Source organism: Acanthochromis polyacanthus, chromosome 19, assembly GCF_021347895.1.
Source record: "Acanthochromis polyacanthus isolate Apoly-LR-REF ecotype Palm Island chromosome 19, KAUST_Apoly_ChrSc, whole genome shotgun sequence".
Lineage (NCBI taxonomy): Eukaryota > Metazoa > Chordata > Actinopteri > Pomacentridae > Acanthochromis > Acanthochromis polyacanthus.
The window spans coordinates 20,041,800-20,102,747 of record NC_067131.1 but is presented as its reverse complement, the minus strand read 5'-3'; the positions used below and the strand labels follow the sequence as shown (position 1 = coordinate 20,102,747).

Genomic DNA, 60,948 nt, shown 5'->3' with positions numbered 1-60,948 from the left:
CTTGCATTTGCAGCGTACTTGTGATGGTCATGTGCAGTAGGCTTGGAGGGGCATGTCTCTTTTCCTCCGAAAAGCGGAGCGGGACGGTCCGACTGCCTGTACTGGAGCCGTAGGGACGTGTCTATTAGCTGTTAGCAACGTAGCATTTTTGACTGCAGCCTCGACTCGAGTTGCGATAGTTAGCGCTTTATCCAAAGTCAGGTCATCCTCTAGTAGCAATTTGTCCCTTACAGCACTGAGATATGTATTGGAAATTAGCTGGTCTCTTATCATCTCACCCTCCATTGTTCCAAATTCACATGGCGCTGCCAGGTTCCTTAATGCAGCCACGTACTGTCATAGCATAGTGCATCTGTAGACACAACAAAGTCTACTGATGCGCTATAGTCACTCTAGTGTTGAATAGCATCTAACAGGCACTCACGGCTTTGCGTCAGTACGGAATGGATCAAAGAACGTCTCTGAATGGATTCATCAGCAGCCCCACAGTTGCGTTAGGCTAATGTGTCCCCCATAAACAATGACGAGTGGGAACTAATGAGCCAAATCATGAGGCCTGGAGGCCACCCAATGTTAGGAAATAGACATAGCACCAGGTTTAAAAGCTAAATAGTATTCATGATAACTGACAAGGAAATAGAAAATGTTTTTTGGATTTGCTGTGGTTTTTTAACACAGTTATTTCGGCCACCGGCTCTGTCTTGCAGCACCGGCAAAAAGCTTTGCTTTCCAAGCCTGCAACAGGTCTCAACCACCCGGCAAATTGGCTCTCCCGCTCTTTTCTATAAGTTTGTAGGCGATGCTGCTTACTTCGACTCTGCCCGCCCCCGCCGTTTTCTTAGCCTCTCCTTCTCCTCCTCCTTCTCCTCCAGGTTCTCTCATTTTCCTTTCCGCGCTTCACTTCTTCCAGACCAGGTCGGATCTGTTTCTTCTTCTTTTCTTTTATTTTCCATATCCTCACTCATGGGGCGGGCGCAGCAGACTATTCAGCCAATCGTTACCGTTGTTCTGAGGCAAGCTCACATTTAGAAAAGCACGATTGGCTTGAAACTTGTCACATGGAAAGAGATGCCTTCAGGGTTCACAAAAAAATCCGACAGACAGTTGCGACAGGCTGATTACAACCGATTACAACCACACTTTCACGGAGTGGTCAAATTATCGTATATTTGGCCTTTTTTTGTGATTATTGATCGTACATCGTACAGAGGGCAAAATTACCGTACAAATACGATAATTATCATACACCTGGCAACACTGCGGACGAATCACCATGAAGTGTAGAGTCACAAGGCGGGCGTAACTAAGTGACGACAGAGGCGCGACGATTCTGACAGAAACAACCAGAAACAACTAGCCTAGCCGCGCTAGACAACCCACGGCAACGAATTTAATTCTCTGCCAGGGTCGACAACAAAAACGACAACAGTCGTTGAGCTCCATTAGCACCGACTCTGAATAATCTTTCTGTTAACATGTCTGTAATATACTTGAGCTTCACCCATTGACTGTATAAATAAGGCTTCACCGAACTACCGCATCCTCTCATTTCCAGCGCTCTAGGAGCCTATTTGTTGCGCTGATTGGTTGTATACCTACCCAATTGCTGCAGAGTGATTTGATAGACAGCCTTTTAGCCCGCCTCCCTCCCTGTCGAGCGTGCCTAGACCCTTGCGTCTTCAGAGCATGGGTCTAGCGCGGCTAGGCTACAGGTTCCATATACACACGTGGACAAAATTGTTGGTACCCCTCAGTTAAAGAAGGAAAAACCCACAATTCTCACTGAAATCACTTGAAACTCACAAAAGTAACAATAAATAAAAATTTATTGAAAATTAAATAATCAAAAACAGCCATTACTTTTGAATTGTTGATTAACATAATTATTTAAAAAAACAAACTAATGAAACAGGCCTGGACAAAAATGATGGTACCTCTATAAAAGATTGAAAACTATTTGACCAGAGTGACATGATTAACTCAGGTGTGTCATTTAATTGACATCACAGGTGTTTCCAAACTCATAATCAGTCAGTCTGCCTATTTAAAGGGAGACAAGTAGTCACCCTGCTGTTTGGTGAAAAGGTGTGTACCACACTGAACATGGACAACAGAAAGCGAAGGAGAGAATTGTCCCAGGACATCCGAAAAAAAATTATTGACAAACATCTTAAAGGTAAAGGCTATAAGACCATCTCTAAACAGCTTGAAGTTCCTGTGACAACAGTGGCTCATATTATTCAGAAGTTCAAGACCCACGGGACAGTAGCCAACCTCCCTGGACGTGGCCGCAAGAGGAAAATTGATGACAAATTGAAGAGACGGATCGTTCGAATTGTTTCCAAAGAGCCCAGAGCAACCTCCAAAGAAATTAAAGGTGAACTCCAAGGCCAAGGTACATCAGTGTCAGATCGCACCATTCGTCGTTGTTTGAGCCAAAGTGGACTTCATGGGAGACGACCAAGGAGGACACCACTGCTGAAAAAAACTCATAAAAAAGCGAGACTGGAATTTGCAAAAATGCATGTTGACAAGCCACAAAGCTTCTGGGAGAATGTCCTTTGGACAGATGAGACCAAACTGGAGCTTTTTGGTAAGGCACATCAACTCTATGTTCATAGACTCAAAAACCAAGCATACGAAGAAAAGAAAACTGTCCCTACGGTGAAACATGGAGGAGGCTCAGTAATGTTTTGGGGCTGCTTTGCTGCATCTGGCACAGGGTGTCTTGAAAGTGTGCAAGGTACGATGAAATCTGAAGACTATCAAGGCATTCTGGAGAGAAATGTGCTGCCTAGTGTCAGAAAGCTTGGTATCAGTCGCAGGTCATGGGTCTTCCAACAGGACAACGATCCAAAACACACAGCCAAAAACACCCAAGAATGGCTGAGAGAAAAGCGTTGGACTATTCTAAAGTGGCCTTCTATGAGCCCAGATCTGAATCCCATTGAACATATGTGGAAGGAGCTGTAACATGCCATTTGGAGAAGACACCCATCAAACCTGAGACAACTGGAGCTGTTTGCTGTAACTCGCTTAAATCAGACCGAGGAGAAACATGACACACGAGGAATATTTGATTAATTAAACGTTCTATTCAGGTGTGATTAAGACTCAGATATGAAAACAAAATCAAACCCGTTTGCAAACAAACAAACACTAACGTTTTTTAATCTCAAATACCCAAATCCTGCAGCAAAAATAAAGGCATCACATTATATGTATGGGACGATGTAATGCAAAATATAGCGTTGGATTCGCAACGCTTTTACATTGAAAATATTCGTTTGAAATACGTTCTGAGCGGTATGAAAAGTCCTCCGCTTTGATTCGCAACGCGTTTACATTAAAAATATTCGTTTGAAATACGTTCTGAGTGTCATGAAAAGTCCTCCGCTTGAAATACATTGGTTTGAATTTCGTTGTGAGCAACACGTAAAATATGAGAAATCGTGTTGGTGCGCACGTAACCATAGATTAATTTACGTGATAGTTTCACGAATCCTTGTGAGACCGGGTTGCGATGTCACATCCAGGCAGCAGGTCAGAGAGTCAGAGGAGTGTCGTCTTGGAAAATAGGGCAGCGACTTACCGGAGAAAAGTTATTAGCTTAAGATAAATAGATAAATAGATTTTACAAGTTAAATAGACATTCGCAAAATATTGAGTTCCAGCTCACATTACGTAACATATGAGGTCCAGGAGCAAAAATGACATTAACCAAGTAAGATAAATATTAGTGGAAGGACACAATTAAAAAATGAATCTATCTATTTAGAGGCTTTGTAATTAATTAATCACGACTGATTAACAAGGGCATAGAGGTAAAAAAGCGATAAATGCAGTGTTGTCTTCATTTTAAATGCCAAAAGGATTTTGCGGCTCCTGGTGTTTTCTTTTCTGTGGGAAACGGGTCGAAATGGCTCTTTGAGTGTTAAAGGTTGCCGACCCCTGAGCTAGAGGAAGGGGGGAAAAGGGAGCGGTACAGAAGTGGGAGTCATTCTGAATGGGAGTGGGATGGGAGTGGGAGCCATTTTACCAGGAGTGGGACGGGACAGGATTTTTTTTTACTCTGGCCTGGGATTGGGACGGGACAAGATTTTTTTCTGTGGGAGTGGGATGGGACAGGAGTGAAAATCCACTTTCAGCTTCTTTCAACAGTTACCCGCAAGACATGTTGCTGCCTATTTGTATCACCAGCAGCAACTGCAATTGTTTAATCAAAAGGTTTTGTGGCGTATAAAGTGTTCACAGGACAAACCAAACTGCAAACAACATCAATTATTTCTCGTTGTATTATAAATATTATAAACCATGAAAGTTTAATATTCAGAAAACGGGCCCACTGCCTAGAAAAGGTATTTTTCTTTGCATGATGTCACTTCTATTTAAATTTTCTGGGCTGAGTGGGCAAGACTAGTGAATGAGTCACTAATCCACATGTGCAGTAAGCTGCACGATGCGGAAGTAAGCCAAAAAAATGAGAAACCATTTTAGCTGTATGCACTGGGTGAGCAACTTTGATTGGTAAAAATGACCACCATTTTAAAGCCTCTGACCTGGTTCTCACGATACATTCTTGACCAACAAGAAAGAAACAAACATGTCCCTTCTCAAAATATAGTATATTAGCTTTTTGCTTTACTTTTCTTATAAAAATGTCAAATAAGCTAAAACAGCCAGTTATACAACAGAATATAAGTTTGCTAGTGTAATGCAGTGTGTTGTTTTGTCATTGGCTAGGAAGTGAATTGCAACTATTTCTATGGGTGTGGGTCAATGCAGAGTCATGGAATCAGGTTGGTCCATGCTAAGGGCGACCTCAAAAGTTAAGGAACAGAACCCTTTCAAATCCCCACTTGGATCATACCTTAGAAACATTAATCAAAACCATTAAAGAAAAAAATTTGGGCTCTATCAGTGGCAGCAAAGTGTAATACAACATTAACGATTTAATAAAAAAATAAACAACACTGAACCTCAACTGTATCACTGTATCTACACAAAAATGTAGAATATTTCACTGTAAAGTCCATATATGAAACATAAGGGACACAGCATCTGGTACCCTTGATGGAAAAAGAACATTTTAGATGGAAACTGCTTCAGAGAGTCAGTCACAGATGATGTTTGCACATCCCAAATCTTGCTAGTATATCTGAAAAATTCTAACTGTTGTGGTAGACTTCTAAGAAACTGCCCTGTTTGCCTGAAAGTTGGAATAGTGAACTTGTGAACAGGCCCACAGGATATTTAGCTACTTGTCTATGCTGACGGTCAAATTGTTTAAATGTATAGCATAAAAGAAACTACCTTTGCTACTTTATCATATGCCAGTCGTGGGGCGTACCATTTTTTGGATAAATATTTCACAAAACTAGCTACACAACTAACAGGCTAACCTCCTCAGTCATCAGTCATTTCTCACCAGTCGTCAGTGGTCCTGTTTTTGTCACAGTGATACTCCATGAACATATTCCATAATACTGGATGGCAAAAACTCTGCCAAATTTAGCCTCTTTCTCTTTCTATTGGATGTTTTTGTCTATCCTTAAAGAAATGCATTTCCTTGTGTTAAAAGAAAAAAAAACCTTTCCACTCTATAATTTGCCATTAACATTCCTTTAATAATGTCCATATACACAGTAAATGCAAAAATATTAGATTAACATAGAAACACTAACACCACTTAACACTAGCAACGTTAGCTAACAATAGCTACCATTGACAGCTGGTCATACCAAACCATGTAAGGCTGTTAGCGAACACTCTGTGTGTACTGAAACAAACAAGAACTTTTCATCTGTGGAAAGAGCTTTTTTTATTTCTTCTTTTCAAAGTAATATATTCTTCCTAGCAAGCTACACTTCATTTTGGCTTCTTTTGAGTGGCCATAAGACTGTTTTGGAAATAATAAATGACCTCATTGCACCACAAAACTTCTTTGTCTACCAAAATATAAGCCAAAGCCGTCAGTAATGAGTGACAGTTCTGCAGAGAACTAAGTCTCATCTATATTTCATCAATCTCTTCCTCTTTTTTAGACTCATGTCTGTGCCAAATCCTTATGAAAGCCTTCAGACTTCACTTCCAAGTGTGATGGTCCACGAGTTTCCAAGTTTAGTCAACAAATGCCAGCTTTTTCCATGCTCTGAACTATTCCCCCGACTAGCTCTCAGGTCTGCCCTGGGCAACAGACAGTTAAACATGTTACATGGAGATGTAGAGAGAAAGACAGAGTGAGAGGGCATCATCCATGAATAGGGAGTATTCAGCACTGTCTCTGCCTCATTCCCACAGAGACCAGGCCCAGGCTGGAGTTTCACCTCGGTCTGACCTGGTGAAATCCAAACCTCTCCCATCACAGACTCTGATTCCCACTAAAAAAACATTATTGATTCCTCTCTGCGACCCTCCATATTTTATTATTGCTAAGGTGAAAACGGATAACAGGAAAGCTCATATCAGCAAGTAGCAGAACAATACCGCATTGTGGCAGCTCAGCTCCACTCTGCTGAAGAGGACAACTCCTCCTGAAATCATTCACAGCACCAGTGGCTGCACACAATTATGATCCTGTGCTCAGCCTGCTCTGTGCCAATAATGAATACATGGATACACAAACACAAGATGGGATTGTGAATTAGCATTCAATAACAGCTGCTGTTGAAAGTGGAACTCTGCTTGCATAAGCTGCCCACTGTCCTGCTGAGAAAGTCTGTGGCTTCACAGTAAGGCAGCGGTTGTTGTGTTCGTAAGGCCAGTTCCCCCTAAATGAATGTTGAAAATATGGCGAGTGCTGACTCTGACAGCAAGAAACAAGATGCAACATCTCTATTGTTTTGGCCTCTCTGAGGGGAATAAAGCTCCTTCTCTCAGCTCGTGGGTTGTGTTTGCCTCTGGGTTGGTATGTCAGAAAAACTTACGTCAGAAGCTGCTCCAGAACTTACAACTTAAACTGAAACTTCAAAGCAGAGGAAAGTAGCTCTGAGTATATTATTACAAATAATAATCAGAATCCTGTGTTGGAGTTGAGGGTGTGGATGATGTGACAATCCGTCTCCCTTCCTCTTTCTCTCTCCCCTCCTCTGTCACGCTCCTCCAGTTAGGGAGTTTGCTGTGATGACTCATCGTTGTTGGAGGTGTTTTTTTTAAAGCAGCTTGAGTGACATCCATGTGTCTTTTTTTTTTTTTTTTTGCATTTTGCATTAACTGCAGCCATCTGTCTTGTTCAGGACCACAGATGCAGGTTTGGATTTAGAGACGGGCTGCACATTGCTCCATGTGATTAGTACTCTCCTGAGCCACATTCATGTATTTCTGTCATTATTTCTACAGTAGAGAGAACAGGTTGATTGAGAGGTGTGATAATCACCGGGGAAGGATGAGATTGCAAACATTTGAGCTTTTACAACTACACTGCCAAAATCCCCATATAGAGGCGATCTTCAGAAAAATTAGATGCATTTGAAGTTGGATTGCCTTTTAATTCGGCTTACTTCAGAAGTACTAGTATAGAACATGATCCCTCACTGGCCTCCCACCAACAAACACAACTAGTTCTTTTAGGAAGAACTTTAAGGCTGCACTTGCCTTATATTCTACATCCGTGTCTCATATCATGAATGTAGTCAAGGAGTATAACGAGTTACCAGCCAAGATTAGCGTCACCAGTTCTCACACTCATCCCTCCTTCTGTTCGCAAGTTATGTTTTTGCAGAAAATTATGACGTCGCTGTGAGGCTGACCTTTGACCTTTTGAATAGTAAACATCATCACTTCATCATTTTGTCTTATTAGACATTTGTGGGACATTTTGTCATGATTACCCCATGATAGTGTCAATATTAAAGGAGAAATATGTTGTTCATAGTGACAAACCCCACAGAGATTCTGTTATCTGCTGCCCCCCTCAGTTCTACATAGCATTCTGACATCTATAAGCTCATTGTTTTCAGTCTCACAACAGTTTTCACTAAAATAATCAAAAACACATCTCTAAATGAATGCCACAATTATTCTATGTCACCATATTGACTTTCTAAAGTGACTGTGTAATAGTTCCAGTCCGCTGGGCTATGTAAACTAAAAAAACAACCCCAAAACAAACAGACAAAAATGACCCATATGAGAACCAGTGTGTTTTTATGCTAATTTTTTTTGTCATTTTAGTTAAGAATAATAATTTGTATTGTTGTTTGTAGTATAGTTTGTCCACACAAGAATGATAACATGTTTGAAATATGTTTATTTTTCACTTTATAACAGATTTTGAACATTCTGATAATTGAAAAATACAAATATTACACAGAACACCAATAGAAGAATTTCAACATCCATTTCGTTGACAGTTTTCCACTCTTTTCCTCCAGCTGTTGCTGTTCTCCGTTCCTCCAAGTTTGTGTACTTCATCACCTCTTGTATGATATTATAAGTGATAAGGAACTTGGGGCTGTAATACAAATATTACAATTTATTTAACAGTGTAAAAGATAACTTAAAAATCTAAATGGAATGATATCAAAAACATGTTTATTGAGGAATAGCTGGAATATGAAATGATAAAACTTTTCATTACAAAGATATTGAAAAAAGACCTTATTTTTGACCCACTTATGCATCTAATGGTTAATGCGCTGGATTATTGATTAAGTGTTAGTAAATAGCAAATAATTTGTTAATATGAATTAACAAATTAATTCATATTAATTTGTTCATATTAATTAATTATAATTAATCATATAAAATAATTCATATTAATTTTTACCTCAGGCAAATGCAGCTTTGCCTGCATTTGCCTGAGGTAGATCATTGGCATCAAAGTCATTTATTTACTGGTCAACCACAACAGGTGAACTATAGAACACCGATCACCTTGTTGCAATGCAAAATTGTACTTCTCAGCCTTTGTGTTTGGCATTCATGAGGATCTTACTGTGGTATGTACCACCCACGTTAACATTGCTGTAGACCAAGCACACCCCGTCCACATCAACAACTTCCCCCAGCAGGTCAATGTGTCCCGCTACACTGCAAAAAACTGCACAACAATGATTTTTAGGAACACAACAAAATTACATCTTCATACTCTCCAGATCCTAATCTCAATGAGCATTCATGGGATCCACATGAAAAATTCCACTCCACAGAGGCTCCCACCCCACAACCCACAGGACACAAGGGATTTGCTGCCAATATTCTGTTGTCAGACAGCATAGGACTCCCTCAATATCAAGCAGGTGGATTTAATGTCGTGGCTCATGTATCAATTTAATGCTAGGTTTAGAAGATCTGTATTAAACATTACTGCTTGGTGTGCACTAGCTTCTCAACACAAACATACAGATTATAAAATTTAAATACAAGAATATTGCCCTCCATGTTTGTCGTATTGATTTTGCAAATAAACTGATAGAAATAGGAAATGTTCTCCGTATAGATAAGGTGGTTATTGTGTACCGCTAGGGCTGCAACTAACGACCCATCGACGAATCGTCTGAGCATGATACGTCATCAAAACCGGAAGTGAACGCGCAATGCAATAGAAATCTCCGTCCGACCGGAGCGCGGAACACGGAGGGACATCGGCGCTGCATCGTGCATATATTATGTATGCACGATGCAGCGCGGATGTCTGCGTTTAGATACAGCTGTATAGTAAACGCGGACATCCGCGCTTATGATAGATGTCCGCGCTGCATCATGCGTACATAATATATGCACGATGCAGCGCCGATGTCCGTCCCTGTTCCCCGCTCCGGTCGGACGGAGATTTCTGTCGCATTGCCCGTTCACTTCCGCTTTTGATGACGTATCGTGCTCAGACGATTCGTCGACGCGTCGTTAGTTGCAGCCCTACCGCTGGAGCTGCTGTCTTTTGGCTCAGAGCAATTATCAAAACGCTGCTGCTGATTAATGCAGCATGTGTGTGCAATGTTTCCTGACACACAACACTAGACCTTCCCAATGGCACAAGAAAATGTGGTCACTTAAAGCTGCCCTGTTCTAATCAATTTGAAAGTGTACATGCTGACCTCGTAGACTCATGGCACCATGTCGTGGACTGGTCATGTGAGTGCATCACACACACTCCCACACACTCATGTGAGCTAGCAGGGGGGACATGCTCTTATGGACCCTGCTCTGAAAGCAGGTTTGCCCAAGCTGTTTGTACTGGCGTCGCTCCAGCCTACAGCCACTCACACTGTGACTGAGTGCAGAGAGGGGCAAAAAATATAGAACATTTTACAGAAAAAAGAACAGATAAGGAGAACAAACTGTCACAGGGAAAAAGGGCAAACATTACAGCGCTGAGTGTAGGAGAAGGAGAAAATGCTTACACAACAGAGTGAAGAAAAAGGAGAGAATGGAGGAAGACATGGTCAGAGCTGCATGGGAAGGAAACACAGAGAGGAATGTTTAGGCTCATTCTTTGAACTCTCATTTCAATTGGGGCAAATTTGTGATTAATGGATTTTCACATAGACATGAAATCATTCACCACTTCCCTGTGACATTCTTCCAAATTCTGTCGGTTCCCTTCTAGGCTTGATCCCAGTTCAGGACTGTGGGTGTCTCTCCGCCCACACCATGGGTCATAGCAGACAGTAAACACTGGCCAACAGAACTCAGCTCAGAGAGAGAGGGTTCTATCCAATGAGCTGTATATGCAGCAGCTTATTTAATAACATCTCTGTAAGCTGAGGCACACACCAAACGCTTACTACTTGCATGCAGTTAACACTTGTTTTGCAGGCTGAACTATGGATAAATCTCTTTGATAGAGACAGCTTGTTATACAACTATTCAACTAATCAACAGCTGAGTAGCTTTCCTGTTGGCTGTTAGGATTTTTAATCTTCATTGACATTTAGGCAAGCAGCTTTTTTATTGAACATACACAAGACAGAGAGTTAACAGCCTAGTGTTATGATATTGCACTTTATGGTGTTTTGAGCAATATGTAAACATATCTAACATTAACTAATCAGCTCTAATCATTAAGCTATAGCCAAGACTGAAGGAGATGTCATTTTGTAGGCAAAAGATCACTGACTTTACATAAAGATTGATGAACCAGGCTGTCACCATCTCGGCAGTACCTGACTCTCCTACCTCCAAGTTAGTCCAAAAATGATTTAAATGAGTGAGTTATATAAAAATTCACCCTCCTTACAGTTCATAGGGCTCATGAATGGAAAAATTTGCAATGTAGACCATACTATTTTTTGTACTATCCTGCAAACATGTTTTTTTTTCTGGTGTAAAGTTAGACATTTTAACATGGGGGTCTGTGGGGATCGAATCATTTTTGGAGCCACCCTCAAGTGGCCATTCGAGGAATTGCAGTTTTTGGCACTTCTAAACTGGCTTCATTTTTTAGTATTTTGCAATTTAGAAAGCTAGATTACAACTGAGGGGATCATCACAGTTGTCATAATTTGGGTACACAAATGAGTGCACAAAATTTTAAAAATGCGGGGATTACCAATGTTAGCACAATTTGTCCATTTGGCCACACAAATCTCTACAAATTGTAATCACAGTCCATCTAGTAGTTTTTAACATATCTGACTTTGGATCCAAGGTCAGGAGCCAGAAGACCAACAGTACCACAGCTAACAAAACAAACATACAGTTAGCAGAGAAGGTAGGTGATTTTGCAAGAACGGGTTGAGTTATGCCACTCATGATTTGTTGATAACAACTGTGAATGAAAGGAGTCTGTGGTTTGTCTAATATAGTTGTATTTATTACAAATTGTATTCCACCAATAACCAGGATGTAGGACACGCTACTGGTGTAGAGACTGAGTCTTTGTGTCCCACAAGGCACTGGACATTTCCGAACACCAGCAGCTTTGTGGGATTGACACAGCTCAGCTGAACAGTGGCAATCACTGGAGTGGCCTTGTGTGGGCTTCTGTATAGTAGTCATAGGACGTGGCGCAACCAAAGGACACATGACGTTGGTTCTACGTGGTGTGAGATATAGAAGGAGGCGAGCTACTAAGGTCAAATATCAGATTATTTAGAAGCTTGTCATATTCACAGGCTGTGAGTAACATGGTCACCAACTGAAGAGTCCAGTTTTTCAGCTGTAACAGAAAAGCTACACATTTGTAAAAGCTGTTCTTAGGTACAAACTCTGATGAAGTAGAGTCTCTGAGGCATTTAATCCTCTGTGAATTTGCTATATGGAGGTAAAAAGTAACTTGTGGCTTAAGAAAAGTTGTCCAAATATGCACTTTCCTTTGTAGCAAACTAATAGTTTGATGTAATTCAGTTTGGTTTTATTTTTGTTGTGCCAGATCACAAAGTAACTTATCTCAAGACACTTCACATAGTGAGGTAATGAATTCATAATATTATAGAGACAAACCCAGCAAATCCAATGATTCCATTTTAGCAGCTCATTGGTGATGGAAAGGAAAAATCTCTCTTTTAGCATACTATTTGTTTACTTAGTTTACATCAGACTGGTGAGCTCAGAAGAAGTATACCACAATTGTTATTACAAGTACAAAGCTGGAACCCGTTAGCAAGCTTAGCATGAAGGCTAGAAACTGGAGAAAGCAGCAAGGAAACAAAGAAGGAAGTTCCCATTAGAACTACTAATGGTTCGTTTTTATATTTCAGTTCACATTTATTTGAGCAAATTAAACAGACGAAGGACAATATATTATTTGATGACCTGTGAGGTGTTTGTACAAGTGTTTTTGAACTCTTTGTTTCGTTTTTACTGTAATCTAGACTAAACACTCCTCTGCTTCAGCTCCATAGGCTTCCCAAAGGCATAACAGTGTTTAGTCTTCTCATCTGCTACCAGTTGGTTAAAAAGTTAGAAAGCATACTTTTCAAGTGTTGAACTCTTCCTTTAAAGATTTAATATGCATGATTTTAAACAGTGATATAGCAGTAATATTGTAGTAAACAATTATCAGCTATGTAAAGATATAGTGGAGTAATTGCATCTTTTAATATAAGAAGTCACACTCTGTTGTATTCTGAGCTTTTCTGTTATATATTTGGAAGGCTGCTTTGGTTGCATGTTCTTATTAGTGCATGTGAGTCCCTCCCTTTGAAACTCTGCATTTCGAAACAAGTCAGGAGTGACCGAACACACTACTTTGTATAGCTCCGGTCGGTGTTTCCATGGACTCACTCAGAAGAGTGGAACAGACATCAGTAAGTGGAGAGACAGGTGAGGTGAAGGTAACATTACTCAAGTTAACGGCAACTCATCATGGCCATTCAGTGTATTTTTCAAAGCTAATGTGGGTTAATGGTTATGACTGTTACTTTTCGTCGTCAGCCCTACGACAGACTGGCGACCTGTCCAGGGTGTCCCCTGCCTTCGCCCGAGTCAGCTGGGATAGGCTCCAGCACCCCTCGCGACCCTAGTGAGGATAAAGCCGTGTATAGAGAAGGGATGGATGGACTTTCCGTGGTCTTTCATTCAGCCTTGCTGACTGTAAATGAATCCGAAGGAGGTGTGGACAATGTACCCGTTTATTTTGGTCTGAGCTGCTAGTGCTCCATTAACATCTATTGGTTCTGAACATTGCATATAAAATACAACCTTTAATATCACAGTTGGTATCTTGCCATGCAGATAGCTTCAGTTTTAGGCCCTCAAGTTTTGAGATATTCATCTTTGCCACCACCACAGTGCAGTTGAGGTAAGTGTCATTGTCAGTGGTCATAGCATTGACAAATGACATGCTGTAAACTCCATCCATCCATTCTCTATACACCTCTTTATCCTCACTAGGGTCGCGGTGGGTGCTGGAGCCTATCCCAGCTGACTCGGGTGAAGGCAGGGGACACCCTGGACAGATCGCCAGTCTGTCACAGGACTACATATACAGACAAACAATCACACTCACATTCACACCTTCTATGGAGCCATAATGCTGACAGTAAGTTTTGGCATTGAAAAATGTTGAATTGAAAACGAAAATACAAACATTGAACTTTCAATCTTACTGGCAGTGTTTTCGCGGAGCCATAATGCTGACAGTAAGTTTTGGCATTGAAAAATGTTGAACTCAAAGCGAAAATACAAACATTGAACTTTCAATCTTACTGGCAGTGTTTTCACGTGAGGGGCGGGGGCTAGGGGGGCGGGGCTTATAGCGCGAGAACGCTTCTTGTTTTTGAGGAAAGGGGACAGGAGCAGATTGCCCTGTGCTGGCTAATGCCATTTTCGTTTGACCAAGCATGGATCAGAGTTCACCTGGACCTGGGACTTCGAAAATGCCAGTAAGTCTGTTTCTCTTTGTACGTATTAGTATATAATATTTTTCCACACAGAACCTTGTGGCGTTAAATCCACTTTAGGCTTCATATTATGCTAATTTAGCAAACGTGCTAACGTTCTCTAAGCTAGCTAATGCATAATCAAGGATTTAGCCCGCAGAATCAAGAATTTTTACCTGCGTTTTTTCTGGAGGGGCTAAGTTGTGGCGAAATAATATTTAAGTTATTTAACCTGTTGCGCTTCAGTTGTGCTTCAGTGTTCCGCCCGCGGTACACTTTGAGATCTGCATAAGCAATTTGCTAAATGTCTGAAACTGCAAACGCGATTATACAAACACTATACGCCGATGGAAAGCTTAGATTCTCACGAATCCGCCGGTATAAACCACTTTCAGATGTGATTACCACAGCAGGTAATATAAACACATTTGTCCTACAAACAACGAATATCCATCCATCCGTTCTCTATACACGGCTTCAACGTACACAGCACGACTCACATTTCCGGGTTCATTATTACACACAGATGAAAATATTCCAAAAAAAACGGCCATAATCCAACCTTGGACATCCAGACGAAACAAGCCAGTAAAATATTTTGTCCAAAACATGTCTTGAAGACGGTATATGATCCACAAATAGGTCGTTTTTGAGGAAATGCACCTCGCGATGTGCGACCAATATTCCCTGTCATATTTTTATTTACAAATAAAATATTAGCGATTTTTTTGTACTGAAAATGGCTGGAATTGACTGCAGCTTAAAGGGGTAATTTAATAAATAATATTGAATAATAATATTAATATTTAAGTTGATGAAGAATCCCTCCTGTAAGTGGAAATGTGTCTGTAGAAACGAGTCAAAGCCCTTTTACATTAGCTAGCTTAGAGAACGTTAGCACATTTGCTAAATTAGCATAATATGAAGCCTAAAGTGGATTTAACGCCACAAGGTTCTGTGTGGACAAATATTATATACTAATACGTACAAAGAGAAACAGACTTACTGGTGTTTTCGAAGTCCCAGGGCCGGGATTGAGAGTCAAATTCGGCCCGGGACTTTTTGGACCAGACCAGCCCACCTGTGCAATCGACTCGAATCCCCCCCCCCCCCCCCCCCCCCAGCTCATAGAGTTGATTACAATTCAGACCATACAAAAATCCTTTTTCAAACATTTTACCTGTGAAGCACACATTAAGACCATCGAGAAAAAACTATAATATGCAGATGGAAGAATATAAATCACATTTGAATATTTTGGCAGCTTAAGAAATAAAAATAATATATATATTTTTTTGCCTTTTTATTGTGATAGTCGCAGTGAAGAGGGACAGGAGATGGGGAGAAAAGTAGGTGGATGACATGCAGCCAAGGGCCGCAGGTAGGAATTGAACCCAAGCTGCTGCGTTGGATTCTAGCCCCTATACATGGGTCGCCTGCTTAACCCTATAAGCTATACGGGCGTCGGGTGCCCATTAATCAAAATTATTTAATAAATACCAGCGTACCGGCCCACATGTGGACCCTTCGGTCAAATGACCGAATGACATAACGTTCAATCCGCCCCTGAGGTGAACTCTGATCCATGCTTGGTCAAACGAAAATGGCATTAGCCAGCACAGGGCAATCTGCTCCTGTCCCCTTTCCTCAAAACCAAGAAGCGCGTTCTCGCACTATAAGCCCCGCCCCTCCAGCGAAAACATTGCCAGTAAGATTGAAAGTTCAATGTTTGTATTTTCGCTTTGAATTCAACATTTTTCAATGCCAAAACTTACTGTCAGCATTATGGCTCCATACACCTACGGGCAATTTAGAGTAATCAATTAACCTCAGCATATTTTTGGGCTGTGGGAGGAAGCTGGAGTGCCCAGAGAAAACCCACGCATGCACAGGGTGAACATGCAAACTCCATGCAGAAAGATCCCAGGCCCACCCTGGGATTTGAACCAGGGATCTTCTTGCTGCAAGGCGAAATTGCTAACCACTACTCTGCTGTGCAGTCCATTCTGTAAACTAAGTAAAATTTTAAGGGACTGTTTCTTCAGTTTCTTCAATGATAACTCCATCTCAAAAATAGCAAAATAGGAAATACAATCAGAACTATCTACATAGGTAGGTAGACATAAATGAATGGGACATGTTTTTTCTGTAGTGTGTGTACCAGTGACCTCATAATGTAACAAAAGAAACAACATGTAATACATCATTAACATAAACATGAACCAAATCACCAGAATACTGTGATGTGATGCGTTGTCCAATGTACTCACAGTAGGAACATATCCTACTGTGAGTACATTGGATACACTGCATACCCTGCTGTTGCTACAAAAGTTTTTATACAAAAAGCTTGGGATTATCCAGGCCAAACAGTAAGTGAAAGTGTTCTTATCATCAGCAACATCACAGTCAGAGCCTCTGAGGAAATCCTCTCCTTCATCATTCAGGTGTATTGCACTTCGGTGTTGCCATTTCCATTTATCATCTAAACCGACTGAATTGACTGAATTGACCGTGTTGACTATTCACCCCAACATTTTCTGATTACTGGGCTGAATTGCACTGAGTAGCAATTCCCAGCCAAAGAGCAATGTCACAATTACTCTCCTTCTCCCCTCCCTGGAGATTACAGCATTGAGCTGCTGATGCAGTTGCGTACGGTACAGCGGGCCCCTGAAACACTTGTTTTTCTGCACCGCGGCTCTTTTTTGTGTTCTCACGCTCTTTTTCACCCAGCCTATCACCTTTCTCCATTTCTATCAAAGGACATCCATCAGCGAAATATGGCTCCACCTTCTCTTGTTACCCCAACAGCACTGTGTCAGCTCTCTCAGCCAAAGAGCACAGATTGCTGCTGCTGCTCCTGGAAGTGCTGGGGAGGTTACAGACAACACACTCCAACACTGCACGTGTTTCCCTCAATCAAAATTACATACCACTTTTTCTTGAATGATTTACTAAACATTCATCTGACAGAGCGAGTGACCGCTTCCTGAGGTCCTATAAGGATGTTTACAATATATATATATGAATATAGAGCAGCATTCGTCATTACATCTCCTCACATGAATGATCATGACTTCAGGCTCATTATTCCTTCTCATCTTGGTCAGCTGTTTATAAAGGCAGAACAAAGCCATCACATTTGTCTCTATGGATAGCACAAAACTCTTTGCCCTCTACTTTTTCAACTAACAACTGCTAAAAAAAAGCCTCATTGCCATTTAAGAAATGAGATCTGACATTTATCAGAAAAATAGCACTTGAGTGCTACTCTAACTGTGGAAGAGCATGGGGTAATGTGTAAGAATAGTTACCATGACTACACTGACATCATTTCTGGCAAACAGAATTGAAGGCTTCTCAATAGAGGATCTGTGCAAACTCTAGCTCTGGATACACTGATGTAAAACAGCGATTTTTTTAGGATGTGTTCAAGCTCATTTTCTGTTAAAATCTTGTGACGATGGCAATGCACAGTGTTCACATAATCTGACATCATCCGCTGCAATGCCTGCCCAGAGTAGGATCTCACCCACACAGATGAGGGGAGAAGACAGAAATCTGTTTAAAGGAGGGTGCAGTAGGTGTGGGGGAGAAGGTTACAGTCCAAATGGGAGAAGAGCAGTTAAGGGGAGGGGGTAAAAAATACAAATCACAATGACAGGGACAGTCTGCCTACAGTAGCACACTCCATTCAGTATTCATGGATATGTGACACATTCCTACTGCAATGGATAGCTCTCGCTCTAAAACCCATTCTCTCCACGAGCACTGGCTGTTCATTTCAGAGCATAATTGAATTTCTCAAAAAGTCGATCTGACTGCAAGGGCACAGCTTTGCCATGTAGTACGTCGTGTGAGCCAGGACGGCAGCAAAAACACTGAGTGATCTTGTGTCCGTGCCACGTCTGTGTTATTAAGCTTAATGCAACTCTGTTCTGTTCTGCTGGCTGATTCATGACACAGCACTCGGCATGCTAAACATAATCCTCCAACATGAAACCAAATAGTAGAGCAGAATGGTATTTAAATAGGAGGAGCACAGCTGATTCCCTATTGTGTAACCTTCTTTCTCCTCCAGATGGCTTGATATGAATCTTTCCAGGGGTCAAAACACTGTAACCCGGCTCAAATATGAAACCGCTGGGTGCTACGTGGCATGAATACGCTCATTATTCTACATAAACACTACTTCCTCCCTCTCTGCAGATGTATGGTAAGTAAGCTCAGGCTCAGACTCACAGAGAAATGTCTGTGTTTGTCCATGCATGTAGAGTGTGTATCGGAAGGCAGGGGGGGCAAATATTACCACTGCTTATATTAATGACATTCCTGGCACTGGTGTGAAAAGGAGTTCTCTGGCCTCCCCCTGGCTGCTACAGCATTTGTAAACAACTCAAAAGGAAGCAGCGCATAACACCCGATCCCCACGTACTCCACACTCAAGTGGGCTGCCATGTACCACAGCAAAGACTCTTTTTCTAAACTTTTCAATGATTTTCTTGTGTAAATATATGTGCTGCAGATAAATCACTTTCAGCTGCTTTAATCATCACAGTCAAGTGTTTAAATACCATCATTTCTTTGAATTTAGGGGAAGAATAAAGCAGGTGCTTGTGCATGTGTGCATGAAGCTATAAATTCCAGTGAGCAGTGTAATCTTACATTGCTATTACTACAGAGCTGCTATGAATACTAATTGAGTGCCACCTCCTCTTCCATGGGTAAGACTGTATTTCAACAACAGAGCAGTAAAACTTCTGTTGCATGCTACCTCACATTTCTTTAGCTGGTAAATGATACACAATACCAGTCAAAAGTTTGGACACACCATCTCATTCAGTGCTTTTTATTCATTTGTATTTTCTATATTGTAGATTAATACTGAAGATTAACTCTTTCTTGTGTACAACATAATTACTATGCCAAGGAACATGGTGGGGTTATGTGATGATCAGCGTACATTTGTCTGTCTGTGCGCAGCATTACTCAAAAACGGACTAACAGATTTGGATGAAATTTTCAGGGAAGGTCAAAAATGACACAAGAACCAAGTGATTATATTTTGGCAGTGATGTGGCTTATAGTCTAAATCCACAGATTTGTAAAAGATTTCTGTGTCATTGCGAGATAGTGGCACAGTGTCACTGTAACCATGGCAACAAGTGAACACTACATCAGCTACCTGCTGACGATCACATGTTTGCGATCCTACTACAAATTGACCGTTGTGGATTTATCGGGACTTATTCGTCGGAAATGATACAAGGAACAATTGATTAAATTGTGGGTGTGTTTCCAAGTCCCATCAATTCCTGCCATCTGCTACATATTTAAGTCATGCGATTCGGTATCTGTCCATAACATACACATGCATAACACCTGCCTGTGCCCACTGCAAGATAATTTTCTATTAAAGATTTCATCCATGAGTAATGATACAACGACTGAACAGCCTTGGCAGAGTACTACACTGTCTCAGTGTTTTTCTTGTTTCATATGTATTCTTTTATAGTGCTGATGTGTTCAGTATTAATATACAATGTACAAAATAACTAAAAAACACTGAATGAAAAAGTGTGTCCAACCTTTTGACTGGTAGTATATATGCACAGAGACCTTATTTACAGACACCTGCTGAAGAGAACCTAATGTTCATGCTCATGTGTTGAAGAGAGCAGTTCTAGTTGATAATTCTGCTAAAAATACTTTAACATTACACATTAAGATTCCAGTTATCCTGCAGACTCAGTCCATTTTCAGTGATTTGTTCCCGTAAATATGGAATTAAGCCATCCATGTTGTTGATTTTTAGCAATTTCAGAAATAATGATGAATTTTGATTAACTGCCAGATGATGTCTAAGCATAACTTCATTTTAGCAGCGATGGGAAATGTATGTATTTGCAAGTCTGTATACACACGTGGACAAAATTGGTACCCCTCAGTTAAAGAAGGAAAAACCCACAATTCTCACTGAAATCACTTGAAACTCACAAAAGTAACAATAAATAAAAATTTATTGAAAATTAAATAATCAAAATCAGCCATCACTTTTGAATTGTTGATTAACATAATTATTTAAAAAAACAAACTAATGATATAGGGCTGGACAAAAATGATGGTACCCATAACTTAATATTTTGTTGCACAACCTTTTGAGGCAATCACTGCAATTAAACGATTTCTGTATTTGTCAATGAGCGTTCTGCAGCTGTCAACAGGTATTTTGGCCCACTCCTCATGAGCAAACAGCTCCAGCTGTCTCAGGTTTGATGGGTGTCTTCTCCAAATGGCATGTTTCAGCTCCTTCCACATATGTTCAATGGGATTCAGATCTGGGCTCATAGAAGGCCACTTTAGAATAGTCCAACGCTTTTCTCTCAGCCATTCTTGGGTGTTTTTGGCTGTGTGTTTTGGATCGTTGTCCTGTTGGAAGACCCATGACCTGCGACTGAGACCAAGCTTTCTGACACTAGGCAGCACATTTCTCTCCAGAATGCCTTGATAGTCTTCAGATTTCATCGTACCTTGCACACTTTCAAGACACCCTGTGCCAGATGCAGCAAAGCAGCCCCAAAACATTACTGAGCCTCCTCCATGTTTCACCGTAGGGACAGTGTTCTTTTCTTCGTATGCTTGGTTTTTGAGTCTACGAACATAGAGTTGATGTGCCTTACCAAAAAGCTCCAGTTTGGTCTCATCTGTCCAAAGGACATTCTCCCAGAAGCTTTGTGGCTTGTCAACATGCATTTTTGCAAATTCCAGTCTGGCTTTTTTATGAGTTTTTTTCAGCAGTGGTGTCCTCCTTGGTCGTCTCCCATGAATTCCACTTTGGCTCAAACAACAACGAATGGTGCGATCTGACACTGATGTACCTTGGCCTTGGAGTTCACCTTTAATTTCTTTGGAGGTTGCTCTGGGCTCTTTGGATACAATTCGAACGATCCGTCTCTTCAATTTGTCATCAATTTTCCTCTTGCGGCCACGTCCAGGGAGGTTGGCTACTGTCCCGTGGGTCTTGAACTTCTGAATAATATGAGCCACTGTTGTCACAGGAACTTCAAGCTGTTTAGAGATGGTCTTATAGCCTTTACCTTTAAGATGTTTGTCTATAATTTTTTTTCGGATGTCCTGGGACAATTCTCTCCTTCGCTTTCTGTTGTCCATGTTCAGTGTGGTACACACCTTTTCACCAAACAGCAGGGTGACTACTTGTCTCCCTTTAAATAGGCAGACTGACTGATTATGAGTTTGGAAACACCTGTGATGTCAATTAAATGACACACCTGAGTTAATCATGTCACTCTGGTCAAATAGTTTTCAATCTTTTATAGAGGTACCATCATTTTTGTCCAGGCCTGTTTCATTAGTTTGTTTTTTTAAATAATTATGTTAATCAACAATTCAAAAGTAATGGCTGCTTTTGATTATTTAATTTTCAATAAATTTTTATTTATTGTTACTTTTGTGAGTTTCAAGTAATTTCAGTGAGAATTGTGGGTTTTTCCTTCTTTAACTGAGGGGTACCAACAATTTTGTCCACGTGTGTAGCTGATCTTCGTTTTAGGGCCTGAGCCTTTTCACACATTCTGATCACAAGAACCACAGCCCTGTTTTTTTTTTTTTTTTTTTTTTTTACCACTTATCATGAATGTGTGATGTTCACTCAAAACAGTTGCTACTCACTTAAGAGGAGTCAAAAGTGACATTGCAGTGACAACAACACAATATATTGTGATTGCAACATCCCCAGTTCTGTTTCCGGTAAATTTTTTGCTGTCTAACTTTGGATAAAAAACATCAACTGCCTACGAAATACTAAAAACCCTCAAACCAGTTGATTTTATAGGTCATTTGGGGATTCTGACTTAAATATGATAACATTATATTTTGATATGTTAAAAGTTAGCAAACTCTTTTTAAGTATCTTGTACATATGGAAGCGAATGTGACTCAAAACTCAAATTCAAAAGCATTAGCAGAAATGCTTTTGCATTTCAAAGTCATGGCTGCACTTTTTGACTCAAAAATGAAATTAAAAAGCAATATTCCAAAATGCAATTTCATTTTCTTCTTCAACACTGCTCATTTTGTGACGAAATGAAAAAGCAAATGCAAATCACATTTGACATTTAATTTTCAAAACGTTCACCAGCAAAAAGGTAACAAAATTCAATTTGAAATGTCAAATTCTAAAATGCAAAAGCATTAGCAGAAATGCTTTTGCATTTCAAAGTCATGGCTGCACTATTTGACTCAAAAATGAAATTAAAAATTAATATTCCAAAATGCAATTTCATTTTCTTCTTCAACACTGCTCATTTTGTGACTAAATGAAAAAGCAAAAGCAAACTCAGAAATGCTTTTTCGTTTTCGTGCTCACCCCGCAAAATGTGTCTCAAAATTCAAACGCAAAAGCAATCTCAAGTGGCGCAGGTAAGTGACGTCACGGACCCCAACTACAACTAGATTTGACTGGAGACCATTGGAGACTCGACGTGCAAGCAGATGGCGACGAGTAGTCCGGTGTTCAAGATTAACTGGTGTTCCCATCAACTGGTGATATTCAGTGAGCGACAGTGAGCAACACATAGCATAGGTGACTGTACCGATGCCTGTTCAAAACACACAGACGTCAATAAACTGTTCCGAAATGTTCTTGTTGTCAGCTTTAACATTGTCGTTATTGCTCTGTTTGGACTCACGGCTGTTGAGTCTACCAGTAATATACTCGGTTTAATGAGGACTTCCAGCTAACGGAGTGGAAATATCGCTTCACTGCGGCAGTGTGACGATTTCCATCACATTAACTGGTGACAGTCTGTGACCTCAGTCCGACAAAAACACCAAGAGAAGTTCTAATACCGTTTTCAAAGCTTACTGCGATGAACCAGTTGGACCTGAGTTGTTCTACTTTTAAACAGACTTTAAATAAAACAATGACATCATATAAACCATCTGACCACATTCTAACCAGAGATTTCACATTCCAGCCTTTGATATGCTTCATCTAATTTTTCACCCGATATTCAGGATTTATTTATTTTACTGGGGCATTGAAAGTTAATCAACATTGTATTCTATAGAATCAATGCATTGTAAATTAAATGCACTGACTTTACAGAACACAATTTTTTTTATTTCTAAAGACGTAGAACAATAATATAGACTATTATATTTATTCTACCAAACCTTAACCAGCCCACCCTTGAACTATATAGCAAGCTGCTGTTTCAAACAAGATCTCAAAACTCAAGATGTGAAACAATAAAATAAGAACGAATAAAAACAGACCAAATACATCATCTTGCTGAATTGTTCCACACTAAGTTCCATCTGCAGATTCCCTCTCAGAGTAAAAACTGCCTCTTGACTGAACACATTTACACTTATATATACTTATGACTACCAATAGCTGTGAATAATTGTTTTTTGTTTGTTTTTTTCCTTTTTATTAGCTTTATTTGACAGGTAAGTAGAGAGACAGACGGAAAAATAGACTGCGGTCAAGTGAGCCGCCCGCACTCTGGGCGTTGCGCGGCTATTCTGTGTAATACGGTAATGCGATCACAGACGCTGAGCAGCCAGGCTGAGAGACGTCCGCTGCAAATACATGCTGTTATACAGATTTTGACTGTCCATATGTGGAAATCCTTAGGCGGTGACAAAGATCTCTCATTGTGGCCTTGTCAGGGGTCGTCCCAGCTACCACCATGTACAATATCACCTGATTTTACTGTAGAATTTTAGAGAAAATTAACGTCAAAGTATGCTGCAATTTCAATCGCCTACGTCCATAATGGCTGCTGCAGTTTCTGCTCCACCCTGCTACTTCCAGCTGCTGACTCACACCAAACTGCTTTGCCAAAGCCACAGTGAGAGATCTTTGTCACCGCCTAAGGATTTCCAGATATGGACAGTCAAAATCTGTATAACAGGATGTATTTGCAGCGGACGTCTCTCAGCCTGGCTGCTCAGCGCCTGTGATCGCATTACCGTATTACACAGAATAGCCGCGCAACGCCCAGAGTGCGGGCGGCTCACTTGACCGCAGTAGAAAACGGGAGAAAACCTACAGCAAAAAGCTGCGAGCTGGAGTTGAACCCGGGCCGCTGCGTCGGGTTTATCTTCTTGTTTATAGATCTCCTGTTTAGTCACCTGAGCTATTGCCCCAGTATATGTGCTATACTGAAAGGAATTGGTGTCTTTTCTCAGTAAACGGTATTAGAACTTCTCTTGGTGTTTTTGTCGGACTGAGGTCACAGACTGTCACCAGTTAATGTGATGGAGATCGTCACACTGCCGCAGTGAAGCGATATTTCCACTCCGTTAGCTGGAAGTCCTCATTAAACCGAGTATATTACTGGTAGACTCAACAGCCGTGAGTCCAAACAGAGCAATAACGACAATGTTAAAGCTGACAACAAGAACATTTCGGAACAGTTTATTGACGTCTGTGTGTTTTGAACAGGCATCGGTACAGTCACCTATGCTATGTGTTGCTCACTGTCGCTCACTGAATATCACCAGTTGATGGGAACACCAGTTAATCTTGAACACCGGACTACTCGTCGCCATCTGCTTGCACGTCGAGTCTCCAATGGTCTCCAGTCAAATCTAGTTGTAGTTGGGGTCCGTGACGTCACTTACCTGCGCCACTTGAGATTGCTTTTGCGTTTGAATTTTGAGACACATTTTGCGGGGTGAGCACGAAAACGAAAAAGCATTTCTGAGTTTGCTTTTGCTTTTTCATTTAGTCACAAAATGAGCAGTGTTGAAGAAGAAAATGAAATTGCATTTTGGAATATTGATTTTTAATTTCATTTTTGAGTCAAATAGTGCAGCCATGACTTTGAAATGCAAAAGCATTTCTGCTAATGCTTTTGCATTTTAGAATTTGACATTTCAAATTGAATTTTGTTACCTTTTTGCTGGTGAACGTTTTGAAAATTAAATGTCAAATGTGATTTGCATTTGCTTTTTCATTTCGTCACAAAATGAGCAGTGTTGAAGAAGAAAATGAAATTGCATTTTGGAATATTGCTTTTTAATTTCATTTTTGAGTCAAAAGGTGCAGCCATGACTTTGAAATGCAAAAGCATTTCTGCTAATGCTTTTGAATTTGAGTTTTGAGTCACATTCGCTTCCATATGTACATACATAGCATTTTACCATTCTTTTAGAATTTGTGTCTCTGGCCACCTGGTATATTTCAATCTAACAATTGCTTATCTCATAGATATGTTTTGGTTGCCATTGAGAACTTTCTCACTCATTGGCTGCTAAACTTTATGCTTTATTCAATGGGAAATTGCTAACTTTTTCTGTCACTTGGTGCTGAGCTGATAACAGAAAGTGGGTTTAAGAAGCTTTTTCACTTCAAACAGCTTCCTGCTTCTGGGCAAAATGACTCCGAGTAGAGCTGTGAGAATGACTCAAACAGTAGTAGTGGGCCATACAACCAAAACAATGACCTACGGTTACAATGTTATGTACAGCTGAAGAAAACTGCATAACTCGGTGGTAATTCCTTGTTGGTTTGTTACGTACTTCATGTAACATCTTTCAGACACACACACACGTGCACAGCAAAGTAATTTGTTGTAAATATGAAAATATTGATCATAGCAGCTTAAATAAAAAGAACAAAACATGTTTTGGTTGCTGTTCCAGTCTACAGTATACCTAAAGATTTATGTTCCTGTACTTGGCTAGAGGACAGAAAATACTGAAATAAAAAGAAATGAAGATAAGTGAATCTGTCCTCAAAGGGGCAGAGAGTGTAATGAAGACCTACAGGAAATCTATGAGTTGGTAGTTTGTTGTAGCAGTGGTTTCATTTTGGGCATGTGTTTTAAATTATACTTGGCCATCTTCTAAGGAAAGACAAAACTAGTTGTGAAAAAAATCTTATATGAGTTGCCATGACCTGCAATTGAAAAGGTTAATAAAAAAAGTAGCTGCTTTTTTTCCTCCAGGTGAAAATATTGAACTCAAGATACAAAGGAAGCCCACATGTGAGGCATGAAAGAGTGAAGCCATCTTTCCGAACATCGTTTGAACTTTGAAGTCCACTGGAAAGAACAGGATCTAATAAATCTAGCCGAGCTCGCTCAGTGTTAGTCAAATAACCAAAAGAAATGAATGCAGGCTTTGGCAGCCTTCTTTTATACAGTATGTTCACATGAGCAATTCTTTTGTGCCAATTTCATTAATTCAGTGTGCCAAAACCCAGTTTCTGTCCATAAAAAGGCCTGTCTTTGGAGTATTTTTTCATTCTCTTCGTGGCAGTAAGCAAGCAGAGTGGCACATATTCTTATTGCCTAGTGGTAGATTTCATTTCATCCCAAGTATTGAGCATGTGATGTTACACACATCAAATTAAAACCCATTGACTCCATTTGGGAATTTAGCAGGGCTTTGTGTGCAGCTGCACAGCCAGAAAGGAAAGGATTTCACAGCTTTGTGAAGAGAAGGGTAAAAAATGTCTATGTGGACTGACTTCACTAAAAAATTTGCATGAGTCATGCTAAAACATCTCACTTCATTAGCTGTGTTTACCTCCAGATCCCAGCCAGACAGACTCACAACAACAGGAGGAAACCTTCACCACGTAGCAGATCCATACTCTGGAGGAGAATAACAAATAAGCCATTGTTAAGCACGGTACGGGACTATTATTCCACCTATCAACTGCCAAAACCAACACTTACTTACTGAGCAGTGGGAGGATGAGCAGCAGGACCATGGACCTGCTTATGGTATTTCTTACAGCGCTGAAAAACGTATTTCTTGGTGAGCAGTGATGCAGCCTGGTGCAAATTGAAACATGTCAGAACATTTGGTCATAGTCACACATTTCCTGTGCTTTGAAGAACTGAAAAAAATCCTGCCCTGCTCTGGTGGCCTTGGTGTGTCTCCAAGGCCCCCATGGTGTGTTTAGCTTGTGCTTGGGTCATCCATCACACAAGCTATTCGTTGGTTGGGGTGTGGCGGTGGGGAGTCATCTCTCACCCCTGCTGAGACTCAATCTGGAGGCTGGAACTCTCCATTGTGCCTGCAGCATCCTGCAGTCTCCGGCTATGATCTGACTGCATTTTATAGCTATTTTGTTTATAGCACTGGTTCTGAGTTAAGCATCAACTATGGCATTGAGAACGCACAATCAACCTCTGAATATGGTCTAATTTATACATTATTGTTTATGGGCTTGCAGACATGAGGAGCAAAGGGTGTCATCCTATTAATGCAAGCGCCACTTAAAATGACAAGCATCATTTTGAAAGAGATGAAATTCTAACTCTCTGTTTCTCTTCTCCTTTACATCCTCTGAAAACACATTTTCTCCCTGGCTGTCCATGGCCGCTTGGGTGCTTGCCAAAATTAAGAATGTACTTTGAAACATTTATGTTAATTTCAGCTGAGCGTAGGAAGGAAGAGGAATGTATCTCTTTTTTCTCATTTTGCAACCATGATTTAGTGAGGAACATGACTTAAACAACAGACTAAATGAATTATCATTGATTCAGATCGATCATATACACCTCTGAAATTATATTGATTTCCCTGCTGTTCTCTCCTGAGAGCCTGTAAGTAGCTGGCAGCTCTCCTATAAATCAGCTTTCAAATTTAACATTTACAGACATGGCATACAGCATTGAGTGGGTTTTTGAATCAGGAGATACTTCTGTGTCTCAGCTCTCCCCTCTTCTCTAAAGAACAGTCTGTCTCCTCTCCTCTTCCTCCTCCTCCTCTCCTGCCCTGCCACCTCCCTCACAGCTGTATAATTCATGTGGCATTGTATTTATTGTGCAAACACAGAGTGCAGGAGCCCATGTTAGGTAAGAAAAGGCTGTGGCGTCAAGCACCTTGGGCCTGACAGGGGAGAGCTTAAGTCCTGCACTGCACAGCTGCTAAAAAACAAGTAGGTAGCAGAGAGCAGCCGGGATCCATTGTGTAACAAATCATTTTCGCAATCCACACACACAATCACGAAGAGGATTTTATCGCAGGTACCCAGCAGGAGAGGAATGACAATATTTACTCAGATGGTAGCTATGAGATCCTTTGTTTAAAAAGTGCTGGAAATTGTGCTTTATCATAGAGCAGCACCCTCAGTGAGGGAATGCTGTTGGGGAAGGTTTAGACGCACAGCTACAGCTGGCTTTAGAAACATCAAAATGTCATTGGTGAGGAACAGGGAACACAACCAGTGACAGGTGTGTCCCTCCGCCACAGGGGCTATCTAGTTCTATTTAACCCTGTAGTGGGAAGAGTGGAGTTTAACGATGCTTCATTTCAGTCTTGTCTCTGGCAGGCAACAAGAATTACATAGGCTATTGCGTACTATAATCACAGCAGAGTCCGAGCTCAGCTCTAGGTTTCATGCACAACTGAGCACAACCTCTGAGCACAGAGGACCTTGAAGAGGAAATGATCACATTAAAGAGACATGTACAGATATGACAGTCTCTAATTCTTCGACCAGACTGGTGCTTGATTTATTTTAGATGGTGTTTAATGAATCCCCTTGTGCTCCCAGGTTTTTAATATGTATTTTCGATCAAATTTGCACTAATAAAGTAGTCCAGAGCACATGAAAGGCAAACCACTACCGTAAATAGAACCATGCGGTTGATTGAGCACAGAATCATCCAATCACAGCAGCAGCTGTGGTGCTGGTTGGTGACGAAGCAGGGTTGGACCAATAGGAACGCGTTACTGGGTGTTGACCTCTGTGAGCCGCATCACCACCTCCTCCATGTCCGTGGCGGAAGACTACTATAAAAACAAAGCAGCCCAAGTTTTAAAGGACAGAGTTGTAAAAACTCCCAGGCTGTGGGGAGTTAGCTTGGTAACCTGTGAATCGGATTTCAACTATACCCCACAGGAGCTAAATCGCCTGGAGCACTTATAGAGACGTCACAACATTTTGTATTTCCTTTAGAAAGCTATACTAGAGGCTGTGCAAGTGTTTCCTGGAGCGGACTCTGTTGTACAAGAAGGACCTGCTGTGAATTTCCATGTAAGTAAATACTAAGGTGACGTCGCCATAACAGTAATTTCTCAGACACTTAAACATTTCTGGATCATTTTCTTCTTTACTTCTAAACTGACACTCGACGGTGTGATTAGAACGACGGTGTTATTGTCGAATTTCTGGCTGTAGTAACTGGGCTAATTAAAATGCTACGTAGCTTGCTGTTGTCGAAGGTGGTCGTCAGTTTAGGTTAAAACGAAATTTCTTTTTCTGTCTCCGTCAACAGCGATGTTTCCTAACTTGGTGTTTGCTCTCCGTATATGTTTAGCTTGCTACACACGATGTCACCGGGAGGTAACACTGATAACCGGTTAAACATTGACAGTAGCTCGCATCCAGATAGCTAGCTTGCACGATTTCTGTTCACACCCTTCATTAAGTTTGCAGCTAATGCTAGCAGGTCGGCAATGTCAAAGCTGACTGTGGCCAGGAGGGAAGGCGTTTTTGTGTTTTAATGTCCGTGTCATCATGTAATGAACCCGGTGTCTGTTGTCGAGAGGGCTTTATGGTAGTGGTTAGACTTTGAATGATGATTATGTAACAGCAATTCTCGTCGCAAGCTTGTACGTGCCCCTCTACCTACTGTATAGCTCGGTCGGTGCACGGAAAAGCACTAGAACAGCCTGGTTGGATGATAATAAACCCCGGACTTCGACGCAGGGGTTTTGTCTAAATGTGTCCCGTGCCAATATGAGGCAATCGAAAATCCTTGTAGCTATTGACACCTGCCATCAGACCCACCGCCCTCCGCAGAGGTCAGCCATGGTTGCTGTCACACTAGACCGCTGGGGAACACACACTGCTGACACCGTCTCTGAGTCAGTGGCATGTGTTTATTTATAGCTGTTGATGTTGTACAGCTGAGATACAGCACTGCTGTGTAGAGGGGGAGTGAATACACAGCACTGGACGAAATGTCATCCATCATAAAGGTGTGTTATGGGGGATATCTTACTAGGGCTGCTACAAACTACTTGTTTTTTTCTTGTCAAATAAGCTATTGGTTAATCTAAAAGACTGTTTTCTTCCGAAAATCTAATTGATCATCTCTTTTAATTGCATTTTATTTGGCAAACTATATGCCATCTCACAAAGCAAACTGTACACGAAGGTTACTCAAAAGTGCTTAAAATAATAGCAGCAGTAAAACAGTTGTCAGATAAGGAAGCAGTACATGCCCCGACAAGCACATCATATACAAACAGACACTGACAGTGAAGTAGAATAAGCCAATATTTAAACTAAATATTGTCTCAAACATGTATTAGATAGAAACTGTAAGGTAGCACGTAGAAAGATTTACAATTTTGAGTGCATTTGACAACTACAAGATTGTAAGAACAGGGTCGCTGTGTTTCCTCTTCAGGTGTTTGTGTATTGCGCTAGTGCTGCTGTGATTTGCCATCAAAACTTTGCTTAGTGTACAAACCACCTGTTTGTTCTGTAAGAATTTATAGTACTTCCATACTTTTGAGCCCTCGGATCTTTGGCAACTTTTCCCCTGAACCAAAGTTGTAAATTTCTGCCCACTGCTGTTTTCTAAAACACTGCGTGCACCCAACCAATGACCGGAGCCAATAACAACTGACGTCATGATGCATACATTAGGGTATTGCAGAACAACCTTTTTGAAACGAAAAAATACTTCAAAAAATGATGAAGAAAATAATGTTTGCTAAAAATATTGATATTGATGCTGTTGTTGATCAGATTTACTAATCATAGCTGTCCTGTATACTAACCATTAACAGCTGCAGGTTCCTAATGTTTTCCTATTCTTTCCATTTCAGGATCCTGAACCTAACTCTGCTGCAGGAAGGATATTCAATTTGGCAACAAGCACTCAGAGTTTTTTCATTACACTGATCACGACTGCCTTGGAGGTTTTTGCAACACTCAGAAAAAGCAACGCTGTGACGATAAAAGAATCACCCTCGCCACTGAAGCAGCTATGCAGCTTGAAATTCAAGTAGCACTCAACTTTATTATTTCCTATTTATACAACAAACTCCCTCGACGACGTGTGAATATCTTTGGAGAAGAGCTCGAGAGGCAGCTGAAGAAAAAATATGAAGGTCACTGGTATCCGGATAAGCCATACAAAGGATCTGGGTTCAGGTGCATCCATGTAGGGGAGAAGGTGGACCCTGTGGTGGAACAGGCAGCCAAAGAGAGTGGGCTGGACATTGAAGACGTCCGAAATAATCTCCCTCAGGACCTTAGCGTGTGGATTGACCCATTTGAGGTTTCCTACCAGATTGGGGAGAAGGGACCGGTCAAAGTGCTTTATGTGGATGATAACAATGAGAATGGTTCAGAGCTGGACAAAGAGATCAAGAACAGCTTTAATCCTGAGGCCCAGGTCTTCATGCCAATCAGCGACCCTGTTGGGGCTTCCTCAGAGTCCAGCTCCCCCTCCCCTCCATTCGGGCAGTCTGCTGCTGTGAGCCCATCCTTCATGCCACGTTCCACCCAGCCCTTAACCTTCACCACTGCCACCTTTGCCGCCACCAAATTCGGCTCCACTAAAATGAAGAGCAGCGGCCGCGGTAACAACGGCAACAGCGGCAGTAGCAGCAAGGTGGCCCGCACTTCCCCTACCAGTAACCTGGGTCTGAATGTCAACACCCTACTGAAGCAGAAAGCCATCTCCACCTCCATGCACTCATTGTACGGGCTGGGCCTGGGGCAGCAGCAGCAGCAGCAACAGCAGCAACAGCAACAGAAGGCCTCTGCTCTGTCTCCCAACGCCAAGGAGTTTGTATTCCCCAGCCTCCAGGGCCAGTCCAGCCCCGGAGCAGTTTTCCCTGGGGAGGGCTCCCTGGGGCTTGGCCCACTGCAGTACAACAATGCCTTTGACATGTTTGCAGCCTACGGAAGCCTCAACGACAAGTCCCTTATGGATGGCCTCAACTTCGGTCTGAGCAACATGCAGTATTCTAACCAGCAATTCCAGCCAGTCATGGCTAACTGAACTCATCATCAAGATGTTATTTATGAATGATGGTGGCTCAAAGAGAAGGAAAAACAAAACGCACACTTAGAAACTGGACTTAAGGATATTGTGTCTAGTCAGTGAAGCGCATGTGCCCAAGGGTGTTTTTACTGTGCCCCCTTGAGTTTGTTTCTACTAAAAGCTTGTACAAACACATCCAAGCTTGATTACTTCAATTCAACATGCATCATTGTTTTTCTTTTTCCTTTTTGCCAACCAAGCACAAAATTTTTTTACTATGTTGAGAAAATACTCCAAAAATAGAAAAAATATACAAGCTTCAAGTTTTGGCCTCTTACAGTATTTTACAGGTGGTAAGACAAGGCTGATTTTTATGAATTGGCACTACTAAGTGGGGTTACTTGGTCTTTTTCTAATTGTATAATTTAATTTAGTACAAAGTTTGTAAGATATCAGAGTATATATTGTTTCTATGACATGGTGTTGCATTTATATCTTTTTACTACTCCAGTGATCTGTGATGGCTGCAGCAGCTTTTCCTTATTTTTTCTTTTTTTTAAAGATAATTGTTAAAGAAATCATCTTTAAAAAAACACATCAAATATTCTAAAGACTGTGTACAGAGTATTCCTTAGTGGTGGAATTCAAGTGTAGGAATATTTGCTTTTTCTGAAAGATGAATTGTATTTTCTGTTAAGAGGTTAAAAAGATTTTGCTATTCTATGGACAAAATGTAATCGTATGAATATTAATTTTGTACCTACATTGTGCAATACTTGATAAAAAAAAAAAACGGTATAACAAAGTATTTTGAGTCAGTGTCTTACATGTCAAGAGGGACTGAAATAGTTTATATTGTTAAGTTTGTATTAAATGCTTAAAAATTATATGCTTGTCTTTATTTTTTTTAATTTCATATTTGCACCCTGGTCTTTTTAATAAAATAAACTACAGTTGAACATAAGTGGGAAGCCGACTGGTTTATTTATTGGAGCATTTTAATGTGTGACCAGCAGCAGACTTTGCCAATGGATTATTAATGGTAATCGTCTCATACAAGGAGCTGTCACTCCGTATACTGTGGGCCACTTAAAGTTAATATTAAGTGCGCAGTCTGCACAGCCTGGAGCTCATGTTCTGTAAACTTTGGGTCCGTTTAGAGCTTGAAAGCAGCAGTTAATGTTTCATCATCACAGCTACGATGGTAGGCGGAGAGTTATTTGTCGCCTGTTTTACTAGAATGAACTATCACATAAATATAAATCCTCATCCATCCCATCTTTGTTTAAGTCAGGTATGTGTTGCAGTTTCTGAAAAAGGAGCAACCTCTTAGAGCTTCAGTGTCAAGAAGGAAAACATATACCAAAGTTTAGCTCACCCAAGATGATCGTATTTGCAATTCAGCGTGACTCAAAGGTCTGAGGAGAAAAGTAGTGTGTGTGTTTTTTTTTTTTTTTTTAAAGGACACCTCCCCCTCTTGTCAAAGACTTATGTACACACTAGTGTTATTAAGGCTGAGCAAACTTAGCCACTTAAACACACACAAGCCTGTTTTAGATGCTCGTCGATGACTACATTTATCCCAGCTGAGTTCCTAAAGCTCCTGAGACTGATACAGTGTCAGTGCCCTTTATAGCACTGTTATGCAATTTTTCTTTTCGTTGTGTGTGTTTTGTAATGCTGCTTTTAAGTTTCAGTAGCAGTGTTTTATTTCCAGTGCAACAACACTCCAACATAACACTTCATGGTACTCACATTGTACATTGGCACTGACAGCTCTAATATTTAATACTCTCTGGTAGTTTATTCCAGTGGTCCTACAGTCAGGGACTGGGTTTCTACAAGGGAGAGATACATTTTAGGAGTTGAGAAAAAAAGTATTTTTGGGAGCTCCCCTATACTCATCTATCTTCTGAGAAATACAGTGGGTACGGAAAGTATTCAGACCCCTTGAAATTTTTCACTCTCTGTGTCATTGCAGCGATTTGCCAAAATCAAAAAAGTTCATTTTATTTCTCATTAATGTACACTCAGCACCCCATCTTGACAGAAAAAAAACAGAAATGTAGAAATTTTTGCAAATTTATTAAAAAAGAAAAACTGAAATATCACATGGTCATAAGTATTCAGACCCTGTGCTCAGTATTGAGTAGAAGCACCTTTTTCAGCTAGTACAACCATGAGTCTTCTTGGGGATGACGCAACAAGTTTTTCACACCTGGATTTGAGGATCCTCTGCCATTCTTCCTTGCAGATCCTCTCCAGTTCTGTCAGGTTGGATGGTGAACATTGGTGGACAGCCATTTTGAGGTCTCTCCAGAGATGCTCAATTGGGTTTAGGTCAGGGCTCTGGCTGGACCAGTCAAGAACGGTCACAGGGTTGTTCTGAAGCTACTCCTTTGTTATTTTAGCTGTGTGCTTAGGGTCATTGGCCTGTTGAAAGGTGAACCTTCGGCCTAGTCTGAGGTCCTGAGCAATCTGGAAGAGGTTTTCCTCCAGGATATCTCTGTACTTGGCCGCATTCATCCTTCCTTCAGTTGCAACCAGTCGTCCTGTCCCTGCAGCTGAAAAACACCCCCACAACATGATGCTCCCACCACCATGTTTCACTGCAGGGATTGTATTGGGCAGGTGATGAGCAGTGCCTGGTTTTCTCCACACATACCGCTTAGAATTAACACCAAAAAGTTCAATCTTGGTCTCATCAGACCAGAGAATCTTATTTCTCATAGTCTGGGAGTCCATGTGTTTTTTGGCAAACTCTATGCGGGCTTTCATGTGTCTTGCACTGAGGAGAGGCTTCCATTGGGCCACTCTGCCATAAAGCCCCGACTGGTGGAGGGCTGCAGTGATAGTTGACTTTGTGGAACTTTCTCCTATCTCCCGACTGCATCTCTGGAGCTCAGCCACAGTGATCTTTGGGTTCTTCTTTACCTCTCACCAAGGCTCTTCTCCCACCATTGCTCAGTTTGGCTGGACGGCCAGGTCTACGAAGAGTTGTGGTGGTCCCAGACTTCTTCCATTTGAGGATTATGGAGGCCACTGTGCTCTTAGGAACCTTGAGTGCTGCAGAAATTCTTTTGTAACCTTGGCCAGATCTGTGCCTTGCCACAATTCTGTCTCTGAGCTCCTTGGGCAGTTCCTTCGACCTCATGATTCTCATTTGCTCTGACATGCACTGTGAGCTGTAAGGTCTTATATAGACAGGTGTATGCCTTTCCTAATCAAGTCCAATCAGTTTAATTAAACACAGCTGGACTCCAATAAAGAAGCAGAACCATCTCGAGGAGGATCAGAAGAAATGGACAGCATGTGAGTTAAATATGAATGTCGCTGCAAAGGGTCTGAATACTTATGACCATGTGACATTTCAGTATTTTTTTTTAAATAAATTTGCAAAAATTTCTACATTTCTGTTTTTTCCTCTAATTTTTTCTTCATGTGCTTTGTTACTTCTGCTGCTACATTTCTGTGTGACCATGTGCAGTAGGTGTGGACAACCATGACAGCCCTGTGCTGGTTGCAGCAGCCTGACACGAAGCTAAAACACTGGAATAGTCCTGGAGGTATACTGTATGTCTGTTTCTGAATTCTGTTTCTGCGGTAATGAAATCCAAATCTCAGTTTAGATTGCTGTGGCAAATAAATTGCTCAGAATCCCCGGCGTTGCAAATTAATTCCTGCGGGGCTCAGGGGGAGTAGCTCGTGCAGGATTAGAGGGAAAAGCGATTTTAGCGAGTTGTGATTCCACCCTTGTGAGACACAGTTGCATTTAAGACATTCTCAGTTCATGTTGTGAGTAATGTCAGTGCTTTTGTGTAAAGAGATGCTCTGCTCTTTGCTTTTTAACTGCTTTCTTGTCCAATGACACACCAGTTTTGGTTGATTGTCAACACACTTAGACTCTGGCCTGTATTGAAGTGAGTGTGTAATGATCAGTAAGTATTTGAATCTCCATATCCAGTCAGTTTGTTATTTCTGGAACTCTAAACTATGCAAAGTCCAAGTCCATTTTGCATTCTGCTGCAGTTTACTAAGTTGAGCTGTACCAGAGAAACTATTTTTGGTCCACAGCTCAAACAGTTGTTTTTTAATAGGTATTGAATCTCTCAAGCTCAGCAGCTTGAGTGGAAAACAATATAAACAACACACACATATTCACACACACAGACAGTTCCACATGACCACCTCAGGTCTCTGTTATAAACAGGCCCACAGATGGTCTGGTGTCACACCAGCTGGGTGACTCCCAGGGTGCGGGGTGTTGCCTTGCTGTGACTCCATCTTGTCTGTTCCACAGTTTGCTCTCCCTCTGCTTCACACAGATACATTCCTGACATGAGCTGCACTTATTACTCACAGGTCCTCATCATGCTGCATCTCTCGTTCGCCCAGCAGTGTTGTACGCTCAACATGTAGGACTTGTGTTTGTTTTCAAGGGTGTTTCTCAGTCAAGGGGAACGCTCTGTTTGAAGGGAATATGAATTCCACATTCAAAGAACACTTAAGGAAGCACAGAAATGTTAAAATAACAGAAATGTAATCAGTTCAATTAAATTTTATTTATGTAGAACAAATTCTCAACATACATTACTGTTCAAAGTTTGGGGTACTTATTTTTGAAAGAAATGCATTTTTTTCGATGACGATAACATTAAATTAATTGGTAATACAGTCTAGACATTGTTAATGGGGTAAATGACTATTCTAGCTGGAAATGGTCAATTTTTAATGGAATATCTACATAGGGGTACAGACGAACATTTCCAGCAACCATCACTCCTGTGTTCTAATTGTACACTGTGTTAGCTAATGGTTTTGAAAGGCTAATTGATGATTAGAAATCCTTTAGCACATGAATAAAAGTGTGAGTTTTCATGGAAAACATAAAATTATCTTAGTGACCCCAAACTTTTGAACAGTAGTGTATGTCATAGCACTTAACATAGTGAGAGGAAGACCCAACAAAACAAAGTTCCCTTTGAATTCCCTAAAGGCAAGCAGTCTGCAACAATGGGAAGTAACCAAAAATAAAGAAAAAAAAACCCTCTTTAAAGGGGAAGAAATAAAACTCTTTTGACAGAGCTAGGCGGCCATCTGCCTTGACAGATAGGGGTGAGAGTAGGGATGAGATAGATGGGAATAGCAGAAATTTTTATAAATACTTCAATGTGAAAATGCTATGTTGAAACTGAAAGGAATTTTTGACATTTAAACAAAAATTCATTCGCTTTCTTACCGGGAATTCGATGAGAAATTGATGTCGTTGTGGGTGTCTGAATGCAAGCTAACAGGGAGCTAGTGGGTGAATAAGCTTGGCAAAATGGCTATCAACAGATTCGTCCACCAGCATGACGACAGCTAGTAATGCTAGCTAGTGTGGTAATTTGAATTTAAAAAAAAGGTGAAATTTAACCATATGTTGACATTTAGAAACCAGCAACTAGTTAGCTTAACTTAGAAAAGCTGAAAACAGAGAGAAACAGTCAGCATCTAAAGGTACCAAAATAGGCTACTAGCACCTCTAATGGTAACTAATTAACATTGCACAGAATGATGTTTTTTTTTTTTTTTTTTTTTCACAAGTCAAAGTAATGAGACAGAAGGTGTTATTAAGTATGATGTATTTGTAGGTGGATTTGGACACGGCCAGACTAGCTGTAATCTTGATGCACTAAGTTAGCGATGGCATCAGTATCTTTGTTACTATCGTGCACATACACATAAAAGCAATATCAATCTTCAAATCTTCTATTAGCTCCAAACTCTCAACAACAAAGAAAAAAGTGCATGAATATAGTTTAGGATATTTGTATCTTCTTACATTTTGGTGACTTACAGCTAGAAGATCCCCGGTTCGCATCCCGGCTTGGGATCTTTCTGCATGGAGTTTCTATGTTCTCCCTGTGCATATGTGAGTTTTCTCTGGGTTCTCCAGCTTCTTCCCACAGTCCATAACATGCTTAGGTTAACTGACGATGCTGACTTGTCTGTAGGTGTGAATGGGAGTGTGCTTGTTTGTCTGCATGTGTAGCATTGTGATAGATTGGTGACCTGTCCAAGGTGTCCGCTGCCTTCACCCTAAGTCAGCTGGGATAGATTCCAGCCCCCCGTGACCCTATTGAGGATTAAATGTGTATAGATAATGGATGGATTTCAGTCTCATGAAATTGCAGAGCTGGAAATGACAAAGACATACTAGAAATTTCAAACAGCAGAAGTCAAACCAAATAAATCCAATTGTAGCTTTTTGAGAACATATGAGAGCAAATGCTAATGAGATGAGATAATCTCTCTTATTTCTCTTTTAAACAATAAGATGAAACAGGCTGCAATTAAAAGAAATTATCCTGAAACACTGGCTGACTTTTTCCTTTGTTCCAACAAACATACTTTAAGCCACAGTTTGAATATCGAAATGGCTGATAACGGCTGTAAACACAGTGTTTATAAGACAAAGGGCAAGCCAGAGTGAGTCATTCCAAAGTGCAGATGATACATTTGAACTGTATTTTAACACAATGGTGTGAATTACAAGGCTTCCAGCAAGGACAGATGGATCCAAGTATTTCAGCACAATGCCAGGGAACAAAGGGATGTGCCGGGAGGGAGGTTCGGCATTTTTTGGATCATAGCTGATACCAGATGAGGATTTTAGATCAGTAGGCCAGAGATGAAACATGAAGAATATGGCACTTTTTTCCATTCTGTCACAGTCAATTGGTGTTGCTAGGGTTTTGACCTTGATCAACACTCACACTTCTATACTAAGCCTGTGATCAGAGCTGCTGCTGCCATTAATGTTAGAAAGTGAAGACAGCACCTGTTACTGGTTATTGAGTTTGGCATGTACAGTCTGGTGGTGACATTTCAGAGGCTCGTGGGCCAAAGATACCGCCACACGAGCAGGAAGCACATCTGCAATTCAAGGAAGCTCAGCATTTCACTTCACTGAAAGAAAAAAGACCAGAGAGGAGAGAAGATAAAGAGGATATAAAAAAGCTCCATCCAGTCTGTGTTATTCGTTGATAAACCCAGAGCTGAGACTTTAATGAATACAGGCTGTGCTGTGTTTGGCCAGGACAGAACCTCAGTCAATTGCTGCTTTCAAGTGCTGCCAACTCATTTTAGTGGGGGATCATCCATTCGACCCTATTCTTATTCCAAGCCAGACAATCATTCAACCTGCACCACATCTCAGCATTGATGCACCACATCTCAGCAATATGGAGTCATAATCCATATTTCATTGCGGCACTATAAGCCTGCGAAAAGAGGAAAGAGTCCAATGTATTGTTGCTCTTTCTCTCTCCTGCTCTGCCTCTCCATTTCTATTTGTTTTGGTTTGAAGGTGCAGCTGAAGGTTGCGGTAACAAAAGGGTGTTGCACACTTCAATATGTTTAAAAATAGACCTTGCAGGGTTTCTGCGTCATCGAAGGAGAATCCTCGCCACTCTCACCCCTCCCTCCTCCTCCACCCACCAGCCAACCATGGCTGACTTCACAGCAGGGACAACTTGTATGCTAATACGGCATGGAACAATTCTTTCCGCTTGCACCAGCATCATAACCTGCTCTGACGTAACGCTTGAAGAGGAATGAATACCCTTTTGAGGATCCTGGGTGGGTCGCTCTCTAGAGTTATGTAGAGTGCACTGCCCTCTCAAGTCAGGTATGAAGAGAAGCTGGAAGAACAGGCAGGTCTGCTGGAGGAAAATGTGAAAAAACAACACTGAGACAAAGGAGGGAGATACAAAGATGTTATTCAGAGTACATTAATGGCAAGCCATGTAGCCATGACAACACATTTCCTTCACCTTTTCATGCTGATAATGGCTTGCTGAGGCAGAAAGGAGTGCACTAGCTGTTGAATGAGGCCTGGGCAATTCACCAAACGCAAATATATATATATATATATATATATATATATATATATATATATATATATATATATATCTTTTCTACATATTCTTGTTTATTAGTATGTGGGAGGTTGAGAAAACACTTCAGTGTCTCTCAGGTATTGACTCTATACATATAATCAGTGTGAAAATGGAAGCGTCGGGAGTTTCCACTGCGCTATGTATCCATAGCTATATACTGGAGGTAATGGGACAAAATCTCTCTACTGCAGCTAGATGTCAGAACTGTGAGTTGGTTTTCTTTTATCTGGAAAAAAAGGATTTTGATGTAGCTGTCAGCTGGTATTCAACTGTAGTTATTCAGTAATCTGATCTCAAATGATGATATGCAGAAGATTTTTCTTTGTTACTGCTGAAAATTTTAGTCAATTAATCAATTCATATGAAGATAAACAACAAATTAATTAATCATTAAAGTGAGGGGACAAGCAAAAGAGTCAAATACGACCTGTTTCAGGTGGATTCAATGCGAGAATTTGCAGTTTCCTCTTTTCATTTCATTTGAAATTCAACATCTTCTGGTTTGAGACTGTTAGGCAAACCAAGCATTACTGGACCATCATTTGAACCCTCGATAAAATGAGATATGAGGGTATAATTGTGAGGTACGTTTTGTAATTGTAACTAACAAAGTTTTCATCAATTGTTAGTGTCAGAAAATGCAGATTTTTACAGAGATACTTTTTTTTTTTGTAAGTTTGTATTCCTTATGGTGATTTCATTCTGTACAGAGACGAGTTAAGGCAAATAGCCGTACAGAAAAAACAAGGTTCACCCCCTAAAGGAATGGGAAATTCATTTAGACAATATTGAGGATGTTGCTGGGTGTTCTGCAGTCGGACAAAGGTCCTGAAACACCACAGTGGAGCTCCAAGCATTAAAGTTGTAAACTATAACAAAGGAGACCTTGACTGAGGTTTGAACCATTCTTTCTTTGTGTGATTGTGTGATATTTCATAGAACCGAAGTCTTGGCTGTACTCAGGTTAGCTGTTAACTTTTCTCTTGAAATCCACTTGCTTTTTCAAGGATTTGCTTTGTAGTCAGAAACACGTTCTTAATTACTATAATTTACTATTCATATTTTGTCTACTACAACATTTGCTCTATCATTCAATAATTTATTTCAAAAACTATATTTTTTCCTATTATTGTAATATTTTCTACATTATCCCAAAAATCAACAGTAATTCAACTAACATCTCCAGGCTTTTGTTACTTCTGGAGCACAGTCATATCAAAAGTGGTCACTAATGTATGGCTTCTGGAGAAGAACCCACATTATCACCCAAGTTTACCCCAGTTATGCAAAGCCCTTTAGCCTACTGCAGCTCATTGTTTTGGTTTTGTGGCCTGCAGCCTATCAGCTTTCAGTGGTACTTTTTGTGCCTACCATAGGGATCACAAGTAAAGGGTAAAGCAAATTACCCATTCCAGACTTGGGGAGGTAGTAATAAAAAATAACAGGACTATTTCAAATCCCCATCCGACCACCCTTTTCCCTGCTCTTAAAATTGCCTCTGTACACTACCTGCTCAGCACCAAAAGCAGACGCAGTTAGAAATTAGCTTATGAACATATGACGTTCAATCAAAAACTCCTAAGAAAATGTTTCCATTTAAAGCAAAAGCTGTACCTGGTTTAAATTTGGCTGCGGTCCCCTATGAGGTAATCTTGTGCAGCAATACACTGCTCGCAGTGCTCCTGTCACAGTCTGAATGTTCCCTAGAGGTTCCATTCTGTAAGCACTATCTGTGACACGTGCATGATCTCCTCTGCTGTGTCAGAATCAAAACCCTTTACTTCTTATTGTGCACAGGAAGAAGTGACAGGGAGTCAAATCTGGTGAGTAGGGTGGGTAGAGAGCAATGATTGTGTTGGCGCTGTCAATGCCTACAGGAGCACCCAATTGCCATTGCACTTGAGTTTAGGTAATTTATGCCTAATGTTCTCCATCACATGCCTCAGGGTGTCAAAATAGAGCTCAGCATTGACAGTCTGATCCATGGGGGATGAATTAATGGTTGACAACCTTGTGAATGTTGAAGAAAATGACAAGCATGCCGTTTGTCACGATCCTGACCTGACATGTCTTCCTTAATCCTAGAGACTGAGTGCTTTTTGGTTTCTGGGTCGTAGCTGTAGATCCAATTATCACCACCAGTGATGATGATTTGGCATCAAGGGTAGCTAATCCTGAGCCTGTTAAAGGAGATCCTTGTCAGTGTTGCTTCTGCACCACTATGATGCAAGTTGTCACAAATCACATGTAAATCAGGCCCCTTTCCAAGAGATGCTGATTACACTTGTGTGCACATGACGGTACTGTTCTCCATAATTGGACAACAGGAACAGAATTAGAACTTTCTGATTTTACCTTGCAGTGGAGCATCGAGCAGCTAAAGAGTCAGATCATTTTGCAACTGGAAGTAAAAACAGCCTGAAGGACAGTGAATATTGAAATACTGGACTAAGAAACGTGAGTCCAGATAGATGCTGTTGCTGTGTGTTTGCTGGAAGTTTAAACAAGCACCTCATTGCTTCAACTATGCTGTTCTATTGCAAGATTATTTATTTTTCATAGGGGCCATTTCTTCCATAGGACATTGTTCTAGTACAGACAGGAATGCTTGTTGAATGCTCAGAGAAGCTGGGATATTGTTTGTGCAATTGTAGCTGTTGACTTTTTCTAATGCTGTGAGAACCACAAGCAAAATTCCATTCACACCCATTATAATGTTGTGACAGCAAATATCTCAGAGACCAAAACTATCTGCATGGCTAGGTGGCTCCACCAGAGATAAGTATGCAGACCTGTACCATACTGACTGTGACTGGGAGTATTTGTATAATGTCTATGGTCTTGTTGCTCCAGTAAAGGTTTGCTAGGTGGTATGTTTGAAGACAACCAAGTGTAGAGGAGGTGTTAGAGTTGGGTCTGGTGTAATACCTCCCTCTTTGAATGCTCCAGTGCCTCTCCCTCTCAATTCCCAACTCATCCAAACCCCATCACTCTCTCCAGAGCCTGGGAAGTTTCTGCTGTATTTGATGTTCCCCGTCTGTGTAATTTAATCTCAGTGACTCCCTGCAGCTTTCTCCAACCATAAACCTCTGCTCTAATAATAGGATGCCCAGGCACAGTCTCCTCTCTAATCCCTGCCTCTGTGTGTGGATGTTTGTGTGTAACTACTCTTGCTTCTGCACTATAGAGATAAGGTTGCATTTGTTTTGGCCACTCCGAGACCAGGCTAACTTTCACTCCCAAATTGCAATAGTGATACATAATCAGGGAATGGTTGATATAAGGAAGACCAAACCCTTAAATCATTCATGTTTAGTGTAACTTTCCTGCTGCTGTGTAGACTTTCTATTGTATGTCCTATCAGGAGACCGATAGGGCACCAGTACATAGTGCTAATGTTAAATGCAGCATTAAGACATGGGAGAGGAATTTTAACTTAAAGACATGGCCCTGTTGACTTTCAGAGTTCTGTCATATGTGTCTGGAGCAGGCTGCTTCCCACATTCAGCTGTGGCCCATTTGGGGGGAAAAAAAAAAAAAAAAAAAAGTAGATGACTTAGGCCACCTTGTTGTTTTTTTTTTTTTTTTTTTTTTTTTAAGCACTGTGAAGATGGCTAAACAGCACTCATGAGCTTTAGACAAGAATCTAATGAAAGCATTATCATATTAGGATTTTGAAAGGTTTTATCTCCTCTCCAAATTGACCGTTCACTAAACCCTAAATCCAAGCAGCAGCCATCTGCCTGTCCAGTTTTGGATTTAACCACATCTTGAAGCAGCTTGTACTGGGCTCTAGTAAGAGCAAAACTTGGCTTTTCAAGGCTTATGATAGCTTTTTGCTGATCCAAAAATCAATAACAAGAATCCACAAAATTTTAACTAATGAATGAATAATTATTTCATTTGCGGACTACAATAAATGCGACTTCCTTTGTCAGACAGCACATCAGCAGCTAATTATGTCATTTAGATTACAGATTATATTTGATAAAGACCCATTCAGGACAGACACATTGTCTGGACTCTTATTCATGTAATGCGGGATATAACCCTGCCATTGGCTGCCTATTTTAGTCAGCCATTTCCTGTCTTTCTGCTATTTGTGGGTTTCTGTTTTTAATATCCACTTAACTGCTAGAAACAACAGTCAAGCAGGAACCTACCACACTGAAAATTCAAGTTTTGCAGAGGATTTGGATTGTACAGTAAAGCAGCCTGTCACGCAACAGAGTAGAACCCAAGCAGCAGGCACAGACGGGAGGGTGAATTAATAATGATTTAATTGAATTAACCAAGGAGACAAACAGAAAACTCTTAATAAATGAACCAGGAGGGGAAAAGCAGAAAGAAGAACTAAACCAAGGGCGGACCCGAAGGCCGAGGTAAAACAAAAACATAAGACTAAACTAAATAAAAGGGGAAGTGGCTTACGGATTGTCCAGATGTCAGAGCTGACAGAGCCGGTCGGGGAGTGTGGCGATGAAGGGGAAACAGGTAATTTCATCCGGGAGGGGCGACGGGGTCCGAGGAGCGGGGGCGTAGCAGAGGTTATCCGGGGGAGAAGCAGAGTCCAGGGGATGACGTGCAGAAGACGTTGGACGGCGTCTCGCATGTGGCATGGTGCGTTGTACAGCGGAGAGGATGAATCAATTATGCAGCGCTGGAGCTGCGGAGCGAGCCAGGTTTTGAACTGCACTGATTGTCATTTGCACCGGCTGTGTAGAGAAACACAGCCGCTCGTCATTCCACTGATTAGTCAGTGCATCGAAACAGGAGGGTTGTGACACAGCCCTGCTAGTTTTTCAGTGGATTATCCATTTTATTTGTAGTGCTTGTGTACCTGCATGCAAATGTTCCACCTAAGCAATTCTACCAGTCAATATTTTAAGGGAACACTAAAGCTGCATCCTTCGCTTAGCTCTGCTCAACACGATTGTGATTGGTTTAGAGAAATAGAGAGTCGGTCGTCATTTTTGTATGAATGAAGATATTTTGTAAAATAGTGGACAATTTTTTTTTAAAGGGTGGAAATATTTTGTCTAGAAAAACATCCACATTACCGTGGACAAGGCCCAAGTCTTAGTGTTATGTGCTGGTTGCCATGTGTTACAGTATGTGATCTGAGTATGTATACAGAGAGGGAACCACCCCGAGATGACTCAGTGCTGGAGAATTCCTTCTTCCGATCGACATTGGCTGGTTAAATTGTGGTCAGCCAGACGCTCCGAGGAATATTAGGAAAACCATCCATCACTGTGCCCCCACCTCTGCTGTTTCTCCTTATTACTTGAATAGGTGATGGAATGAAAAGTGATTAGGAGGACAGATATGCTGAGAACAGACGTGAAAGCTGCTTGCCTCTTCATAATCAGTGTTTGCTTTGGGAATACAGCAGGTGATGCTGTTTTGAGTTGATTGCAGACGCAGTAAATCATAAATGTGAAGACTTTACCAAAATGCTCTTTGTTTGCTCATGCTGAGGCTCCATCACCCCACCGTCATGTTTCATTTATGGCCCACATCAAAATAGCTCCGCCGGCTCCTTCTCCTGTCATATTTCTCTCAGAAAAGTGGGGGCTGAGGAATTGGTGCTGCACTTTCAGCAGCCTCCTACCTCGGTTTAAATATTTCACTAGCAGAGAGAGTAAATGGCATTCTGATTCGCTACACGATATTCAGTGAAAGGTCAAGGTGGAATGGAAAGATTCACATCTGTGCCGTTTTTAGGACTCCTCAAGTGCAAGTGCTGCTGGGAAATCTGTCGGCAGGAGTAACATCACCCTCAGATCATTTCTCTGTGGGTCGATATGGCTTTCATTCCACTACTCCAACTCCAAACCTCTCTGCAATATCGACCCATTTGATTTCTTCTTACACTTCTGGCCCTGTGGATGTGGATTTTAACTTGGCAGTATAATTTCATATACTTAACAATACTGTCACATCCAATACATAAGCATGTTGGTAGTGTTAGTTATTGACTGTTTTTGAGCCTTTGGAGTCACAAAAGAGTGTCAGTGAATCATATTTAAATATCTATCTTATATGACAAGAATAGAATGGCGCAGATTCAAAGAATGTTCTCCACCTTTTCCTTTGTTTGCTCCACAATAAGGTGAATTCCTTGATGCTTCAGTGCACGAGTTTCCCATACTTACTATTTTGCACCCATGCATTCTTGTAATTCCGGCAATAGTTTGACACGCTCAAAGGGTGACACCCGTTCAAGGCCAGCAATCGCTTCACATCCCACGTGGTTTGGATTAGAACCTTTCAGCAAAAACACAGTGTTTGACTGCTGCTGGAAACCACAAGGGACTTTATTATACAGGAGTGCTGTAGTACAACAAGAGTGCTGCTCTGTCGAAAAGCTTATGTCAAGTGCAACAAGTGGAGCTGTGTGCTAATTTAAAGGATCACTTTTGAGTTTATTACAGCCCAGATCAGTAATGTTAAAATGACTCTCATTATTGAAATGACTCTAATTGCACATATCTGGCAACTACAGATGAGACCGGGGGAAACAGACTGTAACACAACCTGACTTATTATCATCTTGTAGGTTGACATGGTTACATATTGACAAAGACATCCAGCAGACATGGAGGAAACATTATCATTCATTTGGAGATGTATTTCTGGTCGTATGATGATAAATGCAAATCTAATATTCACTTATTTCTCTGCTTTTTATCTAGACTATCCTCAGATGGAAATATCTCTCACTGCTCCAGCTAGTGGCTTATATGTGTGTTTGCCATTATAAACGACCACTTCAGGTTTCTCTCCCCTCAGCCAGTAAAGGTGGCTTGGCTGGTTATTCTTATCCTTCTGATTATTATATCTATGAAGACTACTATGATTACTATGGATATGATTACCTCATCCCCCAAGCTAGTCAAGATGATTGGGAGGATGGCTAACTTGCTAACTTCTCTGAGTCTGGTTCTCTCCAAGTTAAGATGGAATTATTTTTCTCCACTGGCACCAAGAGCAGGTCAAAGGGAATGTTTGGATTCAATATTTTTTTGGTATAATTTTGTAAGGTCTAAACCTATTTTTTTAAATTTCGCCATGTAATCTGGTAGAGTATATACTATTGTAGCTTCTTGGCCTTCTTACTTAATTATTTAAGCAAATTTATTATGTGCACTACCGTTCAAAAGTTTGAGGTCAATTAGAAATGTCCTTAAAAGCATTTTTTTTTCAATAAAGACAACATTAAATTAATCAGAAATACAGTGTAGACATTGTTAATTTGGTTAATGACTATTCCAGCTGGAAATAGCTGATTTTTCATGGAATATCTACATAGGGGTACAGAGGAACATTTCCAGCAACCATCACTCCTGTGTCCTAATGCTACATTGTGTTAGCTAATCATGTTGAAAGTCTAACTGATGATGTTATCACCTGACTAAAAGTGTGAGTTTTCATTGAAAACATGAAATTTCCTGGATGACCCCAAACTTTAATGGTAGTGTACATTATATCTTCCCCAAGGACACTTAAGCACATAAGAGGGGCAGGAACTCAAATGCCAGCCTTACGATTAGTGGATGCTCAAGCACTGATTTCATTGATCTAGAATTTGCTTCTCATTTTTAAACTATTGTTAGTAACCCTCTAATCAAGAAATTATTGTTGCATTTTTATTTGTTTGAGTTTTTCGTGAAATGCTGCAAAATTTTGACAGCAGGTAATGGTGCTTACAGAGACCAACATTTCAGTTTTAGCAAAGTCTGTAGTTTATTAGGCATTGATAATTCAATAATATTAAAAAAGCTGCATTTTAAAAATGATTCCTCACAATAAAAAACAAGTGGATGACAAAAACAATACTATTCAAATATTCCCTCATGAAACATCTTTAGAATGAGAGGAAAATATTTCAGGTGAAATAATTTGGGAAAGTGTTAAAATGGTGCAAAAAAGAGACAGGATACCAGTGAGACAAAAGCCACAGTATTTTAACTTGAACTGGGGTCTAACACTAGTAATATTTCCCTATCAAAAATGTTGCATTGATACAGTTCAGAGTCTTGCATTATGGGTACATACCATTCTTTCATTTATAGAGTTTTAAATAAATGTAACAGTTTTGCAGCTGTGAGCCAAGTAGGTTTAGCTTGTTAAGTCACTTTTTAACATTAGTCTTTTTTCTCTGTTAGAAAGCACTTTGGGTTAAAGTCTGTTGTTTAAATGTGCCATATAAATTACAATGACTTGATCTGACTATTGCTGCTGTAGAAATATGTGACTGTGAGGCTGTAAGCTACTGTTGTGGGCTCGGTTGGCACAGGTGCAGAGTCTGTTTTTCACATTCTGATTTCAAAAGCTCTGCGTTTTAATAGAGAGGATGTGTTAGTCACTTTACAGTAGCCACATGCTTGTGATTTGGTCACATCACAATGATTCCCCTGTGAGTGCACACAGTTTCTCTCCAGTACCTGGACTTCTGCACACATGGACATTGTTAGAATGAATTTAGAGATTAAATGTCAGTATTAATCCCTCAGTAGACCTGCTGTGCATTTTTGATGTTTTAGTTCAGCATCAAACTTATTGTGTTGACAGCACAACCATGAAACTAAACCTGCCTAAAGCAAAAAAAAAAATTGCTTTAATTTGATCCCCCTCTGTGCTTAAGCTTTTTTTTGATAGAATAGTTTTATTAACTTTTTAGTTTTTAACACAGAAATACACAAAAATTATAACATACAACCAAAAAAACGAGTAAACTTTGGCCACAACAAAAACATCTTCACCTAAATGCCTCATACATGTCACACCATTGCATTCTGTTTTCCAAAATATAATCTTGAATGTCCATAGCAATGTTATACATCTTAAATATGTACATGTACTGGTTAAACTCAGTTCAATACCTCAGTAGCTGCCTACAACAAGATCATACCAAGGGGACACCTACTTGGAGCAAAAATGAGAACCTAAGGATTCATAAACAATCCAAAATAAGTAAATAAAAACTAGATTGGTTAAATAAAAAATAAATAAATAAACCAACTAAAATCAATTTGAAATAATAAAAATAAAAGTCAATTAGAGAAATTAAAACAGGAAAAAATGGGAACTTCCAACTCCAAACTCCTCAGAGATTCATAACCCAGGATGGACATTTTGCCCCTCTTGGGGGTTGCAAACAATAGTTCCCTTTAGGATGACCTTTGTAAGTCTTTTACCAACATACCTAAAAAAGGGAGTCCAAATATCAAAAAAATCCCCAGTTTTACATTTGATCCTGGAAGTTAGGTATTCCATAGGAATAATATTAAAGATTAATCTGTGCCATCCTGCAATCGTGGGAGGTGTATTATCAATCCATTTAAGTAAGATGTTCTTTCGAGCCGCAAATGTGAGAATACTGAAAAGCCTTTTCTGGTAAGAACCCTTAATTTGAGGACTTGGTAAGCCAAGCAGCAGAGTCTGAGGCTCGATGTCAAGATCAACATTAAAAATGAGATTTAGTTTTGCAACAATTTTTCCCCAATAATCTTCACTATGGATGCAAGACCACACACAGTGTTTATAATTTCCAACCTTTATATTACATTTGGAGCACAATTCTGTTAGTTTTGGATTCATTTTATGTCTTAACTGGGGGGTGATTTGTAAGCGATGCAATATTCTGAACTGATTCTCCTTTGTCCTATTACATATGGAAATATCTTTAGCAACCTTCCATACTTCAGCCCATCTTATTTCATCCAAAACCGGTGTTTTGGCGCGAGCTATCGCGTGATTTCGGAACAAGATTTGCTTTCTCGCATCCTGAGATTTGGATACAGACCGTCCTGAGATTTGGATACACACAAGATTCAAGCTTAAAAGGTAGTTTCTTATTAACTAAAATGCAAACACCTCGACTATTAGAGGTGTATGAAGAAAAAAAAAGTCTCCCACCCAGTCCCTTTTAAGTTTGAGATGTTCCTGGTCCCTAAGGTGGGTTTCTTGTAAGAGTGCAATTTCCACTTTTTCCTTCTTTAAAGAGGAGAGTATCTTATTTCTCTTGACTGGGTGATGAATCCCCCGAATATTCCAAGAACATAACTTAACATTAGGTATGTCCTTCATGTGGTTACGCTTTGACCCATTTTAAATTATTACAGTGCAACATTACCAAATAATTATCCAGAAATAATGCTCTGATATAACTGAGTTCAATGTGAAGACATAGCAAAACAGTGGCCAACCAAACAAAACTATTTACACATTCTATTGCTAGACCCTCTGTAGGACTAAAAACGACCTGTAACACAAAATAAAAAAATGAAAAAAGGAAGTTAAATTACAACCTCCTTGAAAGTAGAGGATCCTTTGCGTTACCCTTAATGCAAGCATCCCTCCAGTCTATCTAAGCTGGCACAGCACGTTAAAGTGTGACATGAATGAAACATATTTCTCCCAGTAACCTAGGAATATTGCCAGCAATATAGGTACAAAAAAAAATTTCAGAGATGGACGAAAAAAGGAAAAACAAATGTATTGGGTAGATGTATTTCTTGTAGGCACTAAAGAAAGTCATACCATAACATACGTGTATGGGGGTGCTTCCTCTGTGAACACAGGGCGTTAGAAAGGAGAAGACAAACCAAGACTAAGCAATCTCTGCTTTTGGAGGATAGTCTTACTGAAAAGAACTTGGCCCCTTTAACTGAATAAGGTAATCAATATCATAATATACCAAGAAAAGTTCAGACTATGCACGACAGCACTTCATCTCTGTGTGTTTTTTGTATCATCAAACAGACAGGTGCTTTAATCCTGAATCATTCAAAGCTGCTCTGGAGAAATAAAAATGGCAATACCTTCCTCTCAGTATTCATAGTCATTTACAGAGATTCAACATATTTTGTAGCCTCCTCTGGACAGCTGAATATTTTTACAGAGTTATTTACCGTGATCCTGAGTGATGCGGGATAGTAGCCTAGCCGCGCTAGACCCAGCTCTTACGGCGCAAGGCTCTAGTTACCCTCGGACATGAAGTTGTAGAGTCAGAAGGCGGGCGTAAATAAGTGACGACAGAGGTGCGACGATTCTGACAAACAATCGGAAACAACTAGCCTAGCCGCGCTAGACAACCCACGGCAATGAATTTAATTCTCTGCCAGGGTCGACAACAAAAACGACAACAGTCGTTGAGCTCCATTAGCACAGACTCTGAATAATCTTTCTGTTAACATGTCTTTAATATGGTGTGTGACCCGGGAATGGACAGGCTCAGTACCACAGGAAACCAGCGAGTGTGGCGATCCTCAGAAACAGTTCAACAATATATGAAGGAATTTGGTCTATGTGATGCGTGGCGTTCTCATCACCCTACCATAAGAGAATATACATTCTTTTCTACAGCTCATCGTTCTTACTCTAGATTATTTTTTAATTAGCAACACGCTGATGAATGACATTTCAGAAATCAAAATCCATTCCATTACCATTAGCGATCATGCACCTGTATTATTTACCCTTAAAAATAAGAATAATAAACCTCCAGCTACAAACTGGAGATTTAACACATCATTGCTTAAAGATCCCGAATTTATCAGCTATGTTAAAAGAGAATGGTCTATATATCTAGAAGATAACGACTTGCCAGAAACATCAGGGTGTGTTCTGTGGGAAGCAGGAAAAGCAGTTTTGAGAGGAAAAATAATATCTTTCTCTTCACATAAGAAAAAGAAAGAGGTCTCAAGAATCTCAGAGTTAGAACTTCTAATTCAATCCCTGGAGGAAGCTTATCGTGTTTCTCCAGAGGAGCACACGCTGAGGGATATAAGACAAGCTAAACTTGAACTTAATGAAATTATAGATAAAAAACCTAAATTCATGGTGCAAAGACTTCGCTTAGAGAACTTTGAACATAGCAATAAATCTGGTAAATTTCTGGCCAATCAATTAAAAGTAAACAAAGAGAAAACAACAATCTCTGCTGTCAAAGACCCAGATGGAAACATCAGCCATGACCCAGATAAGATAAATGATACCTTTAGAGATTTCTATAAAGGATTATATAAATCACATATAAACACAACAGAAGAGGACATTAATCAGTTCTTTAGTTCAATTACTCTACCAAAACTACAACATGAAAATAGATTGGTGTTGGATTCTCCTCTGTCAGTCGAAGAACTTCAGAAATCTCTGCAGCATATGCCGAACAATAAAGCACCCGGTTCAGATGGCTATCCAGTTGAATTCTATAAAGAATTTTGGACAACGTTGGCTCCCACCTTTCATAAAATGGTAACAGAAATTAAAAACAAACAAAAAATACCTTCAAATATGAACTTAGCCAGAATTATTTTATTAAAACCAGAAAAAGACCCCACACTTCCATCTAGTTACCGTCCAATTTCATTAATAAATGTAGATCTCAAAATTATCAGCAAAGCTCTCGCCAGTAGAATAGAAAAAGTAACCCCCCTTATAATACATCCTGATCAAACAGGTTTTATTAAAGGGAGACATTCCTCTACTAATATGCGCAGATTAATTAACATAATAGATTATTCCACAATACATCATTTAGAATCCACAATCATCTAGTTAGACGCAGAAAAAGCATTTGATCGAGTAAATTGGAAATTTCTGTTTGCAACATTAAACAGATTTGGTTTTGGGCCATCTTTTATAGACTGGATAAAAATCTTTTATAATAACCCGGCTGCATGTGTTAAGAGCAATGACCAGACTTCTCCAAGTTTCTGTCTGCAGAGAGGCACTAGGCAGGGCTGCCCACTTTCTCCATCACTTTTCGCCATCTTTATAGAACCTCTTACAGCTGCCATAAGACAAAATACAGACATCAGAGGAATCCAATCCAACAATATAGAACATAAATAAGTCTTTATGCAGATGATGTATTACTTTTCCTAAATAACTCCAAATCATCTATCTCCCAGACAATTACGCTTATTAATAAATTTTCATTGATATCTGATTATTCTATCAACTGGTCTAAGACTACAGCCATGCCTATTAATTGTGATATACCAAGAATATCTAACATCATAATACAGTCTGGAAACCTCAGATATTTAGGCATAAATATCTCTCCCAGGATATCAGAACTTACAAAACTAAATTATGTTCAGTTATTGAAAACAATAGAGGATGATCTTATACGGTGGAAGCACTTACCCATATCACTCATGGGGAGAGTTGCCACTATTAAAATGATGGTTTTACTTAAAGTTAATTATGTATTCTCAATGATACCATCCAAACCATCCTCCTGTTGGTTTAAATCACTGGACTCACATATATCCAGATTTCTTTGGAAAAACAAACCATCACGTATCAGTTTAAAGACTCTACAACAGACTAAAGATAGAGGTGGATTGGATTTACCTAAGTTCAGTCACTACTTCCTAGCTAGTAAGTTGCAGTATATTTCCAAATGGCTAAAACCTAGTAATGTACACACGTGGACAAAATTGTTAGTACCCCTCAGTTAAAGAAGGAAAAACCCACAATTCTCACCGAAATCACTTGAAACTCACAAAAGTAACAATAAATAAAAATTTATTGAAAATTAAATAATCAAAAACAGCCATTACTTTTGAATTGTTGATTAACATAATTATTTAAAAAAACAAACTAATGAAACAGGCCTGGACAAAAATGATGGTACCTCTATAAAAGATTGAAAACTATTTGACCAGAGTGACATGATTAACTCAGGTGTGTCATTTAATTGACATCACAGGTGTTTCCAAACTCATAATCAGTCAGTCTGCCTATTTAAAGGGAGACAAGTAGTCACCCTGCTGTTTGGTGAAAAGGTGTGTACCACACTGAACATGGACAACAGAAAGCGAAGGAGAGAATTGTCCCAGGACATCCGAAAAAAAATTATAGACAAACATCTTAAAGGTAAAGGCTATAAGACCATCTCTAAACAGCTTGAAGTTCCTGTGACAACAGTGGCTCATATTATTCAGAAGTTCAAGACCCATGGGACAGTAGCCAACCTCCCTGGACGTGGCCGCAAGAGGAAAATTGATGACAAATTGAAGAGACGGATCGTTCGAATTGTATCCAAAGAGCCCAGAGCAACCTCCAAAGAAATTAAAGGTGAACTCCAAGGCCAAGGTACATCAGTGTCAGATCGCACCATTCGTCGTCGTTTGAGCCAAAGTGGACTTCATGGGAGACGACCAAGGAGGACACCACTGCTGAAAAAAACTCATAAAAAAGCGAGACTGGAATTTGCAAAAATGCATGTTGACAAGCCACAAAGCTTCTGGGAGAATGTCCTTTGGACAGATGAGACCAAACTGGAGCTTTTTGGTAAGGCACATCAACTCTATGTTCATAGACTCAAAAACCAAGCATACGAAGAAAAGAACACTGTCCCTACGGTGAAACATGGAGGAGGCTCAGTAATGTTTTGGGGCTGCTTTGCTGCATCTGGCACAGGGTGTCTTGAAAGTGTGCAAGGTACGATGAAATCTGAAGATTATCAAGGCATTCTGGAGAGAAATGTGCTGCCTAGTGTCAGAAAGCTTGGTCTCAGTGGCAGGTCATGGGTCTTCCAACAGGACAACGATCCAAAACACACAGCCAAAAACACCTAAGAATGGCTGAGAGAAAAGCGTTGGACTATTCTAAAGTGGCCTTCTATGAGCCCAGATCTGAATCCCATTGAACATATGTGGAAGGAGCTGAAACATGCCATTTGGAGAAGACACCCATCAAACCTGAGACAACTGGAGCTGTTTGCTCATGAGGAGTGGGCCAAAATACCTGTTGACAGCTGCAGAACGCTCATTGACAAATACAGAAATCGTTTAATTGCAGTGATTGCCTCAAAAGATTGTGCAACAAAATATTAAGTTATGGGTACCATCATTTTTGTCCAGCCCTATTTCATTAGTTTGTTTTTTAAAATAATTATGTTAATCAACAATTCAAAGTGATGGCTGATTTTGATTATTTAATTTTCAATAATTTTTATTTATTGTTACTTTTGTGAGTTTCAAGTGATTTCAGTGAGAATTGTGGGTTTTTCCTTCTTTAACTGAGGGGTACCAACAATTTTGTCCACGTGTGTAGATGAGTTATGGTTAGATGTAGAGCAAGCAATATGTGAGAACATAGCCATTTCTGACTTGCCATTTATCAGCACAACTATTAAATTTCATCAGTGTTTCAAAAGTATTAATATCAGCTCCTCTTTAATGGCTTGGTGGGAATTTCTAAAATTAAGTAAGTCTTCAGTCATTCCATGTAAACTTACTCCAATCTGGAATAACCCTGACATTCTGCAAAATAAAAAGATGATAAATTTTACTCACTGGAGAAATCAAGGGATAAAACAGTTAGAACATATCACAGAAGATGGTAACTTTCTGTCATTTCACACACACACTTCACAATATGGAATTAGCAACACAAAATTTTTAGAATACCACCAACTTAAATCGATTATAGGGAAAAAATACACCCTCAACCAATTACACTGGCAGCTTCCTCTTAGAGTAGAAGAATTCTTAAATTTTCGTCCCCCAAAGCTATTATCAAATCTATATAGAATATTATCAAAGTCAGAAGATACAATCTTTCTTCCTACAGCAAAATGGGAAGCTGACCTATCCAGTAATCTTAATCAAAATGCATGGTCACAAATATGTTTAAATACCTTTAAAATGCCAAAGAACTCAAATATACAACTTATACAATTTAAAATTCTGCACAGAATTCATTATACAGGACAAAGAATGTTCAGGATGGGTCTGTCCCATTCGGATATTTGCTCACACTGCAGTGATAACATGACTGACAGTTACCTCCATGCCATGTGGTCCTGTGCACCTGTGCAAAGGTTCTGGCTTGAGGTATGTGAAGACCTGTCATTATGGTTTAAATGCAACATTGCTGCAAGTCCCACACTGTGCCTATTAGGTGACCTAGGTGAAATCAACATAGGATCTAACTCTGTATATATGGTTCTCACCAGCTTATGCATTGCAAAGAAAACTATCCTTATAAATTGGAAAGCCAAAAACAATCTGAACAATAAGCAGTTTAGGAATCTCTTATTAGACTACATCAGCTTCGAGACAATGTCTGCAGGTTCAAAGGATCACTTAGCTGATTTTCGTTCCCTCTGGTCCCCTGTGATCAGTTCCATCACCTAACATAAGGGGTGAATCGGGGCCTCGCCACCTTGGTGGTCGGATGTCGGTGCGGGGGCCCTGGGGACTGCGGGTGCTTGGTGCTGTCTTGGAGTGGGGGTCTGGGCTCCCGCGCTGGGGGGGCGGCTTTGTGCTTGGTCTGGTCTGGGGTCGGGGTGGGGGCGGCGGTTGGGGCTCTCTGGCGGCGGTGGGGTTGGGTTGCCGGGGGGGCCTGGGCCGGTGGCTGCCGGCCCTGGGCCGGGTGGCCGGGGTGTTCTGGGGTGGGCAGGGTGCGGGACCCTGGGTCCGGGTGTCTGGGGGTTGCCTCCTCCCTCGGGGGTGGGGGGTCGACCTTGCTGGGGGGCCTGGTTGGCCCGGATGTGCTGCTGCGGGTCTGGGCCGGTGCCTGGCCGCTGCCCGGGGATCTGGGGTGCAGGGGTGTGGGGGGCGGGGTGTGTGTGTGTGTGTGTGTGTGTGTGTGTGTGTGTGTGTGTGTGTGTGTGTGTGTGTGTGTGTGTGTGTGTGTGTGAGGGGTCATGTGCCCTCGGGGGGCGGCTGCGGTGGGCCTAGGGATGGTGGACCCTGGGTTGGGCTCTTCTGCTGCCCTCTGTCCTCCCTCACCTTTCTGCCTTTTGGTGTGTGGCAGCTGCGTGCCTCTTTGGTTGGCGGGTCTCTGGCTGTGGTTGCTGTGGGCCCCGGTCTTGGTGGCGGCTGCTCCTGGCTCGTCCTGCGCTGGGGGGCGCCTGGGAAACGGGGGTGCCTATTGCCCTTAGAGGCTCGCCCTCTGGGGGGAAGTTTTCTTCCCTACAGACCTCATCCCCAGACCCCTCACTTCCTCTGCTCACATTCACACACATGTAGGGTTATGGGAGGTGTGCTCATTGTGCTGGGTGTGGTGGTGGGGGCCATCTAAGTGGCCCCATCCACTGCACCCTCTGATGGCTCACCTCTCAAGTTTTAATTGCACTTAGTCACTAAAGACAGCAAAATACTGTGCCCTGGATCTTTGGCTGCGGCGGGGGCGCCGGCCCATGGCGGGTGGCCGTCTGGGGTGGCTGGTTCCCCTGGCGATGTTGACCCTCTGCCTGGGGGGGCGGGGGTTGCCTCTTGGATGCCTGGGGTCCGAGGTCCTGTGCTGGGTCCACCCTGGGCCTCCGGCCCCTGGCGGGGTGGGCGGCTGCCGGTCTTGGTTGCCTGGAGCCTGGCCCCGCTGGACGCTGGGGGTCCTGGCCGGGTTCTCCCTCTGCCCCCTTCCGGGCCAATCCGTGATCGTCCTCGTGGTTTGGTGGCTCAGATCTCTGCTCTGGGATTGCTGCCGGCTCGCCTGGGTCTTGTGGGCTCTCGGGCCCGCTTCTGGCCTTGACGGAGGTCAGAGGTCATAGTTGCATGATCACAGTCACAATTGCACCGTACTCTGCATGTGGACATAGCAACCATGTTGTCTTGTGGGATGTTAAGTTTGTCCTGGTGCCAGAATATCAAAAGACATGTTTCCTCAGTTTGTTTGTTTCACATAGACGATCTGAATAATTACTGTGTTTCCTAACAAAACCCGTAGGATGCGTTTCGGTGTGTCTTTGTTAAGGTGTGCTAGCTTGTTGTCTGTTGTGTCGGTTTCAATTGAAAGATAATTGTATTCTTGCACTCTTCCTTTTCTCTTCACTATCTCCCCTTGTTGTTTTCTTTTCTTTTTTTTCTTCCTCTCTTCTCGTTTCTTTCTTCCTGCCTTTCCCCTGTCAGGTCCGGCAAACTTATGTATATTTAACTAATCAACAAGTATTCAAACTAAATAAATTACTGTACAGTATCAGGGGGAGTCTTATACTTATAAACTCCCCTTGGAAAAGCAAACTTGTATGGCACAATGCAGCAGCCAGATCCCCATTCTGCCTGCTCTGTTGCCGGACAGGACAAAAAGAAAAAGAAAAAAACAAAAAAAACAACAACAAAAAACATGTCTTTAATATACTTGAGCTTCACCCATTGACTGTATAAATAAGGCTTCACCGAACTCCCGCATCCTCTGATTTCCGACGTTCTAGGAGTTCCTAGAACGCCGGAAATCAGAGGATGCGGGAGTTCAATCAGTCAGCCTATTCGTTGCACTGACTGATTGTATACCTACCCAATTGCTGCAGAGCGATTTGAAAGACAACCTTTTAGCCCGCCTCCTTCCCTGCCGAGGGTAACTAGACCCTTGCGTCATAAGAGCTGGGTCTAGCGTGGCTAGGCTAGCGGGATAGATCAGCGCGTAACGGGCTCCGTCTATGTTCTGGAGCTTTGTCCTTACTTGATCAAACTCCCGTCGTTTTTTCTGTGTAGCGGCGGAGAAGTCAGGGAAGAAGTGGATCCGTGAGCCATCTACCTTGATTTTCTTAAGTCGTCTGGCTGCCTCCATCACCCCTTGTCGGTCGAAAAAAGTTGTGGAACCTGACGATCATGGGATGGGGAAATCTTGCCGTATCAGGACCCGGGAGTCGATGCACCCTCTCCAGCTTAATGCGGCCTGCCTTGGTATCCAGTTGAAGTATCTGCGGGATCCAGGTCTCCATAAACTTTGTTGCATTTGTACCCTCCAGCTTCTCTTGAAGACCAAGGATCCGTAGGTTTTTTCACTGACCTCTATTTTCGTAGTCGTTCAGCCGATCTGTTAGCTCGTTTACTCTCTTTACCAAATCAGCCTGGCGCTGCTCGGTGTTAGCTGATGTGTTTTCCACGGCTGAAATCCTCTGCTCTACTTCATTGACTCTGTCGGCTATTTCCTTCAAGCTCTGCGATATGTTGGCATTTATATCGCGTGCTAGCCTTTCGAGCTTTTCATCCATCATAACAGCAATATTAGAAGTCATTACCTCCAGAGCCTGGGTTAGCCTCGTGTCTGTCTCTGAGCCATCATCCACCTAAGCTTCAGCCGTTAGCCCAGCATCGCTGTCTTTAGAGGAGGCCGCAGATGTCTCTTTTTTCCTTGGAGGAAGTTTGTTCAGCATTTTGCCCGCATTTTTACTCCAAAACTGGTCCAAGGACATAACCTGGAGCACCTACTCTACAGCCAACAAGAATGTTATAATGATAATAATGCAGGAGTTTGTGCCGGAGCTCAGCTCGGATGCGTCTACTCAGGTGCTTGCATCACCGGAAACTCCGTGCTTATGCTTTTTGATCAATTCAACACAGTCATAACGTCTATCTTGTAAACCTGCAGTTTCCACATTTACTTTCATACGATCACACTGGATACAGCTTTGCTAGATAGATGATGCTGAGGTTTCCTCAACCTTGTCTTCACTATCATCAATCTCTACTGGCACTATAAATTTGTCAGTGAGAACATGAGCAGTCAAAATTGACCAGTCAGAGTTGTTAGGGTTCCCATGTGCCAGTCACTCCAGCCCCAGCATGTAGTCATATTTCTGAGGATTGATCTGTAATTGCACCTTATCAAATGCCATCATATGGGGGGTGTTAATAGGATGATACCCAAACCTTCAAAAATACGTTTCATAACCTGGAAATCTGGAGTGTTTCTTGCTGGTAAAGTACACTATACTTATAAAAATGATAGCACAGCCCTTGTGTCTCGGTCTGTCCTACATGCACAGATTTGCTTGAGGCCAAATGATCAGTATCTGTGATAAGAATGCATTTCATCATGCCTCATGAGTGTGGAGTTTGTGTTTACTCTTTTACAAGCACTGCTAACATCCATGCAAGTTATTTACTTCTCGTCCTGTGCTATGAACATATGCATGCTATCCATCTGCAACAAGAGAGAGTGATACTTTGAAATTGCATAACCACTTTCTCAACTTTCATATGGCAGCAGAATTTCAAAATAGCTCGCATTAGACATGCAGCCGAGCTGTGTGCCGAGTAGCACTGTAAAATTCCCTTTTTCAAAGCCTACGAGTGTGTGTGTGTGCGTGTGTGTGTGTGTGTGCGTGTGCACGCGTGTGTGCGTGTGGGCCCGTGTGTGTGTGTGTGTATTAGAGTCAAACAGTTTCTTGGTATTAAGATTCTCATTACAGGATCAGCTCTTTCATCCTTAGGTTCAAAGCGCCGCCCTAGCCGACGGCAGTGGGCGAGCAGATATGTACTACCATTTGATGGAGGGAGAGGAGGAGGAGAGCAGAAGATCAGAGGGGAGCGGAGGGACATGGTGGAGGAGAGAAGTGTGGAGGAGGAAATGACGTGAGGAGTAAAGGGGGAAACCCTGTGGAGGCTACCAAAGGAGGTGGAAGGGGGAGTGGAGCAAGGTGGCCAGGACTAGTCTCAGGATTATGTAACTGCAGTGACAGGGATGAGAGCCTGACTCTGCATTCATGCATATGCTGCCTTGCAAATTGGTAAGTGCTCGGCTGGGTAAAGTACAGAGTCATGTACCAGATACCGACTGAGAGGCATTTGAAATATAACACAGTATGACTCTATTATTCACCGAGTGCGCCTGCTCTGTACTCTCAGGCCCCTCTGCCTCTCCCTCACTAGTGGGCTTTTCATCAGCAGCTTGGTGAGATCACGTTGCATATCAAGTGTTTTCATCAAATTGGTGTTATTTCCTCTCCTCCGACTGTGTGCTGGCCTTTTCACAGGGCCATAGCGATTT

At 41.1% G+C, this 60,948-nt stretch overlaps 1 protein-coding gene and 1 long non-coding RNA gene across 2 annotated transcripts; one reads left to right on the top strand and one right to left on the bottom strand.

The window, feature by feature from the left end:
* Nucleotides 1-8,228: 8,228 nt before the first annotated feature.
* On the bottom strand, nucleotides 8,229-27,271 carry LOC127531162 (uncharacterized). The gene is made up of 3 exons (XR_007938155.1): nucleotides 26,985-27,271; nucleotides 26,829-26,896; nucleotides 8,229-8,452 (listed from the first exon to the last, which is right to left on the bottom strand). It is a non-coding gene; the product is annotated as an uncharacterized LOC127531162 (long non-coding RNA).
* Nucleotides 27,272-29,058: 1,787 nt separating this feature from the next.
* On the top strand, nucleotides 29,059-33,227 carry LOC110945944 (protein Tob1-like). Its single transcript, XM_022187509.2, has 2 exons — nucleotides 29,059-29,292; nucleotides 31,098-33,227. The coding sequence occupies exon 2, from the start codon at nucleotides 31,259-31,261 to the stop codon at nucleotides 32,279-32,281; it is 1,023 nt and encodes a 340-aa protein (XP_022043201.1). The 5' UTR covers nucleotides 29,059-29,292; nucleotides 31,098-31,258; the 3' UTR covers nucleotides 32,282-33,227.
* Nucleotides 33,228-60,948: the final 27,721 nt, after the last annotated feature.

Bases quoted from the DNA above. Each gene is read 5' to 3' on its own strand.
- LOC110945944 (XM_022187509.2), top strand. From the start codon at position 31,259: ATGCAGCTTGAAATTCAAGTAGCACTCAACTTTATTATTTCCTATTTA.